The 72,089-nt window shown below is 36.7% G+C and overlaps 1 protein-coding gene across 3 annotated transcripts; it reads left to right on the plus strand.

Annotated features, from left to right (window-relative positions):
- Window positions 1–16,496: 16,496 nt before the first annotated feature.
- Window positions 16,497–37,051, plus strand: PNPLA4 (patatin like domain 4, phospholipase and triacylglycerol lipase). Of its 3 annotated transcripts, none has more exons than XM_080614035.1 (9): window positions 16,497–16,605; window positions 17,836–18,140; window positions 18,939–19,065; window positions 24,312–24,496; window positions 28,363–28,457; window positions 28,631–28,766; window positions 29,738–29,803; window positions 33,473–33,625; window positions 35,564–37,051. In XM_080614035.1, the coding sequence occupies exons 2-9, from the start codon at window positions 17,982–17,984 to the stop codon at window positions 35,693–35,695; spliced, it is 1,053 nt and encodes a 350-aa protein (XP_080470161.1). In that variant the 5' UTR covers window positions 16,497–16,605; window positions 17,836–17,981; the 3' UTR covers window positions 35,696–37,051. The 3 variants fall into 3 exon arrangements, with proteins under 3 accessions (XP_080470161.1, XP_080470163.1, XP_080470162.1); XM_080614036.1 differs by lacking the exon at window positions 16,497–16,605 and adding an exon at window positions 17,083–17,180; XM_080614037.1 differs by lacking the exon at window positions 17,836–18,140 and having other exon boundaries at window positions 16,531–16,605.
- Window positions 37,052–72,089: the final 35,038 nt, after the last annotated feature.

Below are 72,089 nucleotides of genomic sequence, written 5' to 3' on the forward strand. Positions count from 1 at the left end.
TGAATTTGATTCTTGTTATTGAACTTTAGATACCTACTCAAATACAATGCTAAGTATCTGAAAATAAGGTATTTAGTCAAAGCCTTTATCAAGGCTTTCTCTGCAGTCTGTAGGATGAGACAACCTGTCCTGCAGCAGTTGTCTAAAGGGCAATGGCATTGATTGTCACCTGGAGATGTCTATCCCCTTCTCCCCACAGAGCAATCCAGGAGAGAATACAGTAAATAACAAGAAACAGTGCTGATTTTCAGTGAAAATTTTGATAAATAAAAGTGGGTAAGTGGAATCTTCTTGCAGTGAGAAGAATTTAGGAATACAATTAGATATAGAGCTTTAAGTGTCAAAGAAAACCACTGAATAATCAGAATTAAACAAATAAACTACATTTATTTCAATATTGTAAAATTGTTCATATAGAATAACTACATATGATCAGGAATAAGCAGTCATTTTAATCTATACCTTTGGAATAGAAAACAGATTTTTCTGGGATAAAAAAAAAATTTAATTTTTTGTTTGGCAGGTCTGGGTCATTAGTGATGGAGGAGTTAGGAAGAAGAGAATGAGGGACTCCCTTTTCAACAGCAGCACAGATCTATGGAACCTTTACAGAAACCTCCAACTATGGGTTTCAGTTTGCAGGGAACTAGAGTGATCAAGAAATCTCTCCCAATTCTGTATATCATTGAAAGGACTCAGAAACTGAGGACAAATAACTAATAACTTATGGGGGGGGGAAAGGTTGAAAGCAAAAGCATGGTGAATCTACCCTAGATTAATATCCTTCTATGATCAGTGAATAAAAATGGACCAGAGGCTATGTTTGAGTTCAACAACTACACATAATTAACCACAGCACTAATATTTTGCTGTAATCGTGGAAATCTTTGAAACAAAATCCTTTGAAGTTCTTCTAGGTGAAAGTGAAACAGCTTCCTGTGCAGCACTGACAATATGCAAGTAAACTCCAAAATTAAACTCCAGACTAATCTGGTTGTGTTTGATTTTCCTAACAGTCAAAAGACTGTGGCTGTGTTACCGAAAGAAGAGCTGAAGCAAACAAAATTAATGACTTGTACTTTCATGTGCTTGATTCATGGAGAAATACTGGTGCAGAAAAGATACAGCTCTTTTTTAACTTTCAGAGAAATCCAAAAGCTAGGCCTATAATAATGTCTTGAGCTAACCCCTGCTTTTACTCTGTCAAATACGTATGACATCAGTGATGACATCTGACGTTCAAAGAAGAGAACATGAGGTGAATGTGCAACAACAAGGGCACTAATATGCTATCAGGACCAAATTCTATAAAGTTCTAATGATTTTCTGAAAAATAATAGAGAAAACTTCATCCAGGTAAGTTGTATGTGCTGAGATGTTGCTTACAAACAGCTCAAAGGCTGTTTTGTTCCATTAGCTGAAAATAAATAGAAAGACAGTTATTACTTACATTTCTTTTTAAAAAAATATATAGCAAAAAATGCAGCACATATATCTGAATTCCATTTGAAGGCATCTACCCATTCTTTCTGACAGAAAGTGCTAAAAATTAATCAAACACTTAAGAAGTTGCTTCATTCTGGCGTTATAAACACTGTATATCAAGACTGGGCAGCTCAAAGGCAATAACTGGCGTAAGCAAGGACTTGCTCTAGAACGATCAAACAGCACTGCATTTTGGAGTTTATTACTCTCTTAAAAATTAGTAATCTAGTTCCATAATTATAGAATCATAGAATGCACCCTGGTTCTGTTGTCCTTCAAAGTCTAGCTTTATTTTGTCTTAGAAATTCACAGTATCATGAAAGTTCTTCAATTTTAAACCACAGAAATTAGACAGGCAGAGATCAATTGTACAGAAAAGGGAAATATAAGTGGAGATATGCCAGTCTGCAATCAAATTTACTGTAAGAACACTACCACACAAATTGAACTATTCCAGGAACAGGCTAAAATGATAGAGGTATTTTCCATTTGAGGATATTTGCAGACTGAGTCAAGCATATGCAAATTTCTTCATCTTGTACAACTCATGATTACAAGATAAGAATGATTTCCTCCTGGATTCACCTGTTTTGAAAGCATAAATATCCAGAAACTGTCAAAATATAATGTCAATCTTAATTTGAAATTTAATAAATCAGACTCTAAAAGATGATAAGCAAACTCCTTTTGTAGTAAAAAAAAAAAAAAAAGCCTGAAGCAAAAAGTACTAAAATTACTTTTAGTAAAAAAAGATACTATACAAGAAGAAAATTTTGGCCCAGGTAGTTGCAAGAATTTAACAGATTTTTGCTGAATATACTTAACCTTTTCTAGCACAAAATCTTTATGGCAATACAGTGGATTTACAGCATTTCACTACCTGACAGCCTGCACTTCAAAAACTTCCAGTTGCATGCATTTTATCTGAATATGGGCTGTCATAGTTAAAATTAATCAAACCAGTAAACGGGTCAGATATGCAGATCAGGACAACTATTAAAATGTAAACAAACAGCAACTAAAAAATTTAATTTCTTTTAGAGGTTTATCTAACTCCTATCAAAGCACAAGTCAGTGTATATGCTGATTTAAACAGGGAGGCATCACCTTCTCTGTCCAGGAAAGTCTCATCCAGCAATATAGACATTGCCTTCGTTTCTCCAGTGGCAATGGGTTTATCTTCTGGATTAGTCTGGCTGCAAGGGCAAAGGATTATTTTTGCCCTCAAAATCTCTAAGATTGGTTATCGCTTCTGAAAGCGCTAAGGCCAATTAAATGTAACTGAGGGTTTTCTTGAAGTTTGCACATTCATGCAAAAGTGCAAAGAAAGATCACTGTACATAGTATAAGTCTAAAGCTACAGTTTTATTATCAAATAAACCGAATTTTATATTGCTTACAGAAACAAAATGCTTCAATAAGCCTTCAATATCCATTTGAAAGCTGTGTACCTGTTAAAACATGTTAATATGTACTTTTCCCTGCCAGTTGCCATGACTGATCAAGAGGAAATAAAAATGCAATCCCTACTTCCTCGGATTCTATGATTCCCATGAAGGCAGATAGGAGGAGAGAGAGCCCATCTTCCAAATGCAGGAGCTATGTGTTCACTATTCTGTACCTGATGGAGACATGTAAACCAAAGCTGCTTTTATTTCTCTTTTAAAAAAATGTAAAAATACATTAGTTTATATTATATTATATTAATTATATATTATATTGTATTATATCATATTATATTATATTAATTATATATTATATTATATTATATTATATTACATTGTATTATATATATTATTAGTTTACTTCTGTGTATTCTGTAAGCATCTTTACCTGTAAATGGCATTTCTCATGAGGATTATGATCATGAAGATTGTCATGTATTTTAAAACTAGCATGAGTTATTTATTCACAATACAATGATGGCAAAAGAGAAGTTTTTGGGGGGTTTGTCACTAATACTCCCAGTAAGGAGAAATGCCTTGTCCAGCAATAAGGACAAAGAAAAAGCTTCAGATTAAATATTTCTGCTTAAAGAGTTAGTTTTATGCTTATTCAACTATCTCAATAGTTAAATCTGCTTCAATAGTTCACACTGAAATTATTCATAAAGAAATCATCACTCATCTCTAATGATGATTCCAAAAAGTATTTGCACATTCTATTTAGTATTATTGCTAGAGTTCAACAAACTATTGGGAAAATCTATTCATTGATGTGTATATTACAAAAGAATTCATTAAAAATGAATTTTTTGCCAATTAATAAATTTGCTGAATATTTAGGGAGATATTTTTTTCATGAACAAAACAATAGAAAATACCCTAAATTACCACTTCTGAAATTACATTCAGTTCTGGAAGGTTATTGTTATAGAGCGGCTTCTGAAGTTAGACTTTTTTTTTGCAACAAAAATGTAATAAATGTAATTGCTTTGAAATTAGACTACTATCAAATATGAAAACATATTAAAAAGGGTGGCTGTCAGTAACTCAGAGCAAAATATCCCAATTTTAAGCCATGTTCAGATACCATGCTCTTAGAACACATCAATGTCAAAAGCTACCATGGTCTGTCTACAGCACTTAAAAGCTGTCATAAAATAGCAAATTACACTGAACTTACTGTGGTATTTTAAGTGTGCTTATAAGGAAATAAATATTTTTAGTCTGAATTTCACCTGTAAGAATCCCTGCACTCTGAAATTATTTTGTTGTTCCCAAAGTGCTCTGCTCTCCATGATACTTCCAGAGATGACAAGCTCTGCCCCGGTATGAGAAGGGTGTGGGCTGAAAAGTGAGAAATCCTTGCTCATAGGCAGACCTCTTTGCTCCTACCTAGGACTCCCAAGAAGTGGACTCAGAGCATCATCATTTGACAGCAGCTCCTGCTGCTTGCTCCCACACATCACCTGGATGCAAAGAGACTTGACCTTTTCTCAGCTCTAAGGTGGGAAATACGATGAGATTGCTTATGAAGTATCTACAAAGCTCAAGCAAAGGCTCATGAGGACACACAACAAGAGAATACAGTCAGACAGGATTGCCATGCAGGCATACTGGAATTTTTCAACCAACTGTTTTTACCATTTACCATTCACCATTCAAATGAAGATTTACTTAGAAAAAAATCTCAGGATGGCATTTATGGTAGAAAAACACATTCTCCCCACAAGTAGGTTCATGTTTAGACAATGGTCTTCATTCTAAACCCAGCTATGCCCCATCTGGAACAGATTTCAACTCAGATGAGCTTTTCAATGCTTAGCTATTTCAGAGTAGGTACACTTTCACAGTTTCTGTTGGAGCTAAGCTATGTAAATGCCTACTGAACTAAATTCACATATAAAGCAAAAAAAAGTTAGGGAAATGGGAAATAATATGACTCATCAGGAATCCTTCACATCTTAGAAATACTTCTAAAACACTAGCACTGACAACATAAGTTAATTGACAGAAGTAGAGAGTTCTTTTATTCTTTTCATATACATCTTATTTAGATTGTTATAACTTCATCTTCCCTATATTCCCCAGCAGCAAGCTTTCCACTTCTTTCTTAAGTTGGGCAGAAAACAATATTACTGGATAATATTTAATCAAAACCCCTGCTTCATCAGGTTAAAATACTGAGCTCCTGGTAGATGTTATCAAATTAATCATACTTTGTCCACCTTTACCTCTCAAGAAGATTCAGCAAATCTGTCAGAAAATGTTACTACAGCAGTCATGGTTAGTAAAGATATTCCAGAAAGTGGCAGATTCAATTTTCCATTTTTTGAGACATCAGGTAGTTTTAAAGTAAACATTGCTAAACTGCAGATATTTTAATTTTCTTCTGTCTGGCTTCAGTTCTTTGCTAAATTCCTTTGAGTCTGGTAATGGCTTTTATTTTGTAGTCACAGTTGGAAAAGTGGAGGACATGCACAAAGCATTCAGTGTATGAACTTCAGGCACGTTCCTTTGAAGGACTAAAATGTTACATATACTTTTGCTTCCTTTTCAAACTGTTTATTGCATTAATATATTTTACTTATGTACATGTGTCTATTGCAAGATCTCCAAGTCATTTAAGAAGATGCTTACTATAAATTTATATCATCACTGGTAAAATTTATAAATTTAAAAAAGAAAGATCCTGCAAACGCACCACATGCATTGCTTCATTCGCTCTCTGTCATAGAGTACAAGTTAAATCTGACCTTTATGTATGACATCAACGTAGAAAAAGCTTCAATTAGCAAGTGTTTGTCTAATACAAATGCTGTTTAATGTTAGCTTTTAATGATCCTGCCAAATACCAATACAATAATGCATTTTGCTCATTTTACAGGCATGGAGAGGATTTTAGCCAGTAAAGCTAACTGGCATAAAATATAAAGTGAAATTGTAGATCTGAAGGAGGTGTGGAGCTAAAGCAGTACTCAGAACAGACAGACCTGATATTTTTTGAGTTACTTAATACCATATGTGCCATAATAGATCAAAATACAAATTAGAATTCAGGTAATTTTGTCTTTCCTATTGCCATGCTCAGCAAATTTTCTATTGCTTTGCCTGAGCTTTCCATAATTCCTTGTGAACGAGCTATTTTTAGAAAAAGAATGCCTTGTCATAGCAAATCAAAAAAAACTTTCTTCTCACAGTCTAATACTGTCTCAATCAGAAAAGGAGACATTTAAGTGAAATTTTAGTGATGATGCAGTTAACAGTATCTGTAGGTAGTACAAGAGATCACATGCTCTTGAGGTGTGTTACCTGGTGAAAGAGAGGAAAAGTCATTTTGGTCATAAATACCATTTTAAGCACTTTGAGGCTGTGCTGAATCATTACATACTGCCTACATGGAAGGAGGAAGCTGTCTTTTCGTAAGGAAGGGGAAAACAGGCCACACAGAGATCAAAAGTGGCCCAAAAAAGCTGAAGTGATCATTTATGTCCTTACTCAAGGAGTCTGGCTTTTTTCTCAATTACTCTGGTATTTTTACGAAGATCAAATTCTCATCTAAGAACAAGAATCAAAGTTTTATCTATTCTTTTTACCTTTCTATGTACAGAAAAAGAAAACAAAGATGGAAATGCTTTAGAATGTTTTTCCATTTTAACATCCAAACATTTTTTATGTCTGGAAACTCAGTTATGACCTTTTTAATTCTGAATTAGAAGCTACAAAGAATTAATGGGGCCTAACTAATCCACTTCATAGTCACACCATCAGTTTACTTAGATAAATTTTCTATACTGTTCCTAAGTGGAAAAGCTTAACAAAGAGTAATAAATTGATAGAAAGTATATTACAAAAAATAAACTAAGTTCTAATTTGCTTAATTACCTGGAGACAAATATTGTTACAAGTTACAGTATTTTCAAAATCATAGAATCACAGAATCATAGACTGGTTAGGGTTGGAAACGACCTTTAAATATCATCCAATCCAACTCCCTGTGTCATGGATAGAGTGACACACTTCACTGGTAAGAGAGAATAAGCAATATATTTATTGATATAAACCAGTGATTTACCAAGATTCAATAGCAAGGTATTTACTGCATATAAGTCAGGGTCAGACAAAACTGTGAAGGAGACCTTCCCATTGAGTCACGAGGTTCAGAAAGAACCCCACTGATTTCTAAACTCCTTCTCAAGACAGGAGTCTAGGTACAGCTGGATCCAGACTTGGCAACAGTTATGTCTGAAGGGTTATGTGCACAACCAATCCTTTACATTACTTACCTAATATTTCCAAGTCTAGCATGCTATTTATCACTTATTATGAATCTGTTGTGGCAAGGAATCTCTTGACCTTGAGGAGTAACTTTGAGAGGTATTCCTGCTCAAGGGGAGATCCTGGTGCACTGCCTGCTTCCATGCAGGAGAGCTCAATGGGCCCTGGACTGTCCACTATTTATGGAGTGAGATAACGGACTCATGGTCATGTTTGCATACCAGCTACAGAAGTTAGGGTTTTTTTAAACTTGGCTTAGTTGAACCTTGACTGGCATTATGATTAGGGGTTGTACATTGCTCGTATTAGCCCTTGGCTATAGCATTGTTATATATCTCCCCTGAATCCACTTTTGAGTATGGAACCATCATGACCAGACACATCCATTACTGTCACTGGTGGCTATCACTTGGACAGTTACAAGAGATAAAAGTCAGGTTGAGTCAGGGAGGGAATCACACTGCCACACCCTGCCATGGGCAGGGACACCTCCCACTAGACCAGGCTGCTTAAAGCCCTGTCCACCCTCGCCTTGAACAGTGCCAAGGATGGGACATCCACAAATTCTCTGGGCAGCCTGTTCATGGACACGGCAGCTGTGAACATGAACACAGTCATTCATACAGGCTGTGACAAGAAGGAAAGATGGAGTGCAAAAGTAGACACTTTAAATGATGTGTTAGGAAATGAAATGAGACAAGTTGTGAGCAGATGGAATGATTTAAGAGCAATGTGCCATTCCCCTTTTATAGTGCCCTTTTTTTCTGACTGAATTTCCTATTTAATGGATGACTTCAGGTTTTGCTCTCTGGTTTCCAGACAGTAATACATCTCACCTCAGAATTTCAAGTAATGACAGATTCAGCTTTTGGCAGCCAAGTGAGCCTATACCACGGCCAGCACAGAGGTTCTTTCTGCCAAACTTCAATCGTACCCTCAGAGGCAGTTTTCTTAGACCTTCCTCAATGTCCATAAAGAAGAATAAGCAGTTTTAGAGAATGATTCATATAACATATTTTAAAAGTCTACTCAGAGTTGAAATGAGTTCCTTTCTAAAAATGTCTATTTCTCTTCACTGACCAGTGAAGCAGTTTAGAATGACTAGTTCAAATATCCACGTCTAGACTGTAGCCCATGCCTGCATTCTTTTGATGAGTCCCGCCCAAGATGTCTAAAACTGAGAAGGAAAACATAAAACTGTCGGCTATATGAAAACTTATAAGCAAAAAATTGGTGTCTTTTATGAACTATATAGACATTTATGAAAGATAACTCTTAATATCAAACAACATGCACGTATCTGTGATACAAACACCACCCCCACACTCTGTTTACTTGGGGGGGATTAAAGTACTGAGAACCTGACAAAAATCGTCACTGTCACTTAGGCCTTTGGCTTTGGCTATAATAAAATCAAGCAGAAACAGAATAGAAAAAGAACAAAAATGCAAAACTATGACCCCTGTTGTGACTGCTCCTAATTTTATTAAATATTCCCATTTTTTTTAATAGGTCATAAGATTATGAAGAAATTATTAGAGACAATTGGCAACATTAACAAAGATCTGCTTGATATTTGCATATTTTAAATAATTCCTTGGAGGGGAATTCATGATTTTTTTTTTTCACCAAATTAAACTCTAGGCAATATTGAACTTATCCTTTTGTTATTTTTATTTAGAAAAGATTTGCAAGTCAGACTTCTGCTTGACTCCTGGCCAGATCAAGGGTACTATAGAAGCGGGAAATGGAGAAGTCAAATGCCACTCAATATTGTTGACAATATTGATCTGTAAAGACCAGACAAACAGCAGTGCCACCTACTGTTTTAGACCTTACAGTAACTCCTAAAAGTTGGGTCCAGGCACCTTAGGTATGGTTTACAGTAGAAAGTTCACTTTGAGAGGGAATTACTTTCTGTAACAAATACGGTGTAGCTGAAAAAAACAAGTTTAAAAGAAAAATTAAAACCAAACATCTGTGCATGAGTGAGATCACTGTCTTCTACTCTTATTTTTTCATACAAAGTATTCCAGTCAGGGAAATAAGAATTTTAAACATGTTTTTTAATTAAGGGATAAAGTGGGAACTGATTTAATCTTCAGGTTTTTACAGGATTTTGGAATGTATCAGTTGCATTTGAACTTCCTACTCACTCACTCACTCACAACATGCACATACATGAAATGGACTCGCAGACTGAGTTAATATATGATTTGTTCTCATACAGACAATTTACAGAAAATAATGTTATTTTCAGATTAATTTATAAAAGTTACCTAAAATATTAGCAGATTTTATCTTTAGGAAATGTTTGTACTGAAATGTTTAATAAGGTATCAAGAAGCAGCTCTTACCATAGGTGTAGTGGGGTCCATTGCCATGAGACCTAAATAACCCTCAGCAAATCTCTTGATTCTGATTTCATTCCTGCATCAGGCTGAGGCATGGCACACGATAGGATGGAGCCCAGCACCACAGATGCCAGGAAGTGCCTTGAGCCCATGCATCAGCCCCAGTGAGGATTTCCCTGCTATCCTCTGAAACCCTTTCCTCTGTCAACAGGCATGGGGCAAGTGGGGCTGAGCATGGAAAGTAACATGAAGGAAAAAGTTACTAGGTCATTTGGGAAGTAATGGTCATTTGTGGGGGTGGGGACATTTTCCCAACTTGTAACAACTAACTATCCTTCTCTTTTATTACCCAGATAATGAATAACCTACAGCACTCTTGGTTCATGTGTTCGTTCCCTTAAGTTCCATTACACATGGGTCGACACAATGGCCTATAACAAGATTTTCTGTTGAGATCATGACTAACCAAAAAGCTTTAGAGGGGCTCCTGGAGACACCAGTCTAAAAGGCTGTGAGTTTTAGATTACCCATCCCTCTTGTACTATGACTACAATATTCTAGTAATATTAAGTCTCTATGATACATGCCAATTGTTGAAGCCATGTGACAGTGAGGCTTCTTATTCCAGTCACCTTGGGTACCCGAAAGACGAGAAGCCACTCACAGCATCATAGACTGATTCCGTTTGGAAGGGGCCTTAAGGATCATCTAGTTCCAACCCCCTCCCATGGGCAGGGACACATTTAGGGGGTGAGCCACTTCATTTTAAGATATGGTACGAGCTGATTTAGCTTACTGTAGAATGCCAACATTTACATTAACCAAAAAAATGAATGAAAAATTTTGCCAAAAATTAATAGGGCAGGAAAATCTTTAGCAAGGAATTTCAATCAAGAATTTCAATTCCCATTTCAGAGCAATGTTTTTTTAAAAAAATTATATTTGTTTTTAATAAAGTATATCTTGACCTGAAATTCTTGGTTTTGGGTAGAAAACAGTAACTGTAATACGTAAAGGCAAGATCTAAACTCTCAGAGGCTGCTGAGAGATGTAAAGGTGCTGAAAGGCTGACCTAGCAGCATATCTATGTAGCAAAATAAGATCAAATGCATGATTTAAATAATGCTACTCTGTTCGATCTAAACAGATGAGGCTTTTGGAAACTCAGGGAGAACTATCTACTCTTTGATATTTAGAAGTAACTTGAACATGTCATCTTTGGGCTAGATAGCAGCTGCAAGTCAGCCCAGGGGAAATCTCACCTCAGCCTTTTTGTTAGTTGCTGTTACTCAGTTTTCATTAAAAGAATGCTCCAGATAAAGCGCAGACAGGTGCAAGGGAATAAAACTGAAGAGTACCTTGCCTGCTCAGCTTGATCAAAGCAAACTTAAAGTGGCCCCAAGTGATAAAACGGTCAGAAACACAGAAATCAAGATAAAGACAAACTTTAATCAAAACAACCATGAAAAATGTGTTATGTGTTCCTCATAAACAGTACTATACCATTTTATTTAAGGCGCCTTAAATTACACAATGTCAGGAAGTCTTCACAATAATTATGTTTTGTTTAGATAATTATGTCAATCATAGCCTCACTTGCTGCTCAAATCAACTACAGGCTTGTCACCCTGCAAATTACATCATACAAAGCTAGTATGCACTGTTTGATATGACTAAACTCAAACAAAGTACTTCAGGCTTGGACTGAACCTCTGGTAAGGTTCAGCAGATCTAATCAGCTACTAAGAACTCTTATATACTATACATATAGTATCTTTTTCGTTCAGAAAGTCTGAGACTGTTAGTGTTCTGCCTTAAATGATTTTCTTGGTTTAAATCAACTAAATAGGAGAAATTCCTCATACTTTGCTGTTGTTCTGATTCCTTCTGAGAGGCCGTATTACAGGGCTGCATCCGGAAAGTCCATTGTTCAATGGACTTCCAGTGCCCTATCTTCCAGCCTTCTAATTTACAGCTTAAGAGAGGTGCTTATTTCATCTGACAAATAAAAGACATGTTGAGCATTTCTAAGGACAATTTAAATTAGGCAGCTCAGGGGTTTCCCCCCTTAAGGCAGAATTCTATGATAAAGGCTTATCCATCAGTTGATGTTTTCGGTTTGACAGATAACAGATTTTAGTTTTCTAAAATTTATCAAACAAATGATTCAATATCTATCCAGCTAATAACGATAGGTTTCTTCTGCTTACATACTGTTTAAAGACTTGTCTTCAAATCCTGGGAGACACTGCAATTATTCAGCTTATAATCAAAAGAATTGTCAGAAACTGGTAAGAAGTAATTAATAATACAAAGCCATGGGAATTACTATTGTAACTGAAGTTACTTGCTTTCTTGAGAAGTTAAATCCACTTTCTTCTTCTTCGCCACTTTTGGGTGTTTTTCTGGTATTGATAAATCACAATTTTCCTTTCCTCCGCTTTTGGATCAAATGTTCAAGCTTTCTGGAACTTCTGACTTCAAGTATATGCATCTGTCTAGCTCTTCTTCCCAATAATCAAAAATCTTTCTCTTTTTCACTTTCTCTGGAAACTCTTTTATTTGCAATGACAAACGAAACTATTAATGCAAGCTGTACCTCTTCTATGAAATTCAAGCCCACTCTTAACTGTGGACTGTTGCCTTGGCTTCAGTAATGTTACTGTTTACAAAGAAAGTTCAAAGATGTACTCCCCGTGTTTTTTATTTGTGTCGTGGTTTAAGCCCAAGCCGTAAATTAGAACTACGCAGTCTACTTCCCCCCTCACCCTTTCTTCCCCCTCCTGGAGGGACAGGGAGGAGAATCAAAAGAATGCAACTCCCACAGGTTGAGATAAGAACAGTTTAATAACTAAGGTATAGCACAAAGCACTACTGCTACCACCAATAATAATGATAAAGGAAATAACAAGGGAAGAGAATACAACCGCTCACCGACCGGTACCTCACCCCACTCAGCAGCGTTCTAGCCCTTCCAGGAACTCTCAGTTCTACACCTGGGCATGACGTGCTGTGGTATGGAATACCTCTTTGGCTAGTTTGGGTCAGGTGTCTTGTCCCTGCTTCCTCCCGGCTTCCTCTCCTCCCTGGCAGAGCATGAGACTCACAAAGTCCTTGGTCAGGGTAAACATTCTGACCAGCAACTGAAAACATCGGTTTTATCAGCTCTGTTCCCAGGCCGAAAATCAAAAACACAGCACTGCACCAGTTACTAAGAAAGAGGAAAAAATGACTGCTACTGCTAAACCAGGACAATTTGTTTCCCACAGATTTGAAAAGAAGCAAGACAAGAACTGGAAAAACCAACTAATGAGAAAAAACCCTGCACTTCCTGCTCTCAGAAATTATCTTCCCATACAATGCCCCAAACTGCATTTCACCTTCACATTTATTTGCAGTCAAACTTTTTTTTTTTTTTCTTTCTTGTACCATTCACAAAATATATAGCTTTAAAAAGCACTTTTCCCTGAAAACTCTCTTAGGAAGTACACCTTAGAAAGATTCCAGTCATGACTCAATGATGCACTAGATCTGTTTTCACCTTGCCTTTCAACAAGGTGAACTTAATTTTGGTTTTATTTACTTTTCCCTTTTTATTACAAATTTCAATATTATGTCTATCTCATTTGTAGATCTTTGCTAGTGGTTGCTAGTTCTGATTTTATAAAATTGGCCATTAGTATCACAGCTGTTTTCCAAGCCAGCTGTTGAACTTTACCTTCTGAAAGGCTTCCACTACTGTTCTTCTCTCTTATGAGCCTCAACACATTTTCAGCTTTGTTAATACCTCCTTTCTTTCACAGTTCCTTTGAAGCTAGACATTTCCATCCTAGTTACCCACCCCATTCTACTCTATGAAGTCACCAGTCTCCTTCCAAAACCAGTTGTTTTTTATCTAGAAGCACCTCTGTTCATTTGAGCTCTTTTTGGGGGTACAGTTCCTACATTTGCTTTATCTGTGAACTTCTGTCTCCTGTAATCATCACTCTTTGGGTCCCTGTCTGGATACATTAGTCAAGCACAAAGTGATTCTGCTACCAGGATATACCCAGTTTAGAAGTATAAAAATTATTCATTGGTTATCATACACATATGATCACTACTAGATTAGGCATTAATATGCTCACCATGTTTTGTAAGACTATGCAGGGTCTTTACTAGCTAGGCAGACAAAAGTCAGGAGAAGGGGCAGTTCCTGCAGCTCCCTGGAGCACAGCCGCAGTTGTGCCATTTCTGACACCCTGGTTTTAATTTGTGGTTTTATACTTGCCCATGTTGATGCCTTTCCTTGTCTTACCTTGTCTGCAGTTTTATCATTCTCATCTCATATGAATCTCCTCTTCAGACTTCCTGACAGGGTTTGGTTTTTTTTTTGTCCTGTCCCCCTTTTTTTTCCTCACAACTCAGCAATTTCCTCAGACTTCTGAGCCATGGTTATGTAGCTATGTGGTATCAGCAATGGGCCTGGTATCTGTAGAGCACAGATGCCCCAACAGACTTCAAGACGGATTCACACTCCTCTTTTTTAGCACTGAGATGACTGTGATGCAGAGGTAAGGAAATGAATTAGTTCCAAGTGGCTACCAGTCAGACCTGTAGGTTTGAGTATACATTGCTCAACAGTAACGTATATGCTCCTGCTTACTCCATAAGAAAAGCTTATCCTTTTCCTTGTGATAGACATTTCTTCAGATCTTAATACATCACATTAAGTCACTAAATTTCTCAAACTTCTTGATCCATGTATCAGTATTTGGATCTAGGCCAATAATTTGAATTAATGTTGCAAAAAAATGCATTAAATCCTTTAACGACACCTATCTACAAGAAGGATCATCTATCGTCCCCATGAAAATTTATGATGTAGAGCTCATAGAAGATACACTCAGTAGAAGACATAATTTTAAAATGAATACATTTCCTAATTACACACATAACATCTTTGTCAGTAATAAAAAAAGACTTACAAGTTAAGTTTCACTCCCAATGATTTTCTTTGTATGTCTCCTCATTTTCTATGTAGGACTGTGAAGTAAGAATTCAGTCTTACTGGCCGTGACCAGTTATAGTGGACACTGATGACCAACTTAATTGTGCTGACCAAAAAGTAACAAAGTTAAAGTCATACTCCAAAACCTCCTTTTGCTGTTGTGGCTTAGCCTGTTAAGGGAACTGATTTTTGTATATGTTTCCAAGTAACTATATCAGTGCTCCAAAATGCCTATTCTGGCAAACACCATATAAAACCATCAGAATGTTTATATAACTCATGTAAGCTTTTTTCTTTTTGCACACTTCTTAAGAAAATGGCAGAGTATTACAAAGAACAACTACTAAGGGAGCAAAGAATGAAAGATAGGTCATGCTATAAAAACGTTGAAAATGGATACATTTATCTAAACATGAACATGCAGCAGATAAAATTAGCTTTGACACTTAAAGGATAAGATCAGAGTCTGATCAAGTCTAGCTATGGGAAAGGGCAAGAGAAAGGATTGAGTTGAGACAGGGAGAAGTCTTATTTACACTTTCTTCAAAAGGGGTAAAAGAGACACCAGTGTCAGCTGCTACATTTGAGAGACAATGTCTCTGCTATCCCTGGCAATGACTTGGCTTTGCCTATACTTGGAACTATCCTTGATTAAAGTTTTCATTCTCACCAATTCATAAAACGTAATCTGTATTACTAATTTACCAATTCATTAACAGATCAGACACATTACAGAAGGAAGAAGAGATTACCTAATGTAATTGAGCCCACACCTGGGAGGATGAGAACAAAAAGGGTCCTCCTGCCACGCTTGTGACTTTTGCACTTGTCATAGCTGTGAAACAAGTATTAATTTAGATGCAAGTGTGGTGCTTATGATGCTACTGCCCACTACAAATTAGAATTCTTGCCTGTAATTAAAGCAGGCTTTTTTTCTTCCACGACTAGGGCTCATCTGTCACCCAAAAGCACATCCTGTAAATATGAGGAAAGAGTGCAGGATGATGAAAAGGCAGTAACTCCACCATAAGATTATTTGGTTGCTGCAGAACAATTCCAGGGCTCTGTTTTGCAACTATTGCTTTTTAGCAGTTGGAAACAGGACTGAACTATGCACAACCACTTTAGACAACAGAAGCTGTCAAGGTCCCACCCAAAACAGATGCAGCTCCTTCTATCTCAAACGCATACCAGCCCTTCCCATATACCAATAAAAGTAACAAGGGACTCCAGAAGTCTATCTGTGAAGTCTTCTATGTGAAGTCTAACATATTTTTTTCCCCAGCTAGCTTAACTCCAGTTAGGCCCCTGGGAGACTTGACACATACACTTTTATCTCCCTGGTTTTATTCATCCACTGCTGGTTACAGGATCCCTCTCCACCTGGAATCTACATGCTGTGTTGGCTTTGCTACTCGTCTGCCAGAAGGGTGAGCAGACTCACCTTCTTAATACACAACCACACACACCAAAAGAAGGACAAGCCTACCCTAAACCAAAACCCAGCTTCAATGCCGCCTCGAGGTCACCTCTTCAGTCACAGGAAGCGCCCTCGCAGTGCCGGGCCGGAAAGCGGTGCGGATACCCGCCATTGTCTCCCGTTGCCAGCGGCAGGTCACAAGGTGGCGTCATGAGGGGGGCAGAAAGACACCCCGAGGGCCTCCCGCCCTCGGAAGGCCGCCGGAGCAGGAGAAAGAGGAGGTGGCCGGCCTAGACAGGCACACTGCCTCACCCAGCGCCTGTGGGCAAAGCGGAAAGAGGCCATCCTAACAGGAACAGGCCACAAGCTCCCCTTGAGGGACGCAGCTGCCCATATTATCCGGCCCCCTCACACGCTGTGTCGTGCCCAGCTGCCCCAGCCTGCGCACGCGCGGAGAGCAGCGTCACGGGGAAGGCTGCGTTCGCTCTCCGCTGCTTAGCTCCCCAAGGCGCCACGGGCGCCCTTTCGTTCGCTCCGCTGCAGTGCACGGAGCCAGCGCTGTCGCCGCAGCCGAGGAAGGCAGCGCAGTGGAGAGGCTCTCGCCGTCTCCCGAGGATAAAGTCACCCGCGAACAGGGTGCGCGCCTGGGTGCAGAGGTTGGGCACTTCAGGGTTGGGATTGGGCCCTTTTGGAGCCGCCTGGGACCCATCGCGAACCCCCTTAGCGGAGGTTGGAAGTATTGGTGGGTTCTGAGGCTCCCCGTGGACCTGTCTCCGTGGTCGTCATGGAAGGACGTGTGGCCGGTCTGGGTCCCGGTGCCGGGGGTGCTGCTCGCAGGTTTCACTGTAGACCCCCGGGAGGGTCTGGGGCTGGAGCCTCCGGAGAGGGAGGCGGGGAGAGGCTGGGGATGAGCTGGAAATTTGGAGGGACGTGGCCCTCTTAAAAATCACCCTTCGGTTGTTAAGTTTACAAGTTTAAAAGGCGCGGTGACTTAGTGTTGTGTTCGCTTCGGCTGTCATGTGACGGACTGTGTTGCATTTAAAAAGTCTCAGGGTTTCAGCTCTGTTCTGCTTATTTGTACCGGTTGTTTACTGAACAAAAGTGTGTGTTTGGGGGGAATCGGGTTACATTTTAGGCCTGTTCTTATGGCGCACAGGATGAAGGAGAAAACTTTGAACTCAGTTACTTAATTGGGATTCCTTTTGAAGTTCGTAAGTACACTTCTGAGACTTCGCCTGTGCAGAAGCACACTGGATTTCTTTGCACTGATGGTCAAGGCAGTAACGTGTTTTTCATCTGGAAAACTTAATTTCCGTATGTTACTCTTTATAGTCAAGATCTTGCTGGGTTTAAACCAGACTTGCATTTGATTTGTGAGTCCTTCCTAGGATATATCCTTGTAGAATGGAAGATTCAAAGGCTTGTCTTGCATCAAGCCAGTGTGCTTGAGTTTTTCTTACTAGGATCTTGACACCTGCACTTTGTTTTTGTGAGCTATTGGTTTGAATTTGCAAGGAGTGCTCCTTGCACGTTTTTCAGCTGAGGTAGAGGAAGCACAGTATCCACGTTGTTAATCATAAGGGACAATTTGTTTGCTTGTGCCGTGTGTTGCTAGCAATATTAGTCCTTCCTGTTTCTGAAATGAACAACTGAATTTATGGTTAGTGGTGAAGAACACAGTGCCAGATGGGTACTGAACAAAAGTTCTGCTTAGAACTATTTCACTGTTAAGTGAATTAACTGCTGATAGATCTGTGTTTTAAATAAAGTGTTTGAAGAGGGTCTTGTTGCAATATCCGGGCCTTGGTGTGCAATTACCTTTTAACTATTCTTCAGTTTTGTTTTTTCCTTAATGTTTTTAAACAGATTATGTTTAGAAGAAAGTTTCTGCTGTGTTTGGCAATGGTGTCCAAGCTCATCGATACTTCCTTTGTAACTTCATGGTGAAACAGCTTCTAAGAGTATCAGTTTAGTTACCACATCATCTGGATCCAGAGATCACTTTTAAGAAAATGTGGACTGCTAAAAGTCTTTGTAGTGCTCAAATACTGTTGCTTCAGTTGAAAAAAAGCAGATCATGTAGTTGTACGTTTCCAAAAACTCAGCAGTTCTGGATTGGAATTCTGAACTGTTGCACTGTAAGAGCACCCTGTAACAAAGTTCAGTTCCAAGTAAGTATTTTTGTGAGGCTGTAGGTATAAGTGATGAGCATCAATACAGTGATAATATAATTTCCATGAGAAATGTGCAGAGCTAAGCTTTTGACCTTGCAGCCTTATTTATGAATTGAAGATACCTTTAGTATATCAAGGTAGAGGGGTTGTCAGCAACAAGTTGCAGGAGAGCCGGTGTTTCAGAAGGGATGTTTTTTGTCTGGCAGTTCTAAGTTGAAGGGAAATACTAATTTTTTAAAAAATTATACTTCAGGCAATACTGCATGATGTCTGGCAGGCTTATTAGTTAGAGTGACAGCCATTTGGTGAAGTATAGGACCAAAGCTCTGGAAAACTTTACTAATGCAATATTGAACAAAAAAGTGGGGAGGTGGGAGGGGAAGGTCAGTTTTTATTAGGTTGGTAAGGGAGGATGAAAGCATAAGAACAAAAACAAACCCACAAAAAACCCACAAAAAGAACAAGAAAAAAACATACAAAACCAGAAAACTGTGGATATAAAAAAAAAACAATGGGAAAGGACACCAAATGAAGGCTAATTTGACATTGAGAGTTTCAAATAGCAATGTTTTTCTAAATGTCTAATTAAGTTCCTCTTTAAAATATAAATTTCTGCCTGTATAAATAGTGGAACACTGTGGTGTCAGCTATTTAGGGGGACTAAGCAATTGAGAACCATCTAGATGGTTTTACAACTATTAATTGACTGTTAATCTGTTTGGGGATAAATAATGTCTATCTTATATCTTCCCGGTTTTCTCTTTTTAATAGTAATATTTGACTGTATGATTGTAGGTTTCAAAGGTGAATGATAAACAGTCAGTAGTAGATGCGGGAATGGCTACAAGTGCAGAAGAAACTAAAATAGCTGCTGGAAAAAGTCCCAGTGGAGTGCGAGATAGAAGCCAACACTCATTAGAAGGTACTGAGCCTTTTGCTGCCGTCTTCTTCAGAAGGGACAGCCTTCCCTGCCCTCTCTAGACTTGTATTAATAATCAAGATGGTCTAAACTCTTAATTTGAAATCTTTGTATCATGCAATGTTTTTATTTTTTTCCATAAACAGTCACAAGGATTAACTCACAAATCCTTTTAAGGGGCTTATACGCAATTTTTCTAGTTTGCAAAGACTTGTATATTTTTCTTAAATGTCTTAATGGCTGATTAGGCAGTGTACTGATTATTTTGTTGTATTATCTTAATTTTTTTTTTCTTCAATGTCATTAAATTCTTTCAATGCTTATTCCATGTGACTGAATCGATTTCTTGAGTATTCGTAAAGGCTATGAATGATCTGTGATGCTAGTGAATGTTTTTTTCTGTTATAAATGTGAAAAACAAAAATTGAACATTCCTGTGTGAGTGGCGGTTTCTGATTCAGATAAATTAGTCATTACAATTACAACCTTTATTTTAGCAATGCTGCCTAACTAAACAGTTCTTTCTGTAATTTTGCTTGTTTTGTCATTCCTAGCTAATAACTAATCCTCAGATGTGCTGTTATGCATCATACATTTTAGTTCCTGTGCTTCAGGGTGCTTGGTCATTCACATTCTATGCATACTTAATTTTTGTTTTAGTCAGTTGCTTTGGGCATTTTCAGCTTTTGTTTACAAATGGGATGACAGGGAGGTTGTTATGATTGGTTAACACACTGAGGTCCTATGCTGTTTGTATCATTATATTGCTCAGGAAACAGTAGTCTGAGAAACTGCTGTGCTATTTCTTGTGCATGACATTTAGGAAGAGAGTACCTATTCTGAAAAAGCTATATTGTACTGTGTCATAATTCTGCTGTACAGGCTTGTCTCCTTACATACATTCTCTTTTAGTTTTGCATTACAGATGAAAGATACTGCTGAGTAAACCAAAGTGTTTCCCTGCTCCCCCATCCCTTACCCCCTCCCTGGTGTATTTTTAATCAGCAGCGTATTTTTTTGTTTGTTTGTTTTCACAGATGTGAGAATCTTTTAAATAGAAGTCTAAGGTTTATGTTTATTCCTGAATGCTCCTGCATTATCTGTAAAATAATGAGATTGAACAGGACCAGCATCCTTGTGGTTTCTTCTTTTAGTTCTCTTTTCTTATTCTTCTGTTTTATTCTTGGATACAACAGAAGCATATCTATCCGCTTGGTTAAAATGACAATGTTTTCTAAAAGCAGTAGCAAAAGCAGTTGTTCTGTGCTATTGCTAATGTCATATTTATGACATAACTTTACAGTGTGCTCTGTCCAGCTGAAATGTACTTACGCATCTTGTAAGTCTCATTGACATTTTTTCTTCAGACATGGCAGTATGATAACTTCGAGTTAATAGATAATATCTTTAATGGTCAGAACTTACATTGAGCCATCCAGGAGTATTTGTTCTGAAGTCCTGTGGAGCCGGTGTTTCAGAGCATTTCTAAGATAGCAAGATTTCTGCTGTTTGTTCAGGCAGCTGAAAAAATGGCCTATGTCCAGATGTGACTATGCGTCTATTTCTGGTAGTCTGTAAGAAATCTTCAGGGGAATAGTCATCCTGTAGACTTAATTCAATTCCTCTGCATGTCCTCTTGGGAATTGTTATAACCCAACTATTCATTTTGATCAGAAGAGCAGTGGTCTACATAGATCATCAAAGCAAAAGACACTTCTGAATCATTCTGTCTCTGAAATTCACCATTCTAACTTGCAAATCAAGCGTTGCCATGGCGTATTTGCAAGAATCAAAAGAAGAGGGAAAGTTTGTATTCTTATGAAAGTGTGTGCATTGGTTTTCTATTTATTGCTCTGATGCCTGCTTTCTTATCTTCTACTCAGATTCCTTTGGAAGGTCAAGTGACGTTGCTTAGCTGCGTCTGTCATGTAGATAGTATCTTATAGAACCACAATACTTATTCATCTGTATCATCTTTGTAGGTTAGTGCTTTGTTACAGATTTGTTTTAACAAGCCTTCAATGCAATGTACAGAACCTCCCTGCAGGCAGTGCATAGTGCAAGCCCTGAGCAATCCAGTTTGATCTGATAGCTGTCCCTGTTTTGAGCAGAAGAAGGCTTGGGCAGCAGACCTCCTGAATTATGCTACAACTCAGTGTTTTATTTTTTTTCTTCTCACTATTTACCCAGTCATAGTGTCGTTACATGTATGTTCAAAACCTATTTCTCAGTCATGCAGCTAGATGTAACCACTGGATCTGTCGTTTGAACATGAATGTAATCTGCCAATTAACATTTGTACTGAAGTATTTTTAAATTTCATGTATACGTGACATACATAATGTAGATCTGGGAACTGATTCCAGTTAATAAAAATGTAGTGCCTTGATAATGCAACTACTCTGTTGTTACTTTTGATTTGAAGTCCTCTTGGGGGACCTGTAGAACAGTGCTGTATTACGTGCCATACAAATCCAGTGGATCAAGTACTTCTATTGGGGAGGAGAGGGGCAGGATGAGGTAGTTAAAAAAAAAAAAAAGGTTGAGGATTTTTAACTGCTGTTTGGGTTGCTTTCACTTCATCTTTTTGGGCTTGAAGTTAGTCTACTCTAAATAGAGTATGAGACTGACAGTATTCTTTAACAGTATTTCTTGAGTCGAAATCCCAGTGTTATTTTTTCTTTTTGCATGTTTATCTCTCACTGAATCCTTCTGTCAGTCAAGCTACTGATGTGAATACTCACTGAATAATCTCTTTCTGTCTCTTGGGTAGGGGAATGCAGAACGAGAAGTATGGGATCTAAGTATTAAGAATTAACTCTCATTAAAAAATGAATGCCATGTATCCAGACACTCAAGAGAACAGCAGTTACTCACAATAACTGGTAATTAGGAATTAAACTCATCAGAAAATGAAATTTCCTCATGAAGCCTTGTAAAAAAAGGCACGGGCATCTGACTTTAGTCAGTACATTTTCAGTAGGTTTTGATCTGATCTGTTGTGGGTTTTTTTGTTTAATCTTAAATTTCTCGGTGTAAGTATGCATTAGTTTTTGTCTTTTGCTGTCTTTTGTTTGGCTTGATTTTTTGGGGTTTTTTTTGTGAATGTCTAAATATCTTACAGTAGGGAGAGATACCTTTTGGAATGCTTTGTAGATGAGCCCTGTAGGAAGTTCAGAAGATGTATATATGCATGCACATAAGCATATATATGCTTGGTTTTATTTACATAGCCATCTTACCCATTATCTTAAAATTATAATTCATAAGTCCCGTAGATGTGATTCTTGGGATTTGTGAACTCTTTGCTTATTTTCTGACCAGTCAGCTACATAAATATGGTCCTTATTTTATATAATGTTTCATATTAGTAGTGTCTTGAGACTGAAATCTTTTTGGAAAAAAATGGGAGTTAATTTTTCTATGCTTGTGTTTCTTCATACCTAACAGTGCAGTTGCTTTGACCAAGTTCACCTTCTTGTCAGAGTGGCCCATGATGCAAATGCATATTTGTTCCTAATTTGTAGAAGGCATGGAAACAGCTGCAGCAGTTCATTAAACTCCTGAGAGTTTAGCTAGCCTGAAAGGAAGCACGTTATGTCATCATACTTCAAAGTCTGTTTTAGTTTCCTGGCACTTCACTGAAAAAAAAATAAATCTTCAAGGTAGAGTTGTGTTTGTTGTTTTCCGGTAAAATCTTGAGTAAACTTCATCTTCTCTGCAGTATAGTGATTTTTATTTAGATTAAAAGATCCTTTCTTTATAAAATTAGCAACATGATTTAGCATTCACTTCATTGCAAATGCCTTTCTGTCATTGTCACAGCAAGAGCCGACCTCAAATCCTTTCTATCAGTACAAATGTGTAAGATAGGTTACGGGTATTCCTACTTATAAGTGGATATGCAAGGATTTTCAGTGTAAAGGGGGTAAAGCATAGTCGATAAACTACCTTATGGTAGTATAGTATTTTACCAAAATGATCAAGGCACCAAACATTACAGTATTCCCTGTCACTGAGACATTGTTGGATTTTAATGATGTTAGGGGTAAATAGTTCAGTTTAGCAGTTTAGTATGTCTTTTCTTCTGGTGTTCTTGAAACCTGTTTCTTATCCTCACCTTTCCTGCACCTCTCATCTCTGTGCTGAATAGGCAGCTTAAACCAAATTCTGTTTCTGTATGTTTGCCTCTCTTCATGAGAACAGATACCAGTGTCTGCAGACTATTTCTGAAAGAAACGGCTCATCAGCTGTCCTATTACAAACCAATAAAATCGAGTATATTCCTGAATGTACCAGCATTTTTTTTTTTTTTGTCCCATTCATATTGATACGTACTCAAGTAGGTAGGTGTCTATTTTTGATTTAAAACTAAGATAATCTGTACAATATCCTGTATATCTGTACAATATAATGTGTGGAATATCTTGCTCTCATAATTGTGTTACTTGCAGAAACGAGGAAAAAAATATACAGCATCATATGTTATTCTTTTTAATAAACCATCCCTAATAATCTGAATTTATGCTTCTGTTTGTGTTTTGTTAATTTTAAATTATTCTTGACTCTTTCAGAATGTGTTTTCCTACATTTAGTACTTTATATTTTACTTAATATTTTTTATTTCCTATTTTAATAGTAGCAACAATATGTTGTGGGGTTTTTTTCCTTTTTTAAATAAGAAATGACTCTTAAGAATTTGTCTATTAATGATTACTAATAATACTACTAAGCAAATGAGTTCCAAAGGTGCAGGAAACAGGCTACTTACTTACAGAATTATATTGGGCTCAGGGCTGTGTATGTGTAAGGGGAGTGTGATGACACAGTAGCCATCAGTTTTATAATTTATTTGACTTTGACTGTAGATGACTAACCGTGTTCGCTCTCCAGTAGCATTCTTTTACCACTTCTGAGTAGCTACCTTTGCTTTGTATTTCTTTGACAAATTAGGTGAATACATGCAGTAATTTTGTGTATATATATATGTATATGTGTATATTTATGTCTTGATTGAAAAAGGGATTTGTCCCAAGGAGTAGTTTAGGGTTGTTTCCAATTTTGGAGATGCTAACTAATTCCTACTTGTTCGATGTATTTGGTAATCAAAAGTTTTTACTTTTCTTAAATAAACTGCTGTTTGTTATTTAGATGTAGTATATTATGTGTTCTGTACCAAAAGAATAGATGTATATTATAAGATAAAATTCACTGATCCTTTTTCTGACTGTGAAACTTTATTTCCGCAGCAAAAATGAAACACATCAATCTGTCATTTGCAGCTTGTGGTTTTCTGGGTATTTACCACTTGGGGGCAGCAGCTGCTTTTTACAAGCACGGTAAGAAGTTACTGAAAGAGGTGAAAGCTTTTGCGGGAGCTTCTGCGGGATCACTGGCTGCCACTGTCTTATTAGCAGTACCAGAAAATATAGAGGTAAATTAATAAACTCGTAGGTATAGGACACGATAATTTTCAACGCTATTTTTAATGTATCATCTACCATTAATTATTTTTTTAATATTTTGGTTCTTGTTTTAATTCCTGTAAAGGAGCAGGACTTTTGTATATGTTTTTATAAACAAAATCTGTTGACTAGTGGACAGAAATGTTTATGAAGCAAGTATTTCTTTACAGAAAAAAAAACCCCTGTCATAGGAAACTTGTATTTTAGGCTATGTAAATATAAATTTAATGTGTGTGAATGTTCAGTTGTATGCGGCCAGATATACTTTAATATACTAAAATCTGTGTGCACTTAATCCCTGTGCATTACAAAGTTAATCATTGTGGTCTTGGCTAGAGGTAGGCTTTGTTATGCAAATGAATAGCACTATCCTTTCCTTTTTTTGTGAAAGGAGATAAAAATGATAGATGGAGTGTGTCTTCATAAGGTCAAAGAACACCACACACCGGCTCAATTTTTTCCTTCCTGACTGTGCTCCATTAACCAGTCCAAGAATTGGCTTGTGCACTTCCTTTTCACTAAGTACCATTCACAGTGTAACAGCAGTAGCCCCATTATATCATCGTAGCATTTTGTTCTGTGCTGCATACATGTATGTTTGTGGTTTTTTCTCCAGAGGTGCCACTCTTTTCTCACCGTGAATATGACATCATGTAGAGACAGCAGTTATATTTGATGACAACTCTATTACAGGTTCTGTGGGAGAGTATTAGCTTTCATTTTTGTTTGGTTGGTTTTCCCCATAGGTTGTCCTCCTGAAGTGCCTGTAGTGACTTTTATAGAGAACTAGGCCTTGCGAAAATGCTATTTCTTTAATATTTTGAATTTTAATAAACGGCATTATTGGGGGAGGAGGGGAAGGCTGTTAAATATTTGTCTAAGTACACTTGGATTTCCATCCAGTGAGCATTATGTAACTTTCTCCAGGCCTTGCTTATTACAACTTTCACTGCATTTGATTAAAATAATAGTCCCTGCTAATAGCACATTTTGCCACTAATCTTTCTGTTTGTTTGTTGCTTGTTTCTGCTGGGATATGAACATAGCTTGCAGAGTTAGTTATACTTCTTTTGCTTTCAGCAGTAAGTTATTCCCTGGCTTCTTTCCACCACCACCCCAGGTACATTCTTTATATGATTTGATATTGGGCAAGTTCCACTCTGTTGTGAAGAGAACCTTACTTGAATTCTGTTCAGGTGTTAGTAGCCTCTGACTAGTAGTTCAATTTCAAGTTTGCCTGGTATGATGCATACCTCTGCCTTTAATTTCCTTTATGGTGAGCACAGCAGCTATCCTTTTAACAGTTCAAGGAGATTTTTCTGCATATTGTAGGGTCTGGGTGAGCAATGAGCATTTGTTCCTAGCCTGGTCTAACTTATAAAGATCTTTCTAAGTAAAAATGTTAGAACAGTTTTGGTTTGGTTTTTTTTTTCTGTTTTGTGGAAACTGAGCTTGTATTGCATTTCTTCCTAATTCTAATGGAATTTAAGTAAAGACAGTGTTGTGTACTGAATAGAATTAACTTTTCATGTCAGGGTAATTATATTATTACATTCCTGAGTTAAAATATTTTATATCTACATCTTACATCAGCTAATTCTTTTTCCCTTTTTTTTTTTTTTTTCCCTTCTCTCTCCAGAGATGGCTATGTTAGACAAGCTATAATTAGGACTTTCTCCATCTCCTCATAGTCTCAAAGCTCTAAAACAACCTTTCCTTATCTTGGAGAGAATTTTACCATTGAGGATTTCTTGTTTTGATTGTTGCTGTTCTAATATGACAGTTTGCAAATGTTTTTCTGTCATATCTTGGATTTTTGTCACTGTTGAAAAGGCATGGGACTTGAGAATTCTAGGGAGCCTTCTAAAGTTATAGATAAGTATGTATGTATTTCAAAAGTACCTTGATTATGTTTGATGTCAAGTTTGCTTAATACAAGTAGTTACAATTTCTAAACATGTTCTCAGTCACTGTTTTAAATTTAGGTGTATTGTTTAAAGCTTCTAGCACTAAAATCGTAAACAATTCATAGCTGTAAGAAGTTGTCCCTTTTGGGAGCAAGAATTGAGAGTCTAGGTATGATTTATTCTTAGTACTTGTAATATGGAAAGTAGTTTTGTGTCATTCACCTAGGTTTGCATTCATCCAGCTTCCTGTTGCTCCATCACTTTATTAAAGCATCTTAGGTTTAAAGGTAGTAGTTCTGAGGTGCTTCTCTGTAGGGTTTTGTTTCTTCTGTATTTGCAGAAAGAGGTGTCTGATTATGCCTCTTTCTAGCTGACTGACTACAAAAGCCTAACTGCCTAATGTAGATTAAATGTAATATTTGTGCATATAAGTAGGTTTATATATTAGTTTATATATTTGAATTGGCCTGGAACTGGCAATGGCAAGTACCTCAGAGGGTAAAGGTGCAAATCTAGTTTATGTGAAATGAATGTGCACAAATATTTACAGTGATTGTTATTTTAAGAGGTATGGGCCTCTTAATGAATTTTTTTGATATATTTATTCAAAGGCCATATAGAGAAAGTGGATACAAGGACTACTTTCCTGTCTTAAGTGAGTGCTCTGTCATACAAGCGATGTGACAGAGTTAAACTGCTTCAGTCAGCTTGCTCATGATCTCATATTAATCCTCACTGCAACTCTTTCCTGGTTTTCCTTCCATTAAATCCTGTACACTTCTCAGTAAGATACACTTCTTTCTTTTTTTTTTTTTTTTTTTTTTTTCTTTCTTTCCTCTGGTCATGTCAATCATTTATTTTGTTCCTAGCAACATATTTGTCCTTCATGCAGGAAGCTAATAACAGGAACCCAAATCTATCTATAGACATCTTTTACTCTGTAAACATGTGGTTATATATGTAAATATGGGTATAATATATTTATCTAGTACCAATTTCAGAAAACTGCATAAGATTGGATTTTGGTTTTTCTTCCCCCAAATCATTAGAGAAGTCTGCATGAAAGGATGAAAAAAAAAAAAGAAATACAAATACTGAATAGTGAGTCTTAAGGATTCTGAATCATAATTTGTTGTTTCAGAATCTTTTTGCTAAAAGATAAATGCTACCAATTCCTTTACTCACCCTTTGGAGTTCTTATGGCTCACACTTTAAGCTATTTTTCTGCAGTCACTACCGCTAGGTATTTCAGCTTGTATAAAAGAAGTTCTCTGTGCAGTGGCATCTATTGTCTGGTTTTCTGCAATGCTTTTTCTTCATATGTCATCATCCATCACAGTATTCCATTCATTAAGTACTTTCATAGTATTGTATTCAATAAATTTATGTATTTATTTTTGTAGCATGTATTTATGTTTGTGTATGTATTTATGTAGCATGATTTTTGCATTAGTGAGAAGAAATTGTAATAATTGTAATATTTTACATGCTTATAGGCAACTTGTGTCTGGTTTTAGTATTGAAGTAGTCTTTAAAATAAAAGTTGGCTTCACACTTGAAATATAAATGACCAGTCTTGTAATGGCATGGTTCAGAGAACTGACTGTTTAGCAGTAGTAATGCATGGAAAAATAACCTTTAACTTTTCTTGATTGTTAAAGTTGTAATCTTGTGAGGGATTGTTATTAGTATTATTAGTGTTATAATTATTTTTATTTGGGATCTAATTTTCTTACAAAATAGTTCTTATAAAAGTATCAACATTTTGTTATGCATATAATATTACAAACCAAGCACATAAAATATTTGTCTGATCTTATAGCTCTCTCTTGATTAAAGTTTTAGCTGCTAGTATGTTTTTGATACCACAGTTGAACATACTTCCCATAACTAAAACATCTTTAATAGTGAATGTTTTTAATTTCCAGCAAAGTAAGCAGTTTGCCTATGGATTTGCAGAGGAAGTTAGAAAATTGGACTTCGGTGCTGTAACACCTGGTTATGATTTTATGAAGACACTTAGGTACCTATCTTAATGCATCTGTAAGATCATTTATGTGTGAAGCTCTAAATAAAAATGGAGAGTGTGCATATTTTTTCTATACTGTGGGGCTCTCAGCACTTTTTTACCCCTAACGTATTTGCAAGGTTTAAAATAATATTGGTGAATAATGCGAAGCATTTTCATTACTCTAGGGAAGGCATAGAATCTATTCTTCCTCCTAATGCTCATGAGATAGCTGAGAACCGGCTTTATGTGTCAGTCACTAATACCAGAAATGGAGAAAATCATTTGGTTTCAAATTTTGCCTCCAGGGAGGACCTCATTAAGGTAATGATGTTGAATATTGCTGCTTTAAATAAAAATGCTTCAGTTTCTTCAAGACTTAGGAGAACGTTATTAGCTTTACAATAAATCACTATTTTACTCAAATAGTCACACTGTCAGTGGCACTGCAACCATAACTTAAATGATGGAAGCAGAATTCAATCCTACAGTTTCACAAATTCTGCTAAAAGTTATTTTGGTGTTTGTGTTTCTTTCATCTGTCTTTAAAGTATTAGCTTGTAGGCAAAGTGTGTTTAGAAAGCAAAAGGGTAACTAATGCTTACAGTAGATGAGAATAAAACACACTATCTCAAAATTTTGTAACAATTTGCTGAGTCTTTTTGCATCTCTTCATTGATACCATTTATACTGTATTTCATCACGAAAGTAAAGAAAAGGAAGTTTACAGAAAATCCAACACTTTCTACAGGTCCGTGTGGGGAATAGATATAGTGTAATGTTAAATACCATATATAAACTGTATTTTAACTGGCACTGGAAAGCGTTATCTTTTACTGCCCATCTCTTCTTTTGAATGTCACTTTTAAAATCTGGATCAGGATTGTATACATAAGCTGATATGAAATGGTAGGAGGAATTCAGATGCATGTAAAGCAAATGTTCTTTCTACTAATTGATTATATCTTAGTGGAGGATATCATAAAATATAGCAGAATAAAGGAGGAAATAGAATAAGAAGGAATTCCTTCTTTCCTTACTCTTGTGGATGGGAAAAGATAGAGTAAATAAGATCTTCTCTATAATTAACACTTAGAGAAAAAAGATCATACTCGGTAACAAAATCTCAATGCATGTAAATGTATGCATTGTAAAACTAATGTGTTGACTGGTTACAGCTATATTATTTAATATGGGTATACATGTATGAAAATATGTATTGATTCAGAATTACTTTGCTGCCTTTTCTTCACTTTTTTTTTTTTCCTCTATTCTTTCTCATTTATTTTCTGTAGGTCCTGCTGGCAAGTAGTTTTGTACCAGTGTATGCAGGACTTAAGCCAGTGGAATATAAAGGAGAGGTAATTTTTCGTTAAGTTTAACTACAAACTTTTTGTGAAAGAGTATTTTTCATTTATGATGTAATAAGAGTGTTTTTCATTTATGATGTAATAATATGATCTTAAGGGAAGACAACTGCAATACTATATTTATTAGAATAGTTATTGTTTCTGTTGATACTGTAGGTTAACACTATGAAAAAGGTAACATGAGTTTGTTCATGTGTTGTTTCAAAAATTGTGGGTGCTGAGACTGAGATGATCTCTGTGTATGAAGCTGTTTCCTTAAAGTAATGTCTTAGTAAAGATGCTTCTCATGACAAGCTGTGTTACCAACTCTAAAATGCTTTTTAAAATTTAAAGGACCAACAATCTGGTTTTCTGTTTAATGGAAAGAATGGTAAGGAAGGTCTTGGCAGATTGGACAGTGCTGGAGTATGTGTGTTTGTTTACATATGTGTTGTTCTCACGTTCTGTGCAGAATTACATGCTTATCAGGCACTTTCAAATCTCTTACCTCTGGAAAGCATTAAAGAATAAACTTTTTTCCTATAGCACACAGTTACAAAGTTTTCAGAGGTGTACAGTACTATAAGAAAACCTTTTCACAGTTGCCTGTACTTGATTTCTCTTCAAGAACATTTTTGTCTTTCTTACATAAATATATTAATACTTCAAGAATAATTTTGACTGTTTAGTATGTTTGCAATAACTAAAAGCATGAAAGTAGCCATTTCTTTCTTTCTGATAAATACTACATGATACTTTTCCCTTTACTTCCTCATATGTATCCAAATGATGTCTTTAGAACATCTATAATCCTTACAGCAACCCTGCAAAATAAAAACAACACATCTCCGAAACAATATGTATTTGTTTGTAGCAAGAGGGAGTTGGAGTTTGTTATGTCAGAAAGCTTGCCAGCTTTAGAATTGTGTACAGCAGTACATATCGGCTAAAATGTTGGAAGGATTTAAATCAGTATTGCCTGACAAGTTGAGTTGGATAGAGACTGCTTGCAGCTTCCCATGATCTGGAAATTTTGATGATTGGAGTCTATATGTTGCTTGTGCAGTGCAGTGGGCATGCATGCATGTTTAGGTTCATTCTGCTATTAGTTGAAGGGAAGAAATGTCATTGTTAAATTTCTTGTGGTGTTCTTTCAATTAAGAAATTGAAAAGGTGCTTTGGAGTTTTGTCCGAAGCTTATTTAAAACTCATTTGATTGGATGAACTCTGCTATTATGATTTGCAGAGGTATTGTAGTATTTACTGAAACACCTGCAGCTTCTTCCTAGTGCACAGTTCTCATTCCTGCCTAACTTAATTCTTTGCATTCAAAAGTGAAATCAATGAATGTTTTTCGCAGAAACTGGTTATTCTGTTGCTTGAAAGCTTGTTGTCATTCCCAAAGCTTCTTACTACTCTCCGTAAGTGAGATTGAGAAAAGGTAGTTTTGAGAAATGAGGTTGTTTTCATTTATTTACTTGTTGGAGTGATTAGTACTGTGTGTCTGCACTGGCTTTTCTCATACTCTGTAAAACAGTGCATTGGTGGTTTAGGGATTTTTTTTTTTTATTTTATTTTATTTTTTTCTGTTAAATGGATATGGCTTCCATTCTCTTAGTCCACAGCACTTAGAGCAGGGCGAGAACGTAGGATCTCTCTTGCAATAGTAATGAGTTTATGTGAGTAGGTACTGGAGGCCCTGAAGCATTCAGTGTAGAGCCAGGTACATGGCATGTAGCCTCATGATCCAGGCATTGTCAGCACTGAAATCAGTAAGATGGATTGGATATTCATTTGACTCTGTGAGGCCACCTGTCATATTAGCATATTCCAAGTTTCGTGGAAACTGTACTGTAAAAGGCCAATGTTCAGTCTGTCTGCATTTGCACTAGTTTCAAGTATTAAATTCCTTAGGTGATGTGTTCCAGGACAGCATCGAGTCAAGCTTACTCTCTGCTAGCTACTGACGTCTACTGGCCTTATATGTGCTTCAGAACAGTTAATGTGCATCTTCTCTGTGCTACATATGTCACCTGCATACATATTACCAGGTCATCTGGGAACGTTTTTAAAATGTAATTCAGTATGATGTTCTAGGTACATGATGCATGGTAAGTAAGGGAGTATGGTGCACTTCTGCTGGAATAGTATCAGATAATAGCCAAACTTTTTGATAGCCTGCCCCTACAACCTATAGAGAATGAACCCTAGGGTAAGCCGTTCTTTTTAGGAAGAATACTTTTTGGGAAGCATTTGGCTCACACTGAAATGGAATTTGACTGTGGTCCCCGTAAAGACCAGGCTTGTGCCCCTAGACTGCCTTTAGACACAAAATATCACAGAATCACAGAATCCTAGAATGCTTTGGGTTAGAAGGGACCTTAAAGATCATCTAGTTCCAACCTCCCTGCCATAGGCAGGGGCAGCTCCCACTATACCACATTGTTCAAAGCCCCATCCAGCCTGGCCTTGAACACTGCCAGGGATGGGGCATCCACAACTTCTCTAGGCAGCCTGTTCCAGTGCCCCGCCACCTTCATAATGAGGAATTTCTTCCTAATATCTAACCTAAATTTACCCTCCTTCAGTTTAAAGCCATTACTCCTTGTCCTATCACTTACTTGCTCATATAAGAAGTCCCTCTCCAGATTAATTGTATCTAAAGCTACTGGCAAGCTGCTGTAAGGTCTCCCCTGAGCCTTCTCTTCTCCAGGCTGAAGAACCCCAGCTCTCTCAGCCTCTCTGCACAGGAGAGGTGCTCCAGCCCTCTGATCATCTTTGTGGCCCTTCTCTGGACCTGTTCCAACAGGTCCAAGTCCTTCCTGTGTTGCGGGCCCCACAGCTGAACGCAGTACTGCAGGTGGTCTCTCATGAGAACAGAGTAGAGGGAGAGAATCGCCTCTTTAAACCTGCTAGTCATGCTCCTTTTGATGCAGCCTATGATGTGGTTGGCTTTCTGGGCTGCAAGCACAACACTGCTCATGTTAAGCTTCTTGTCAACCAGTATCCCCAAGTCTTTCGTATGTGGGGGTCTGCAAGAATTCGGTTGGTTGCTTTTGTTTTTCCTTCCTCATTCTTTCCTATGCTCAACTTCTTTAGCAGACTTGTTATCTGCTCCCTCTTATGTGCCATAGTTGTTCAGCACTTTTCCACCTTTACCTTCTGCTTTCCAGCTATTGCTGTCTTGTATTGTGTATTTAAGAATACAAGAGGCTCTGGGAGAAGAGAGGAGTCATTTTTGGTTTAGTTTCTGCAGTCACTTTACTTGAACGTACAGGTTGTCCAGCTCCTGGTTTGCATCAGAGTAATGTTTTAGAGGAATATATGTTTCATGATATGTTTCATGTGTAATATTACAATCTGATGTTATCATGTATGTGTTGCAAAAAATTCTGCCTAGGGCATTTTGTTATTAGGTTAACTAACAAGACTTATCAGTAGCTTGATAAATATATTATGTATTTACACATTATGTCAAATGCTTGTTAATGAAACACTCTGTGTGTACTCCATCAGTTCTTTGATTTTTATGTCTTATACACAAGTTATTAATGATATTCCGAGAAGGAATCTTATAAGTTTTCTTGAGGATGGGGTGGAGGAGGGACAGGAAGGATGAAGTATTCAGTCATGATCATACTGTACTAAGGGTACTTTTAAAATATTTCTCTTTCCCAATAGAAGTGGGTCGATGGTGGCATTACCAATGGCCTTCCTATCTTGCCTTTTGGAAGAACTGTGACAATTTCTCCTTTCAGTGGTCGTTTAGATATATGTCCACAAGATAAAGGACATGTGGATCTTTATATTAAATATGCAAAACAAGATATAATGGTGAGTTGCTTGTTCGTTAAATAAATTCAGAAGAAGAAAAGTAGTTGTGCAGTTAAGGCTATGCTTATTTTTAAGTGTCTAGTTTGTGCCTATATATCAACTTAAGTAATATTTTGGCATTTTCTGATTTGCAAATGGAGGGTAAACTTTTTCTTAAATACATGGGAAGGAAAATTTAGAATAAAGAAGAAAGGTTGAAAAACATTGATCTAGTACGAAATTGATCAAATTATCACACGCTTTTAAGTGTAAATAATCTAGGCTTGCTTTAAATGTCAGCTGGTTTTGACTAGGCAGAGTGTTTATAAGACTTCTGTAGAATCCTTGGGGAGGGAAATGCCAGAACAGCCCTTCATACTTATTGAAATCAGCTGCTCTAACTGAATTTAAAATACAAGTTTAAGTTGTACATTTGAAATGGTATGCAATGACTTGTCAGTTCATTGCTCAAGAAAGCTTGTGAACATTTGTGACCACAGTGCTTTTTCAGAAGTCATTTTGTTAGATGTTACAGAAACATTTCTGCATACTGAAATATAGGCTAAGACTGATTTTTATGCCTTCCTTTTCATCATTGACATTTCTGTCTTTGCAAGCTTCTTCTCACAAACTTTAACCTCAGTCTTGCTTCCTTTGACATGATGAAAGAAAATATTGAATAGCAGTAGACATAGCTGTCAACAAAATCCCATTGAAAGAAAAAATAAAGATTAACAGAAACTGGTACTTTTTTTTTTTTTTTTTTTTTTTTTAGACAGTTCTTAGTATGTTTTGTTGAGTAAAATTAGTGTTATATGTCATACTAGAACAGACCAATTTCTGAATCTTTATAAAGTTTCACAGATTTTAAGCATAGCAATACTTGGTAAATGATCATAAAGTATGATTATTGATTTCATATTTATTGAAATAATATGCAATTGGTTACTGTATATTTCTTAGTCATGATTTGTATCTAAACTCTGGTGCATCTAGAAGAGGAAAAATGAGCTGGAGATTAGGTTATTTTAGAGATAGAAAGTTAATTGTAGATTTGCATTGGTTCTAAGGTCGTGCAGGTGCAGACTTGTGCAGAAACTTGGGTAGCATTTGAAACTTTCCATTTGAAGCACCTTTAGCTTTTAGAGCTGTAAAAATGTGCACTAAGAGTATTTTATGTTGTTTTTTTTTTTTTTTAACAATGTAATTTGCATAAAATGAAGAGTTGTATATTTTAATTTATCAGTACTGGAATGTGAACAGTTTTGTGTCTCCTCAAACCTCCTCCATCTATTAGTGCCAGAATTTGAATAATTGCTTACTTCAAATAGTGAAGATTATTTTGATACTGTTTTGCAAAATTGTGTATAATAAAGTCTTTAGCTAAAGTATTAATAATATGAACATTAGTTTTAATTTCATCGTAAACAATTTAATAATGTCTATACTTAAGAGCAAAGTTCTGAAATCTTTTTACACCATCGAAATGACCACTTGACATGTGGAGTAGTTCTTAATTTGTTGCTGATACAAGCTACATTTATACTCATATGTTAAACATTGCTTGGGAATGTTCTCAAGAATGTGTTTGTTTGCACTAGTAAACTGTCAAAATATTTCCTTGCACAAGTTTAGCATGTGCCAGGACCACTCTGCCAGACACTTCTGGGAATGATTCCAAAATCAAAATGTTCCAGAAACTTTGGGCAGTTTTACAGGCATACAGTCTGTCTTGGATGCTGTGAGTTTACTAGTGTATATTCAGACCCTAAGTGCCAGTTCGTCTTGGCGCTCAGCAGTGTACCTGGACATGGTTAATTCACTAGTGTAGACATAGCCATGCTGGACTTTCGTTTTTACATATGCTGCATGAAACAGATGACAGAACCGATAGCAACACAGTCAAGTCTAGATAAGTTGCTTTAATAAACTAATTTATAGCTTCTTGCTCTGTTGCAGCTGTCTCTGGCCAACCTAGTAAGACTTAATCAAGCTTTTTTCCCACCAAACCATGAGAAAATGGAATCGTTGTACCAGAATGGATTTGATGATGCTGTTCATTTTTTACTGAAAGAAAACTGGTTTGAGTAGATGGAACACAGAAAATTAAGAAAACCTGATGGCTGTCAAAACAATTCCTACAGAATCTCAGGGATTGCTGTCCCAATTCCTGTTTGTGAAAATAAAAAATCACAATGGCATTGCATTTGATTCTGCCGAGAAAGTATCAGTTGCGTTCCAAAGACCTATGTAAACATGTCAGAATGGAGAATTGTACTTGCCTGGTAGTTGTCTTATTTTGAGGAGATTCAAGCTTAGATCCGTTTTGCTTCAGCTGAAGACTTGAGTGTGGGGAAATTTTTTTCGGTGTTATTTCAGAGACAAATCAACATTGTACCATGAAAAATTATGATCTGTATCGTTCACTTGATTTAATAGTTGTGCGTGCTAATTGCATACTTGCGATATTGCTGATCCAGAACATACTTTGCAGTTTTGTAAAGGACTTGAATGCTTAGCACTAGCCAAAAGAAATAAAACATTTGCACTTTAACTCTGTATATTTTTAACGTTAAAAGTTATTGGCTTTTTCAATGAATGTGGTCCTCAAAGATTTTAAATACTAGTTGAAATTTGTAACAGAATTGTGATATTTAAACATAAAAAATCTTGTAAAAGAGTGTACAAGAAATTGTTATTTATTATATTTTCTTTGCTATAATTAAATATATTTTCTTGGAATTTTTGTCAAGAGTTCATTTATAAATTTCTTGGCATGCTGTAACAATCTGAGTAGCTGAAAAAAAACCTCCCAACCAAACCAGTCTACTGGAGAGAAGCAAGTCAGCAGGTAATGAACTCGTATATCTTGTTTACCATTCACCTTGCATGTTCAGGATTTTCAATCTTAATGCTAAAATCCACAACTGTTTATTAAAAAACAAACTGTTGCCTTTTTAAGTGGGCTTTTGAAGTTTATTTAGTGAAGAGATTGAATTAAACGTGTATGAAATTAGAGAATTCCTCCAAAAGAATATCAACAGAGTTCAGAAATAAGATTACAAAAAGAAAAAATCTGCTAGAGCTATTTGAAAGCCTCTTCAGCACATAGCCACTGTATTTATACGTAGATTGCGTCAAAATAGGATTCATGTGGCAGATGCAAAATCCTTTTGTTACTGTTTTAGGTAATGAAAAAAATAAGAAACAAAACAAAAAAAACCCACACCACAAACAAAAACCAAAAAAGCCAATGCTGATGTAAAGAACCTTACTTTCACTTTAGAGCAACAAATCTTTCTCATGGCATGAGGTTCTTTATATAGTGGAAACACTCTATCCTGCACAATTTCCAGATCTGTGGGACAGCATTTTTCATCTAAAACTGAAATAAGTTACCTTTGTGCTACCAAGGCACCTGTGCCCGTTTATACAGAGGGTAATGTTCAGCATGCATAGAAATACGAAATAATACTGTTAAGAAATTCTCTTCTTTCACACTGATCTGCTACGGTCTGAGTCTCTAATTCAATGGTAATACCTGTTTTGGCATTCTGGTGGAGACTTGAAACGGCTCTTTTTTACTTTGTGTTCTGGAGACTTGGAGCTACTGACTGGCTTTCAGAAACAGCATGTCTCTTCTGGTCAGTTACCTCTCTGAGCAATAATGGCACCAGATATATATTTAGTGAGCCTGTGCAAAGGTTGTTTTTCTAGATGCGGGTTTTTAAAAAATGCTTTTAAAGGAGAAGGTTATTAAATGCAAAGTTCATTTGCTGTTGATGCATGTAGCTTTTGAGCATTGACACTGTCATAGTTTGCTATCTTCTTTAACCCATAAAAATCTGACTATTTTCAGCATATACTAATATCATTCACAAGAATGTAAGCTTTATCATGTTTACTGAGCCCTGAGAGCCACAGGTAACATTGTGTGCTTCAGAAACTGACTTTTGAAGGTAAATGATAGGATGATATAAGATGTTTCAGGAGTAAAATCATATTAATGAAGATAGTGGAGGTGTTCACTGTGGTAAAATAAAGTGGGGTTTTTTAATGTTGGAGCATGAAAGTTCAATGAGAACAAAAATCTATTCAGTCACCACACTGGTGTACAGAGTGGATACTGCTGCACACATAACAAGACTTGAGATTTTTCAGTTGCCACTAGTTTATAAATGTGTTTTGATTGTGTATGAATGACCTACCCAAAGCCTGTTTTCTCCAAGTTGTTCAACTGGTCCTAATGAAACATAGGAAAGCACATTCAGAAATGCATTATTTTCAGCCAACTATATTTAAATCCATGTTGCTTTTGTGAAAAAATTTAGCTTGTTTGAAAAGGGGGATATTTCATGATCAATTAACATATTTGGAAAATATCAGCCAAAGGTAATTCACAGTCTCTTGTTTCATGTAAAAAGCCAAGGCTGCTACTAAACATTCAGGTTTTTGGAATAGCAACTATTTTATTGTCTCTTTCCTCCAATCCCTCCGCTGTATCACCTTGAAAATATCAGGTGTAAAGTTTAAAGAAAACCCTTTTTTTTCTAATAAAATTAGCATTTTTACAATAGAGACATAAACCTCATTAAAGGTAATTCTGCTTCCTAGTTTAGTCTTGCTAATTGTCTGAATTAGTCATGATTTCTTCTTGTTTATCTTTGTAAACTTCAAAGCCTCCTAATTCAGTTTTGTGTTCAGGTCTGTATTTACTGACTAATTATTGCAATGTTTGAGCTTGCGCAGAACTTTCTTTGTAAACTCTCTGACCTTCCAAGTGCATTTCCCATATCTGAATGTTGGCAATATTGGGATGTTGGGTTTTTTTTTTTGCCAAAACCAGTCTAGAGTAGACCTCTGTGTGTGGGGAATGTTGTTTCCAGTTCTGCAGCTTGTAAGTGCCACTCACTTTTGCTGCACAAATGAGTAACCAAGAAATGTTTGCAAAGGTGGCTTCTAGGTTAGGAAGGCCAACAAGTACCTTTACTTATGTCAGTCTGTTTCATAGGAAAAGATCTGATCCTTTTTAGATAGTCTGTTAAGTATTTTCATCCGTATTAGTATTAATCCTATCCATATGCCATCCCAGCTTTCCTAATTGGAATACAGATGGCTGCACTTGTTCCTAACAAAAAACAAAACAAAACAAACCCCAAAACAAACCTGTTTTAAATCTTTGCTCTGTATAGTCTTACTGGGCAGTTGTACATTTTCATTGGTCAATTATTTTTCTACTTAAAAGAGAAACAAAAATCTAACAAGATCAGAGCCTCTTAGAATTTGTTTTCTATTAAATGTAGTCATATTCTTGAAGAAGTGAATATTAACCTTTCTGAATAGAGAATGTTCCAGGGGTTTTAGCACTTTGGTCTAGATCTTTCCCGGCTAATTATGCTGACTAATACCTGAATTTTTCTGTTAGAACACCATAAATCAATTCTGCTGAAAAGATCCTAGCCAGCTTGCTTAAGTTTCTCACAAAAGCCTAAGGTAGTCCTCTTTCAAGAAGTCTTAATACATGGAGTTGAAAATTGGTTAATGATCTCTTTTGTCAAAACAAAATGAAATATGAGCATATAATTTTAAGAATACTTCTCAAATAGATTCTGTTGTTTCTTTTCCCTTAGAGGTGCTTTAGATGTAATCCTGTGTATAGAAGCAGAACCCACACTTTGTCAGAGTATCGTCTTCTCATGGACTTGCCACACAAATAGGCTGCTTAAGTTTTTTTAAAAAATACTTCATTAATAATCTTAAAAGACTGGAGGAAATTAAACTGGCTAAAGCTTATACCTACTTTGTACCATTATGCTGTTAATAAGCGATTGCAATGAAGGTAATTGCAAAGAATACTTTTATTTTTAAAAAGTGCCTTTTCTGCTGAAACACTACTAGCTCTGCTGGCTGTGTTGCCTGGGAGACCACTGGGGTTTTTTTCTTTAACTCAGATTTCGCAAATTCTTTTGAAAATCATTAGTACAGGCACAGGAAGATGAGATAGGATAAGGTATTATTTTATCCTGAGGGTGAACATATTTTTAAGATAAAACTCACTGTTAATATATCTGTTCTGATAATACTACTGAAGATTGTTAAGGATATGCTAAGGTATTTTTTTCTTATTTAAATATTCCATACAGAATTATATTTAAGCAGGCAAGATCTACAAATCCTCAGATGATTCTATGCGCTCCAGCCCACTTATTGTCCTTATGGCCCTCCTCTGGACTTCCTCCAACAGCTCCATGGCCGCCTTATATTGAGGACACCAGAACTGTGTGTAATACTCCAAGTGAGGTCTCAAGAGAGCAGAGTAGAGCTGCAGGATCACCTCCTTCAACCTGCTGGTCACAATTCTTCTGATGCAGCCCAGGACACAGTTGGCTTCCTGGGCTGTTAGTGCATGCTCATGCTGGTTATGAACCTGAGGTTCTGGTTTCAAGTAATTTGGAATTGAAGAAATAATCCAGAGGAACCTGGGCAAAGTGGATAATTGGCTTGAAAAGAATGTCATCAAGGTCAGCAAAGGGATATGCAAGTTCCTGCATCTGCTTTCCACAGAAGGACCTAGGGGTAACTGGGGTAGAGCAGACAGACCATTAGCCAGCCATATGCCTTCATGACAAAGGTTTCCAACAGCATCCTGCCCTGCATTAGGCAGAGCATTGCCAGCAGTTCAAAGGCAGTGATCCTTCCTCTCTGTTCAGCAGAGGCTGGACTACATCTGTAGTGTGAGGTCCAGTTCTGGGTTCCCCAGGATGAGGAAAGTTACTCGCTGGAATGAGTCCACTGCAGGCCCACAAAGATGATTAACGACTGGAGCATCTGATGTATGAGGGGCTGAGAGAGCTGGGGCTGCATAGCCAGGAGGAGGCTTAGAGGGATCTTGTCAAATTGTATAAATACCTGGGAAGGAATGAAGAAGATGGAGCCAGGTTCCTTTCAGTGTGCCCAGGGATGGGACAAGAGGCAATGGGCTTGACATGAAACACAGGAAACCCTTTACAGTGAGAGCGGCCAAGCACTGGGGCAGGTTGCCTGGAGAGGTTATGGAGTCTCACCCCATGGAGATGTTTAAAAGCTGTCTGGACATGGTCCTAGGCAACTGGCTCTACTTTACCCTGATTGAGTAGGGGCTATAGAATATATAATCTGCAGAGGTCCCATCTAACCAATGTTTCTGTAATTCTTTGACCTACACTAGGAGCAACATTTCATGTAAATATTAATGTTCTTAACACTACAATGTGCACTTAAAAAAGTATAAATTGAAAAAAATCGGTATTTCACATCTGATATTAAGAATTGCTTCTGTTCTAAACTCATGCTAAATTCAGCCCTGATGTTTTATTCTGTGCTAAGCTGCCATAAAAAGCCATGACCTTGCTGACTGCATCATAACAAATAATATCTTTTTATTATCCTTGTGCTATCGGTGTTAGATGGTAAAACACACTACCTATTACTTGTATTCAGTCCCCAGAACTTTCTGGATATTTAACCTTTCAGAATGGAACTTCTTCCAGCTTCTTTGCAAACACTATGTTGAAAATAGCTCAACTGTTTCTGAGAAAATAGGAAAAAGTGCAGAAAACATGTTGACCTTCATTTGAAGGTGCATTGATCTGAAGTGGAGGCAGTGTTATGAAGTGGAAAGAAAACAACCCTATTTGAGTATCTGAGTTATATGAATGAGATGCTTCTTACATGGCCTTCTAGTTTTGTCTGCTAGATTAGGTATGAATTCTTGCGAATTTTGTCAAAATGGCAGAGCTGGAAGGTTTCACTGCATGCATTGACCTCTGTGTGCTTCTTATGCTTTAAGGTGGCTGATTCAGTGACTGCTGCCTTCAGTTCTTCGCAGAACTGCATCTTTAGCTCAGATGGACGTCACACCTCGTATTTTAAAGGGTGGAGTGGCTATTCCTCACTTCGCTAAAGCTCCATGTTAAATGCGTAAACATTCCCTGTTTATTTAATTATCCCTTAATATTTAACCCAATTTATAATTTTAACTTTAAGTTAGACGTCTATGAAATGAGGATTTTATTTTTAAGAGATTCTTAAAATAGTAAATTTGAAGTGCTTCTGAAGCGATCGTTTTGCTGGAAAAGAAATTAATTACCTATTTTCATCCACAGTCAAGATTTTGATTTACTAACTCTGGAAGCTTAAATATGTTTGACTGCAGATGCAGTTAGTTCCCAGTTTAGGTAGAGGAGGAAGACCAGTCTAATTCCCACTGCCCAAATAAAACAAAACAAAACAAAACAAAAATAGGGTGGAGGGGAATTGCCATGATTGTTCTCTCCTCCAAACACTCAAGCACAGCCTCTGTTCCTCCTGTGATGGTCAAGAGCCCTTTTTTGTGTTTGTCTTAAAACAACTCACAAGACAAAAGGATCTGACATCTCCATATCGCCTGGGTAGGCAGCCAGGGATAGAGCAGGGATTGTGCTCCAGGAAGATGGGGAATTCTCCCCTGTACTGTCTGCCCTAAGGGCCGTGAAGGTCAACTGCCAGGTAACAAACTGCCCGGAGACAGCGACAGACCCTGCGGCGCCTGGCAGGGCACAGCGTGCACCGGGCCTGCGGCTCACCAGATCCCCTGGGGATAAGCCTCACCCGGGGGAGCTTTCCAAGACAGCCTGGCCCTGTAAATAGGCAAGACCTACATCCTGCAGCCAAGTGCGCGCATCCTGCCACCCTCTACCACTGCCGAGACACTGACTGACCGACAGGACGTTGCTGGATCCATGGGATAGTAAGGCTCTTCTGTTTTCTTCTTTGATTCCTTTTTTCCCTCTCTACTTCATATCATTTTTAAGAATAAGAACCCGCCAGCGCTTTTGTTCCTCCTGACACAGTTTAGGGAAGTTTACAATGAAATTAATTGTTGTTTCATTTTTCAACCTCTGGAGGGCCTGTGGTTCCTCCTGCGAAGCGTGCAGGATGTGGTAAAAGATCAGCTTCCCCTTGGACCCGCCGAGCGCAGGCTATTAAACTAATGAAAAGATGTGAAAATCTGTTTGCAAGCTGTGAATTTGAAGATCTGGGGAAAAATGGCAGTTACAATTGTTCTGGAAATTGACATCACAAAAAAAAACAGGATTATATTAAAATGGGATTAGACCAAGGGAAACTAAAGATCATTGTTACCTTCATTAGAAGTAATGTTAACGCTCTGTTATTTTTATCCTATTATTTCAATATATGATTATTTAAATATTTGCATGCTGTCTGTTATGGGCAGAAATACTGGAAAACAAGGAAACACAATTGCAGCTAAACAGAGTAAAAATTAAAAATTAAACAGACACAACAGTAATGGATACTTTGTGAAAAAAACCCACAATCTCTGTTGTTTGTATTAAATTATATATAAGGATTATTTAAGTTTACTCAGACTCACTGCTTGGAATATTTTCTATGCAATCTCAAAACAGTCTTCAATTTCCATATTTTTTTAGCTTTGGTAGTTTCTGACATCAATCCCCAAGTCTTTGGGTATTTTTTTATTTTTCAATTAAAGCCTTGTATGGATATTATGTCCACATAAGCAACCTGTATACAGTTACTGCAGAAGGAGGATGAATCCTTAGATGATGAATATTTTGAGAGAGAATTCTTGCACATGCACAGGCAGCAGTGAGCAAAATGACTGGGAATACGTGGAAGTAGATCCTTGACTGCTTTGTACACCTAGAAGTAAAAAGGAAAGAGGAAAAAAAAAAAAATGCCGTGAACCATATAATACACCTCAAGAAATAAATTTTATATTAATTGCAAAGGATCCAGAAGGCTAAACTGATAATGCATTTAGACATTCCCTCTTCCAGAGGCAATCGCTAGGAAAGTCATTACAAAAAGCAGACAAAATATGCTTTTAAAAATAGAAGAGAAAATCAATAAAATGTTTTAAAAGAGCCAGTTATTCCCGTTCTGATATAGTCATGTCTTTTTAGACAAAACAAAAATTAACAAAATGCATGCAATTCTCCTGCTGTAAGAATGTAAGATGCTGCAAGACGTCTCCATTTTGGAATAACCTATCTGATTCTGTTTCTTGTGACTGACATGCTTTAAAGCTGGACACCTTAAAACCCGTTTATTCAGGGTTAAAATCAAATTCCGACTCTCCCGCCCCGCTGTCATGTTCACAGAGTCCTACCTGGAGGTCACTGTCAACTGATCCTCTAGTTAAAATTTCATGTATCTTTTCAGAGGCTTCAGCATTAAGACTACAACGAAAACCTCCAACTTTCCAGTAGACGCTATTTAATGATGTGTCCTCAGTGATAACTTTTAGAGATGTTTGTTAAGCTGATCTTAAATCACTAATGTATACTCTAATAATTCTAGTTGTTTGCACTTGCGATTTAAAGAATTCCATTCTCTTAATCCACATTCATTCAAAGGTACATCATAGAAAAAGCCCAAACATTTGTTACCTCATTTTGTTATCAGCAAATAAACAGATAGATTTCATTATTTTTACCAACATCTGAGTATAAGAATATCTAATTGGTTATGATTCTTAGTGATCATATCTGATACTAATCAGGTTGAAGAGAAAATCAAAAGAAGAAGAAAGCTCTTCAAATTTCCCGTTTCTACATGTTAACTCCTCAGGTAACACTTTAGTTTTATGTATAACATTTTGAACAACAGTGGTAAATGATACTTTAAGATATTGACTTGAATACGAAATAACTGATTCAGAGAAAACTGATCAAAGACAAGCATTAAGTAATTTAATGCAGGTAATCTGGGATTCACATGTCTATTTAAACAACTATTCAGTATCAGAAAACAGGGTGTTTCATTTTTTTCTCCTGAAAATTTATTTAATTAGATAGCAATAGAGTTATTCTATACTCTGTGTTTATCTCAGTATTTTGATTGAATGAATTTGCGCCGGCTAAAGTTTAACCTGATTTTAATACTATATAATCACAATAGTGCTGAACTATACTAAGTAGTATTTCAGGCTGTAAATCAGCATTGGTTTACTGGCAGAGTGTTCAGCAAACAGAAAGGCTTACCTAGAACTGTGACTAGCAAAGCCAATAAAAATTGGTATTTTATTTGCCTTGAAGTTTATGCGTTACTGTTACACAATACAAAAAGTGTATATTATTTTTCTAAAATACTAGAGAAAGTTGCTAATGAGCTGAAATTCTGCCAGAGCCTTGAGTTTCAGCTAATGAAAAGATTTATGTACATACTTAAAGATAAGTACGTGCTCAAGTCTTTTTTGCTATTCATTAATGATGGTTGAGAAGAAACTATGTCCTATAGGAGTGATATGAATGTGGTCTAGTAAGCACTTTCATGAAGAGAAATCGGAAGGCATTTGTACTTAGCTATGCAAGTGAAAGTTGTGATCAAGAAAACATGATGAAAGATGTGAACTAATGAAAAGTTTAAATGAGATGGAATCCAAAAATGCTCTTCTATGGCATAGAATAGGAACTATTAAAATGCCATTTCATAAAAAGGGCTTTTACTCTCTAGCACTGGAGAGATGCTAATATTTAAATATTTTATATTCTTCCTGTGCGTGAAATGGCTGATAAGAGAAGAATTTTACGGTTTGAAACATAAGACAAGTTAAGACATGAACAATGACCTTCTAAATCTTCAAAAGAAATGTGTATCTGTGACATATCTAAGGACTAGGGGATCAATGTGTAGATCTATTTCAGGATCATTTCATGATGCTGAAAATAAGAATCAGTTTTGTGAAAATATTAGAGAGATACCAATATATAAGTAAAATCACATTCAGATTTTCTGTCAATTCATGTGTGGTTTCTCATTATCAACTTCAATTATAATTTCAGAGAATTTAGGATACTGAGTGTGATTACCTGAAAAGTATCTTCTAATTTTATGTTAAAATAAGGGTTAGGTATAGGGCTATAGCAATGACAATACATATTAAAAAGGCCTTGTTTTGAGATCATTATTGTCCTTCCAAAGGACTGATGAAAAAGATGGGTGGATTTAATGAATGAATTTAAGAGAGGGTGCAGCTCTTCTCCTAGCAGCATTATTTTTTGCTTTGCTGAGGCTTACATGAGTGGTGAGAGTTGCCTCACTGCTCTGTGATTGATACCTGGAGAAGTGGCATAAATATGTAATTTCTAAATGAAAACCAAATACACACCTTTTTTTCTGAAGAGGTATAAAAGTATAACCAAGAAATGAGAAAATAAATATTGTGCCAATTTCCAGCAGAAGCAATGAGAAAGGATAACAAGACATAAGAGAAGACTCAAACAATCTAAGACAGTAATATCTCTTCACCAGTCCTTATCTGGAGGTATTTGTCTGTGAGAAGCAATCAAGCATTTTTAGGTCTGTAAAACTGAAGGTGAATGTCTCTGTGTGAAATTAAACAGTGCGTTATGATTTGACAACTACCCCAGAAGAGCTACTTTACAGTATTGAACATCTTAAAGTAGCCATCTCCTCAGAAGCTCCTTAAACAAGTATCATAACTTGTATTCAGTTTATTGTTTAGGTTTATTCATCATAAATTTAGAGTACAACAAAGCAGGCTAACACTAAAAAAAGCTTCCTAATGGAAGTTTTATTGCTGATTATAATGCGTATGACCTCAGGAGTTCTCTGTGGTTTCTAATCAGATGTACAAGGTGTGAGAGGATAGCACAGACTGAGAGAACCTACCTGACCTCCAAAGATGCTGTATGACCAGTGACTGTTCCGGAAAATTCCAGTGAAAATCTTCAGATTCCCCAGTTAATGCAGTAAACTGCTGGGTGTCTTTGTAAGAATCCATTGTCTAGCCTCGTAGAAAGTTAAAGGCACTGCAGGATCCATTCTAATGATAACCAGAACAGAATAGGAGTAAAAATGAAATTCAGGCAGGGAAAGCAAATACTTTAACAGTAACCTACTTTCACGTTTATGGGAGAAACTGGGTGAAATCACAGATGAAAAATGGTAAAATTATGTAGTCTCATCTGGCCAAATTTACAAGCTTAGCTTAATTATTTAGAAACTCCTGATTCTTATAGCCAAGAAAGGAAATTGCATCAATACCAGAACATTTGCCATATGTATACATCTCTTTACTAACCACTGTGAATTAAAAATGCCATTAATCATTTAAAATCTGGAGACCAAATTTATGCAGTGTTTCTTTCAATAAGCTGTGGACAGGGATGACAACTGTGTGCCTGCAGTGGATCTGTAGCTTGCAAACTGGAGTTAGAGCAAATTGTTTATGAAGTCAGCTAATTTCGGGATTGCTGTGTGTTACTAATAAATAAAAAACTCATTACTGTTTAAACAAAGATCATTGGAGGAGAATAGCTTGATTTGATAAAAAAAAAAAAGGCAATTAAGAAAACTGTCTGTTAATGAACATTACTGGGTAGCATCTGGTTTAATCAGAATAGCTAGAAATCAGGAATACAAGAATTTCCACACAGAGAATCTGGAACCTGCTAGCAGTTCATTATTCTCTGTGGACACATCTACATGGAGAGCTTGTATTTCCTCTGTGATGAAACATACTTCCATGTTCTGGAGGCTTCTTTCATATTCTCTGAGTGGGTGTGGAGTAAGCTTGAGACCAAACCACTTACATTTAGCTATCTGCATGTGTAAGGAGTGTATGAGCTTCCATCACAGTTGGTGGAGATGCAGTCAGATTATGCAGTGGAGTCTATGAGACGTTTTAGTTAACCAGCTGATAGGAGTCTAAAGTATATTGAGGTTACTTGTTCTTCCTGGGGGTTCTTTTCTTGAATCTAGTGCAGAGAAATCTAAAATAGTAGTTGAATCCTTAACAAACAACCCAACAAGGTTAGTGGCACTAAATTCTATCAAGCTGCATGAATCAATATATTTCTGCCAAAACCAACATAGTGGTTCACCATTCTGATCCGGGAAATATCCAGAAGTGATAATTCTATAATTTCACTAACCATATATGATCCTCTGAGATCGTATATGTATATAGACCCACCTCAAACCCTCCTTGCTCAGGGAATTCTTAATGTATGCAGTTAGCTCTGAACTGTCTCAGAAATGCTGTAATTAACACATTTTTATCTCATGTTGTACAGAACTAGTATAAGAAATGAAAGTTGCAGTCCTCCAGCTTAAGATGATATTCTTGCATTTCACAGAGCACCAGAATGCAGTACAAATCAAGCTATTACAGAGTTAAAACACCCTTCCTTTGTTTCTCCATCCTCATTCCCTTCGCTCTCTTCTGCAGTAAAGATGGAAACAGCCTTGAAAGTGACCCTCTAACTGTTGTTTAACCTGTTAAATTGAGGAAATTTTACTGCAGTGATTTTCACTGTTGGTTGCTGTATTATAGAATAGAAGCAGTTTATCAAATAGGCAGAAAGCAAATTATTTTGGTCTTTATAGATCAATACGAAACCTTTAAAATCCACACAGAGATCTGAAGGCAGCTAGTGCACAGTACATAATTGTCATGTGATATATTCCCACTTGGAAATCAATTCAATAAAGAAGCGACAGATTTTTATATTCGCTTTGGTTTCTAAGCTGGCTTAAGGTTTAACAACATTCTAGGTGCTCTATGGTAAGATAGTCTCAAAACTGTAAATGCAAGAGACCCCACAAACCAATGAGAATATCTCTTTAGATAGGAGTTATCATACTCAGGTATAAGGACAGTATCACACAAAAAAAAAAAAAAAAAAAAAAAGAGAAATAAGAGAAAGGAAAAAATCTCTTGCACATCTTGTTTGCACAATGATGATTCAGCTGTGATGTAAACTGATGTTGTAGTGGGCTGGAAATCTCACTGCTTGACTGTAAAAAACCTGGCAACCATGCTCTCCAAGAGAAATCTTCACCTTGCATTATGCTTTAAGCAATCTTCCCTAACAGTTATATTGCAAATGTATCCGGACTGAGCTAAAGCTCTCTAGCTGTTACCTTTTTGCTGGTTAAGAGGGTGATAGCTGTTCTAAAAGTCTCCCAGTCTCCTGAATGCTACTACAACAGTGAAAACTCTGGAGTTTTGCTCCTACACTTCACGGTCCTGCTGGCCAGAGAAAAGACTAAACAAGGTATAAGACAATCCTTACATGAGATACAAAAGAATTTTTATCAGAACTATCCTTTGATTATCCTTCAAAGGATAATCTTTTCCAACAGAAAAGATTAAACCTTCTCAAGAGTAGCTCTGTTCACTGCCAAGTCAACAGGTCTTTGTGCTTTCTTATACCAAAAGTAAGCAACACACTTATCAAGCTAATGTATTTTTCTTCTGTTGGCAGGAAGAATATGTTCCTTAAAGTATAGATAATTTCTCTAGTGCTTATGTCAGCATTGTCAGACTATATAGAACAAGACAGTCTCTCCAAATTAGAAAACACTCTGTTAATGTCCTTCGAATCCCACTCACATTATCACAATATTTAGACTTTCTACCACTTACATACCAAGCTGTGGACTTCTGTCTCTAAAGAAACTCTGTTTTAGGCATAGAAATAGAAACTCAAAGAGGGGAGGTAGAGGAAGGAAACATTAAAGGGACTATGAAAAAGAGGAAGAGAGCATCCTAAAGATAAATGTAAAAACACTAACTTATTTGCATATCTTTAGATCAGTGGTGCTTAACCTACAGCTCCCAGACAAGAATATTTCCTCTCAAGATTCTTTGATGTTTTTCATAGCTACAAAAATTAAATTATGTGATGAGGACTGGTTTACTCTATGACATTGAAGGCTCCAATGCTTAACAATAATTCTGTTCTCAATAATGAAAAATTAATTGTGAAGCTAATATTATTTTGATCCCGTGTTGTGATTTATCTGTAAATCAGTAATCTAGACTGTAAGAAATTATCTTCTGTTTGATGGAGATCCCAAAATGTAATTCTAACATTTGAATAAATATCCACATTTCTTTTTTTGCCTGAGGCTCCTTGTAATTCATCAAGGTTTTTTCTCCTAAGAGGGCTGTTGATCTCATGAAGTAAATATGCTTTGTTTATTATAAGGAAATGAGGAAGAAAAATGGCTGGCTTTTGAGAATTTTGAGCTCCATATTCTACTATTAGAACATGGGAAATGAGGTTTAAAAAAATTAATGAGTGCTCTCAGGGCACTGTATTTCACTGAACGTAAAACTTCAGATGCTGTTCAAATATCTAGAATGTGGAGCTCGTAGCACTAATGTTTTGCTAATTCCCTTGAGACTGCTCCATAAATTAAAAAATAAACCAACAAACCGCCCCCCAAAACCCCCCACGTTGAATGATGGAGAAAACCTTAGTCCAGAATTGGATTATCTTGGTAGAGTGACACATGGTACCTTATATTATCACAACCAGCCTTTGTGTTTAATAAGTTTCCACTGTTGGCAACCTTCCACCTTTGTGCAACATTAAATGACCTTCTGAGAGTAAGGACCTGAAAGCTAGTGTGGCTTTTCCACAAATCCAGCATATTTGTTCTCAGAAAGTGAAAATCACAGGTGTTAATAATGAAGCAACTAAATTACTATTTTCTATGCCTGTGGAGAAGCCAGCAGCAGTCAGGGAAACAGATGGACCAGCAACAGTGGTAATTCAGATTCTTACACACACATATGAGATTAAACTGCAAGATAGTTGGTTCTTATGTTAATCAGTGAATGTTTTATATGCTACACTGTCAAACTGAAACAGTGAAAATGCTGTGTTTGTTAAACCACCAATAGTGACTGGAGAGATAAAACTTACTCTTGTTAATTTGTTTTCTTGTTGCTTTTTGGTGTTGTGGGTTTTTAGTTTGTTTGGTTCTTTTTTGGCTTTTTTTTTTTTTTTTAAGGCTAGGAAAAAACGCAGAAAAACAAATGCATTTTATTGCTAGTCTAGTAGGGTTGACACCCCCCCCCCCCGCTTTAATTTTAAAACAGAAATTGAAAAAGATAAATACAGAGCATACTCCAAAGAGCAATATCTTTAGAAGTGTTACCAGGAGATTTATAGGGAAACATTTTTATTGGGCCATGCAATCTTTTCTTTTTAATATAACATTTAATCTACTCCTTTTGCAAACAAAATATCCAGGGAGCTGTTAAGTGTTGCCTTTTAAAAAATAATCTTATCTGTTTTGGTTGTGATAACAGTTTTCAATTCTTTCTCCAATTTTCTTTTCAATCTCTGGGAATTTCCTATGTAAACAGTTTTCAGTCTGTGTAAATGTTTAATATGCAATCAGGCTCAATATCACAAAATAGCATTTGGTTACATAAAGTGTAATAAAGTTCAGGTTTAAGAAGATGAGTCAAAGACAGAGCTTATAAAAATCCTACCAAGCTTGCTTGGTTGAAAGTGAACAATCTTGGCCTGACTATTCCATTTCTAATGCTACATGGTCTTTCCAAGCTAACTCTTTCTGTGTAAGTGATTCCCCTGGATGGCTTTGTGCAACCCATGAGCAATGCAAACCAATGTGACTGTGCTCAGCAGAAGCACCCACAACAACTTTCATTCAGTGACAGTCAAGGAAAGGGAAGGTGTTGCAAGCCACGTGTTTTGCCAGAGAGATGCTAGAAAGTGTGCAGTGGAACCGAGGGAGCAGGGAGCAGGTTTCAGTCTGAAAATACTTTGCTGGAAATGAAGGTCTGGCCATACACAACCCCCAGTTCTGGCCAGCTGAAGCTAAATTTGCAGCCACATGAACCAAGAAACAGTTTTCACTTAAAAAACAAAACAAAACAACACTTGAAGCAAGGCAAAACAAAGTCATTTTCCATCTCCATAAAACTCACAGTGTTATTGACCTTTCTGAACTGTATTTGCTGTTTGAAGTAAGGCCATCTTTAGAATGCCTGCAGGGGTCTACTCAACTTAACAGGCTGTTTTGTGTGCTTATGGCAGTGGAACTAAACAAAAAGGAAACCATCCAATTTCTTTCCATTCTCTAATGTTACCATCCACCCGAAATGTGAAGGTCCATTTATCTGTTATGATGTGATACTGGTTTGTTTTAGCTGAGGCGAAGAGTTTCAGAGTCAGATTTGATTGAACTTTTGAGCCTTTGAGGGCAGCCACACTATAGTCCTGGAGGAGTGAGCCTGAAAGGATGAAGTAATGCTTTAGTTTTTTATGTCTGGGATCTTTCTCTTCCGTGATGAACACGCATACATTTTCCACTAGTAGAAAATCACTGAGAGCATCAACCTTTCTATTTGCTTTGAAGGATAAGGCACAGATTCTTTTGATGTTTGCAAATCCTACTTCTGGAAAAGAAGTTTGGGCATTATTGAAATTCTCTTCAGTAGCATTTAATAGTGGAAGGCAGCTGACCAGTTCAATGGTAAGAAAGGTAATCATGTGAGGGATGATCAAGGAGGTAAGGAAAGATAAATTTAGACAATCTTTAATTTCTGTTTCCCTCCTCTTTTTTCCCGTTTTAATGCCATTTCGTACTTTGTATAGGATTATTGTGTCCTGTTTGAGCAGTTGAATGTAGGAATAATAATGGAATAGCACATAGTTCTCTTACTGTATTCTCTTACACCATTAACTTTTTAATTATACTGATTTTGAAAATATAAACAAAACTAGTATTAAATATAATGTTATTTCAATTTACATTTTTAGGCATAACATAAATGTTGTTATTAAAAGGTATCTAGTTCTGTCACCTATACCATATTTAGATTACCATAAGCACCCTGCATTGCTTAATTTGCTTTTACCACATATATTGAACTAGATCTAGAGGCATATACTTAATAAACATCCAGTTTTACTCTTGTTGCTTTAATCAGGTTTATATTGTAGAAATGTGGACAATTATGTGTGGAAGATATATAGGGACATTTCATCATAAGCAAGTAGGTATGAAACAAATTGGTACATAACCTTTACTAAACCATTTAAAATTTTGAGTCTCAATTTACCTTTTGTAAATTTGGAGGAAGAATAATTGTGTTTTATATTTTCATTCTATAGATTTCTAGGGTTTTCAGGTGAGAAACTGCATCTTTTTACTTATACAATGTAAGAGAGAAAATTTTTATCTTTCTTGATGTGTTGTCTTTTTGTTTATAGCAACATCTGAAGATCATGGGTAGCCTCTACTGGAACAAAGCTGTACAGGTACTTTGGGGGAAAACAGGCTCAGTGTGACTTTCCCCAGAAGGCTGAGCTCTAACAAACCTGACACTGTATTTAACTCTATTATCAATTTAAAACTGTCAGTTTCTCAGTTTCTTCTCTGTAGGATGAGAGGAGACTTTAAAGTTAGCAGGTATAAGACTTAGACTTAAACTGTAACTTATTACAGTTAAATTGTAATGTTTAAGTTCCCAAAAGAATATTCCTGAGAGCTGCAGGGACTATATTAAAGAAATATCCATTTACTTAGAATAGTAAAGCGGAAAGAGGAAAAAATACATATCCATGCTGCAAGATAGAGCACTGAAAGTAAGGGAAAAAGTAAGTACTTTTAGGAAGTTATTTATATCGGGAGTGACAGGAAACTCTTCAAAGTTTTCAGTTCATAGTCACAAGTGCATAGCACCTTGATTTATCACTGTGGCAATAAAGATTTTCATTTTTGTCTTTGAAACTTGAATTAAATATTTTTCTCATGTGAGAAATGTTTTAGGATTGTTTACTTTATATAGCCAGTCAGATTAGGAGACAAGTTTTCTGCATCAGATGTAGTAGCAGAATTTTTTTGTTCAAGTTCTGTCTCTATTTGTTAAATCATAAGTATTATATAAATGGCAGCAATTGGCCATCATGATGCTTTAGTGCCGTCACTCTCAGGTGATATCCATAAAGGGTGCAGATGGTCTCTGAAACAGCTGCCAGATCCTAATTAGTAGAGGTCAGAATAATGTCTGTCTCCTTTAGTGCTCACTTGCTGACATGAAACAAAGGTTATGTAAGTATTGTTGTTACTTCAGTATGCAAGGGTCTTTTATATAAGATAATTTGCAAGTAAGTTGCCCAACTATCTTCCTGTGTGGTTTATCCATTTTAAAGTCAAGGTCTATGTAGTGTTCATAATGTTTCCTTTGTTCGTTTGAATTGCTGTTCATAATTGTATGCCCAAAATTCTACACCAGCAGATTGATAAAGTGCCAGGTGGTCTTAAGATGAGACTAGAGATGTCTAGTCAAATAGTATAAACCCTGTTATTTGATGTGACGTATGTTGAAGTGTCACTGGGGCACCGTGATTTTGATATAAAAAAGTTAGTTCAGAGGTATAGCAAATTGAGATGGATTTAATGACTTCTGAATGTCAAATATGACTCTTGAACACAATTTCTGATACATGGTTGTGTTTGTCACTTAATGGTAAAAGGGGCTTGTTGCCTGTGATTCTTTAATTTTAGAGCTCATTGCAGATGTATGTACACTGAAAAAGTGGAAGCTTAATTGAAGTGTGAAAAACTGTTTCTATATAAGTTCCTACTCTATTTCTTTTGTGTGATCTTGCTTTATCCAAAGACTGTTTGTCTGTGGAAATAAAGGGAAAGGAAAAGGGAGGAGAGGTAGAAGAAAAAATGGAGGTAGAAGAGACAGATGCAGACAGGGAAAGTGAAGGGAAAAAGAAAAGTTAGGAAAGGATAAGGAGGAGAAGGGGAAGGAGGAAGAGAAGGAGAATTTAATTTAGATGAAGGGAGTGTAAAGTGTGTTACGCACAGTGGATGATTGACAGGACATTTTGAAATTACCAGGGCACACTGCTGAAGAAAGAAGTAGCAAGTTCAGTTTGATATGTCTGTGCAGTGTATTAAAGAGAAGCATAATGGTTTGAAGTGTCTTTTTACATTCTCCCTCTTTCTCTGCTGTGATGAAATTGGAAAAGTGTTAATAAACTTCTAAAATATTGTTAGCTATGCAGTCATATTTTTTCATTAGAGATCTCTGACTTGACTCTGAGCTCCAGAAAGGGAGGGCTAAATGGTCAAGATTTGATATGTCTTAAGACAAGGTTCTCCTTTTCAGTGCCAGGAGTTTTCTCAGGGTAACTACTCCGCAGGTGGTAAAAAATATGCAAAATACTTCCTTTTGAAGAAATCTGCACTACCCATAATTTCAGTTCATCCCTTTACTGTCTGCCTATTACCGTTGTGTAATGTTATTGTCACCAATTATAAACAGGGTTTTTTTACTACTTTTTATCTTAACATTTCTTCTTGTTCATCACCACAACAGTGCTAATGTTTTCTAACACAGCCTGTTACTGCTGTATTTAGTTGGCAGCCTGCCCCCAGCTATGTTGTTTTATTACTAGTAGCAGTTGAGATATGAGAGGTACATAGTTCCCAGTGGCAACAAATGTAAAGAGAAAGCAAACAGACCTGTCTAAGAAACCCTCAAAAGAAACACACTGTCAACCAAAGAAACCACATGGGGCCCTAAATGAGGCAGCCTTCCTTTGATACTTTAGCTAGGCTAATTATTTTTTACAGTTGGAAGGGTATGCTCTCTTAAAAAGTTGTGGAGATGGATTTCTCTTTTCCTAAGATGAAACATTGGTTTTGTGGCTACTTTATCATAGTGGGCAACATCACAAAAGCTAGCATTGTGCCAAGTGATAGAATACTGTTACAAGGGGAATAATGTTTTATTTCCTAACACCAGTATATTATCTGTTCTGATTTACCTAATAGCCCTTTTATCAGTGAAGACATTCAGTTATAACCTGTAATGTTTTTGTGGCAAATAGCATAGCAAATTAATCCCCCATTTCTCCTTTTTAACAAGAACTATTTCAGACACAGGTGCCCTCTTTAAGTTCTGCACATCTTTGCACTTCTGCTGCTGCATTTGCAATGTAGCTTTGCTGTGAGATTGCTGTTTTCTCTGCAAGTCATTTCAGGGTGAGATTCTGATTGCAGAGAAACTATTAAGAGATGTTACTGCTTTGGTTTAATGTCACGGTGAAGCAGCGTGTGTGTTTTTCTGTGTCTTCATAGAGACCAGGAATCAGCAGTTTTCCTGCTCACTGCTGGACCTTGCCCCATGCTGGTGGGGCATGACCCATGACCCTGCCCCAATCCTGACTTGTTTCAGAAGTAGCAGCAAAGCTGCATGTGCCATTCACATGGACAATAAAACCCTGGCAGGATTATTGTTAACCACTATGAGGTCTAGAAGATCACTTACTGCAATATTTGGTTTTGAGGGAGGATGTCACTCTTCTGTCAAGTCTTTCTCCTTAGCACTTTTCACATATCTGAAAGCCAGCCGTGGTCCTGCAGCTGACCTCAGCTCAGGACTGTGATTAGAGAAGGTTAGTGCCGCTCTCAGGAAATACTCTTTTGGAGCTGCTTACCAGGAAGTTCTGGACACTCACACTGAGGCATGCATGTTGCCTAAAATGCCCGCACGTGTAAGCAGCAGAGCCTCACTGAAATAGTACCAACGCCAAAGGATTCTAAGCACTTAGGACTGTAAGCTAAGACTTGGGGCAATATTACTGAATTTTTAAATAGGAGGAAAGCTAGCTTCTGTAAATTGCCGTACAAATGATGTCACCTCTGATGTTGAGATCCAGACCTAATAATTTTCTTTTTAAATCTGCTTCGCTGTGCAATGAGTACATATTTGAAGTATTTGGGAACTTCCTTTGGATAAAAGCTTTTCATTTTAATGTAATCTATACTGCAGTTGAAAGAGAGATTTCTGGGAGTGTCACCAGAAATGGCTGGCAATGTGTGGGACAGTGGAAGAGGCGTGTGACAACTAAGCTGTGGTGTTGAACATAATTTCTAATGTTGCTAAGCCATTCACTGAACCTCTTTTCCTGCTACAGCTCCATTTGCCTGACTCTAATTTTCTTCATCTTTCTAAGTGTGTTCACATTTGGTACTTTTCAGAACAAACTAATCTATCATTTAGAAGACTTAGACTTCATCAAGTATAGATATTTCCTGCCTTTCAAGGTTCCTTCAAGAATACAGATTTGTGCTTTATTCTGAGTTAACAGTTGTCCACAAAACTGAAAACATTGGTTAAGCTTTCTGAAACCTATAGATCTCGCTAAATTAAAATATGCATTTTTGAGCCATTAGGCCTTCAGCACACAAAATGGTCACTGTAGAATTAATGAGAAAGGAGCTTACTTTATTGAGCAGTGAGAATGAAAATAAATATTATTCCTTTCTGCAGTTTGCAGTGTACTATCCATCTTTAATTTTGTTCATTGTTTTTGAATTATGACCTTTGCAGCCAGGATATTCCTGTAATGCTTTTAGTTTCAGTTTAATTTCATAGTTATATTGAAGAACACCAGAAATATAATAAATATTTTAAAATTGTATAGCAACTTGAACCTTAAGATCAAGTCACTACACATCAGGATTCATTACCCAGTTTGATATTTTAACACAGCTCGACATTTTAATTTGCCTTACAGCATTAACTAGTGATTTTTTGGTTTCTGTTGTTTCTCAGGTTTATTCTGATATTTTCAGTTTAAGTATTCTGCATTAGTCTTGTGATATTTCTGAAACATGTTCTGAAAGTGTTAGGAGAAGCTGCCATCCAAGGCTTCCCTTTAGTTACTTACTTATTAGCTAACTAATTTATTTTCTTACTTATTTATGTTAGTTGCAGAGATCCTAACTTTTGAACTATGGCTTTGTATTTTATTACCACCAAAAGTACTGTTGGATCGAATCCATTAGTTGAGAAATAGGCTAAGTGTATAGGAGCAAGAAGTCTTAGCTTCCCTTTCCAGTGGTTTGCAGCCTAGATAATACAGTGAATGTAACCATTTTTTTTGCTAATAGCATAGACAAAAAATATCTTGGCTATTAAGCAGTACAATTTTCAGCCCATAATTTTCTGTCTTTTTTTAATTTCGTGTTTTATTGGAACCTACAGTGACATAATTTATTTTATAAAACACTGTGTATATTATATATAAGATAAATATATGAGACTCTGAGAACAAGGACAGGTGTTTTTGTTTTTAAGACTTTTACTGTCTGTACCTTCCATATGATTTCTACAGCTTGGCAAATAGCGTATCTCCACACATGGTAACTGTTATTTTTTCTTTGCTGCTTCAATTAAGCAAATCCAAAACTATTACATGAACATCAATTTTGTTCACCAATTAAATGTCTTTAACAATATTTTCCTCACAGCTTCATTCTGTTTACCAAGTGCTGGTGTACGTTTTATCCATCTAAAGGGCTAAGCATCTGTTTGTATGATAAAGTTCCATTAGACCATAATAATCTCCAGTTAATTGCACAGAAAATATTTATTTCTCACACATCAAATTAATGAAACAGGTTCAGTGAGAAAACAATCACATCAGCTTGGCAAACAATAGCTATCAAGCTATGTAAGACGTCCAAGGCAATTTTGGCAGAAATCCTGTATCTGGAAGAAATGTGCACCTTTGGGAATCGTCATCATTTAATTACCAGATGATAATGTTGTTGTTCTTCGGTTTATTGTTTTGTTTTATACCTAGGAAGAATAAAATAAAAAATTGTTTTTGTGAGTTTACTAATGTGCTGTGCCGTAGCTACAACAGTATCATTGAAGAATGATAATTTTCAAGCTACCTCAAAGATCATTTAATATTAATATTAAATAAGATTAATATTTTATTAGTATTCAGTATTCCTAGAACACTTACTCCTCCTCATATATAAATGTGAAAGGAGTTTTTCAAACCCCCACTTTGATTACTTTACAATAATGAATATCTTTCCTGTCTAAAAGCAACTTTAATGTTTTTAATGGGTCTGCAATAATGATTGTTTCATATCCCACACATATTTATGTATTCGCTTTCCAGCAGTGCTAATATTCCCTGTGCTGTGTCGTGTGTGAAGGCAATGATACTATATGCAATTGCTTGTAACAACAAAGGATAATGATGCATAGAGTCATAAGATTTTTTGAGCAGAGGAAGCAGGAAGCGTAACTTGATCTTTCACTATTTAGATTCATTTCGTTGCTATAAAATTCATATAATTTTTCTTAACATAAGTTTCTGAGAACCTCATAAATATTTATTCTTGCTTTAACGAACTTGGCTTTTTATGCCATCTGCTTTTTCTGAAGCTGACCTAAAAGGAGGTGCATGGAACTTATATCTCACACTAGGGCTTGCAGTCTGTCCATCAGTATTAAACTCTATTACCTCGGAATTAACTTTTTAAGTTGATTGAATTTGATGTCAACTACCTGGACTTACTAACCCTACTTTTTTTTGAAACATGGATGAAAACAATGACCTATTGTTGATTTGCTTTCTAATTTTTCCCCTTGAAACTCTTCAAATGACAGTTAAAAAGAGTCCTTTATGTAAGGACCATTCACTCATTATTATATGAAGCACCCATAGAACTGTGTTCATGAAGTTCTCCCTGGCTGAATATAAAAATGTTTTAGCTTTTCACAGGAGATATGGTCATTACAGATAAGGAGAGAAACCCTGAAAAAGAAAAATACCTAAGATATTTAATTAAAATTTGTATTTCTTCTGAAATGATGGTAAAATAATGTCTTTTGAAAATAGGTCACTGACAGTTTTAAAGTCTTGTAATTTGGAAGGTTGGATTAAGTTAGGACTTCAGGTCTCTGGCCCATGGGTTAAATAATTTAGTTTATTTAGAAGTGAGGACTAGCCACACTGCAGTTTTTTTAATCAAACTTAAATAATAAAGGCTGCTTTCTTACTATTGCATCAAATCTTTGTGATTTACCCTCCGGAAGAAGTGTTCCTTATTTAAAGCCAAAACTTCTTTGTACGAAGTAAATCATGCAACAGCAACACAAATCAAAGCTTCCAATATTCTTAAGTATATAGTTATTGTACATAATTACATCACTGATGAAATACTGTCACATTACAGAGATGTAATATGAAAAAGTCAGTCTTAAAGCTTGAATATGTTGCTAGTTTTCAAATTTCCTGTGTTTTGGATATGATTCATTTTGGGGACATAGAGCAAGCAATTTAAACCCAAATATAATTTTTTATATATCTTAAAAAAACCCCACCCAAAAATATTAGAAACCCGTGCTCTCTTCTCCAACTTTACATTGAAATTATGGATAGAAATGTACAACCCAGAAGATAATACCCTGTTACATATGTAACAATCTGTTCTTAAAACAACGTTTCTGTAGTATATATTGCTGCAGAATGGGATAGGGAAGTGTGGCTTGAAATTTTCATCTGATTTCCTTAAGGGATGGCTTGTTGCATTGCTCTTACTAAGTATTAAACTCCTGTAGTGTAAAATCTTAATATTCTATAGGTAAGAAACAAAGATGTATCATTAGAAGTTTGGTAACATTCAGTAAACGCAAAGAGGCAATACATGTCTTGCCCAGCTGAAGAAAAACATCTTCTTGAACCCATCTCCACTCCTCCCTCTCCCTCTTTCCCATTCCCACATATTACCTTTGTTATCTGTTATAACGGAGACATATTTGTGAAATGATGACCTAGCCCAAGTCAGATCTGTGAAGGAAAAAGAAAATAAAAGATACTAGAAAAAAATTGAACAGCTGTCCTGGGTTCAGCAGTAGCAGTCAGTTTTTCTCCTTCTTAGTAGCTGTTGCAGCACTGTGTTTTTGACTTTCGGCCTGGGAACAAAGCTGATAACACCGATGTTTAGACTGACCAAGGACTTTGTGAGTCTCATGCTGTGCCAGGGAGGAGGAGAAGCTGGGAGGAAGCAGGGAGAGGACACCTGACCCAAACTAACCAAAGAGGTATTCCATGCCACAGCACGTCATGCCCAGGATGTAGGACTGAGAGTTCCCGGAAGGGCTGGATCACTGCGGGGTGGGGGCAAGGTACCGGTCGGTGAGCAGTTGTATTCTCTTCCTTGTTATTTCCTTTATCATTATTACTATTAGTGGTAGCACTAGTGGTTTGTGTTATACCTTAGTTATTAAACTGTTCTTATCTCAACCTGTGGGAGTTGCATTCTTTTGATTCTCCTCCCCGTCCCTCCAGAAGCGGAGGGAAGAAAGGTGGGGGGGGAAGTGGACTTAGTGGTTCTGATTTACGGCCTGGGCTTAAACCACGACAACAGCACACGAAATAAAAGCAATATGTCAAATCAGCTCAAAGTGAATGTGAATATCGTGAAAAGTTTGTCACTAAGATAATAAAAACCAGCTACTGGTTAGTAGCAATATGGAACCACTGTTTGTCTGCTTCAAATATTTTAGAAACCTTAGTATTGTAACAGACAGCAGAACATTCTCAAGTAGCTCAACTGCATACCTAACATACTGTGATAGCATTGTGTAGTTGCTAAAGCGTATGAAAATGATCAGAGGCTGCACAGGAAGAAAGAGATAGGGAGAGAAAAGGAGAGAAAGAAAAAAAAAAATAAACCACTTTTCCAATGAGGAAATGGAGAGGTTGCGTACAGAACATTCACAGTCTCCAAATCTGACTACAACTGACTTAATTTCTGCCTGCTGCTTCTGGGCTCGTTGCAAAGGCTGAGATTTTGAGGTGGCACTGATACCCCTTGTCCAGGACTTAGCTGCGAAAAAAATGCATGCACAGAAAGAAAGAGTGGATAGAAGGGTGGGCTTTTGAACGTCTCCAGTGAGAATTTCAGATTTTCTGTTAGACTTGTTACACTCCAAAACAAGATGACTGAGTGGTCTTTTTCAAAACACTTTACTGAGATAGACCTTTCCTTACTTCTACTGGGTTGAATAAAAGCAGTTTATGAATCTATTATCCTTGCTATCTTAGTGTACCAATGCAAATCATGTCGCAAAATCCCCTTTCACAGTTCTTAATTTTAAATGTTCCTCAGGAAGTGTTAATCTGCAGAGCTAATTCCTTTATTATGAGAAAATCTTGATGCCATTGCAGAACACGAACAATGAAATATCTGCCCAATTTTTATTGAAAAACTAAATCCAACTTTACATGATTCTTAAATTAAATCCCCATGCAATCCCATCTCAGTCATTGAAAAGTGGTTTTTTGCCTCACAAAAGTTGCCATAAAGATATTAACTCTTGAATTAAGTAGGTAAGTGAAAGAATAAAATAAGTACATCACTTTATTGTTATGTTTCAGGCATTTTCAGTTACACAATGTCTTAAATTCAAATGCAGATCTCCTACAATTACAGTTTCCTCCTTCAGTTTTATACTAATGCAGCCATGCAGTGCTCTTGTTGAACAGATATATTTTTTCAAGTAATAAAAAAAATAGAGTTGTTATTTCTTAGAGGTATATGAAACTTGAAATTAAACATTTGCCTACTCTGAGGCACAGGATGTTTCATTTTCTGTTATTGGGTTAATACTGAATACAAATTTCCTCAATTTACCTGCAAAGAAATTCGCACTGTGTGGAAGGATAATTTTTGTTGTCAGAAAACACTGAGAAAACTTAAAGCTTTCTCCTAACTTAGTCTGCTTTCAGCAACACTAGGATTTCATACTTAATTTCTGGTAAGTTTTTATATCTCAAATCTATCTTTAGATCTATAGCACTTAGGAAACTGTCTTAGGAAAGGTCTCTTTGAAATCAGCCTAACAAAATCCTTAACCTAGTGAAAGTTATGTTAAGTCTTCTGAAGCTTGGTAATCTTTCACTCCACTCCCTGTGTCTTTTTTTTTTTTTTTTTTTTTTTGTTAATTCAGAAAGCTTAAGGGTTAGCTTTTCAGTTTCTGTGAAATGTCCTGGATGAGTAGCTCTTGAGAATGAGCTGGTACAAGATTAATAAGTGCAGAACAGCTATATCCTGTAGACCTGCTTAGATAATGAACTGAAATAAGTTCAGCAAATTTGAGGTGTTACAACACTTTTCTAGCATCATGCCTTTAACTTTTGTTTTGTGATTATAAAATATGCCAGAGTTAAGTGCAGCCTTCTGAATTTGACAGCTGGAACACAAAATTTAAGGGATAAAGAGAAGAGTAGCCAAACCTCCAAACACATTTGTTCCTAACTCAGATACAATTCACAGTTCTAACGGGAAATAGCTTTTTGTCTTTTCTCAAAGTTTTCAAAGGATTTCCTTAAACTATGCCTATGACAAGAAAACTTGCGTATGCAATTTTCTCTTCTCTCTCCATTCCTTCCATTTTGAGTAAAATAACAGACATGGCGGCTGAAAGCATAAAATCAAGAACTTATCTGTCTTACGTTATATACTCAATTTTTTGGGGGAAATAAAAAATATTAATTTAATATTATAACCTTTCCTGTAGTTTTTCTATTAATCTTTCCTTTATTATCACTAAAAATTTCTTCTTCTCTGTGTGTGAGTGTCTGATGTGATCATGATGCTGAAAAACACAGGAGAAAAACAATTGCCACTTAAAAGGAGGTCTGTCTCCCAAAGAAAGCTCTGGGAGATAGTATGAATTACACATTGCACTGAATACTGTCTTAACTGAAAATACCATTAAGAATTTGGGAAACGGGAGAGGTGCCTGAGGACTGGAGGAAAGCAAATGTCACTCCAGTCTTCAAAAACGGCAAGAAGGAGGACCTGGGTAACTATAGACCAGTCAGCCTCACCTCCATCCCTGGGAAAGAGATGGAACACCTTATCCTTGGTGCCATCTTAAGGCATATCAAGGATAAGAGGTTTATGAGGAGCAGTCAATATGGCTTTACCAAGGGGAAGTCATGCTTGACCAACCTCATAGCCTTTTATGAGGAAATAACACAATGGATGGATGATGGCAGAGCGGTGGATGTGATCTACCTTGACTTCAGTAAAGCATTTGACACAGTCTCCCACAGCATCCTCATAGCTAAACTGAGGAAGTGTGGTCTGGATGATCAGGTAGTGAGGTGGACTGCAAACTGGCTGAAGGACAGAAGCCAGAGAGTTGTAGTCTATGGGGCGGAGTCTAGTTGGAGGCCTGTATCTAGTGGAGTGCCTCAAGGGTCAGTATTGGGACCAGTATTATTTAATATATTCATCAACAATTTAGATGAGGGAATTGAGTGTACTATCAGCAAGTTTGCTGATGACACTAAGCTGGGAGGAGTGGCTGACACGCCAGAAGGCTGTGCTGCCATCCAGCGGGACCTGGACAGGCTGGAGAGTTGGGCAGCGAGAAACTTGATGAAATATAACAAGGGAAAGTGTAGAGTCCTGCATCTGGGCAGGAACAACCCCAGGTTCCAATACAGGTTGGGGGACGATCTGTTAGAGAGCAGAGTAGGGGAGAGGGACCTGGGGGTCCTAGTGGATGGCAGGATGACCATGAGCCAACACTGTGCCCTTGTGGCCAAGAAGGCCAATGGCATCCTGGGGTGTATTAGAAGGGGGGTGGTTAGTAGGTCGAGAGAGGTCCTCCTTCCCCTCTACTCTGCCCTGGTGAGACCCCATCTGGAATATTGTGTCCAGTTCTGGGCCCCTCAGTTCAAGAAGGACAGGGACCTGCTGGAGAGAGTCCAGCGCAGGGCAACTAAGATGATTGAGGGAGTGGAGCATCTCCTTATGAGGAAAGGCTGAGGGAGCTGGGTCTCTATAGTTTGGAGAAGAGGAGACTGCGGGGGGACCTTATTAGTGTATATAAATATATAAAGGGGGAGTGTCATGAGGATGGAGCCAGGCTCTTCTCAGTGGCAAACAATGATAGGACAAGGGGTAATGGGTACAAACTGGAACACAAGAGGTTCCACTTAAACTTGAGAAGAAACTTCTTCTCAGTGAGGGTGACAGAACACTGGAACAGGCTGCCCAGGGGGGTTGTGGAGTCTCCTTCTCTGGAGACATTCAAAACCCGCCTGAACACATTCCTGTGTAACCTTATCTAGGTGTTCCTGCTCTGGCAAGGGGATTGGACTAGATGATCTTTTGAGGTCCCTTCCAATCTGTAGCATACTGTGGTACTGTGAATTAGAGCCTTATAAATGAAATGTGTTAATCAATTGTTTTCTTCACCAGTTGTGGTAAACACACTTTGTGGCCAAGGAAGATAAAGGCACTGTGCGTATTTGCACGTGGTATTGTGCAGGAGGAAAGACAAGTCAGAAAATGGCACATCATTAGGTAGGAGAAGCTTCACATCAACTGTTTTATCTTTTCCTGCTATACCCATAGCTCTTCCTGCTAACTTGTGTTCTTGCACTTGCATTAGTGAAATCTGCACATCACAATTATTTTCTGCATAGCCAGAATGTCAGTTTATGACACAAATCAAGTTGATTTAACACTAGTCAGTTCTGACAGATCCTGACGTGTCAATGTGAGAATGAGAGCAGAAGAGAGCCCTTTGTGTTGAAAGGATAAGAGCTCTGTTATTACACAGCTATGAGAATGATATTCTTCTAAAGTGAATAGCCCCTTTGAATTTTGTTTTGCTCAGTAAAAAAGTAGGCATTCCAAAGTTAAAAAAAAGAAATAAATACACTGCCTGTGTTGCTTGGTTTGTTGGTTGGTTTGGTTTTGTTTTTTGTTTTTTAGGTATTTTTTGTTTGTTTCTTTTCTTGGTTTTAAAATTGGGATTTGACAAACCACGCATCCATGAACTTGTGGATTTCAAGGTGTTTGCTATAGACCTACCTCAGTCTTCAGTGGTACCAGATTATGAAAAGCAACATTATTATTTGTGATGACAGAAGACAGGAAAATGTGAACAGATGTAATACATTGGTATAATTTTTTTAATATAAAAATTGAGATTATTTTTGTGTTAAAAATTAAAACTACTTGAAGCATGATGCCAATTTTGGCCTAAAATTGGAAATTACTAAAGAAATTAAAGTATTCTTTTCTTTTGCACCTTTTTTCCTTATCAGGAGAGAGACAGGTTTTGAAATGCAGGAGATTTTCCAGATATTTTTATTCCTGTGCAGATCACAGAAAGCATCCCAGTCTATCTCTTAGTTGAAAAGACTGAACCTTCTCTCTCCTAAATACAACAGGCTGCTATTTTTGCAGTTTCCAGTTTTATATTTTGAGTAGCAGGAACTGCTAGCTTAAACATTTCTTTCCAGGAACAGTTAATCCTTTCTCAGTAGTGGTTTTGTAGGAAAATTCTGAACAGACTGGCATTATTAAATGTTTTCCTATGTTATCATATAAAGAGAAACTCTGCTGGTCACTTAACTTTTGCTGCCCTACCTCTTCTCCTGCCTGAATTTCATTCTTTCTCTATTTTGTCTTTTTCAAACCAATTCTTACCCTTGAATTCACTAGGCATGTAGAATTTGGCTGCAGTATATCTGGAAGATTGATTTTCTCTTGCATTTATACATGCAGTAATGAACATCTCAGGTGTACACAAATGATATGAATCAGCTTCTGTTTTGAACTGTATTCTAGCATTTATGTACAAAACCAACAAGATAGGAAGAAAAATAAAATCTTAGTGAATGGAACCAATGTTTCTTTTTCTTTTACAGGACTGGATAGCTAATTCAGTATAATTCTGTACAAATATAAAACATAATTCTCATCTAGTACAAGTACAGTATTCTGTGTGCTCTGAAGAGGGTTATTCTTTTAAAAGTTATGAAGTAATTGGATTCGCAAAGAAACAAACAATGTAAAAGAAATAAATTGGTAGAGCAAATATTTATGGATCCAACTTTATTTTTAATTTCACTGCAGAAGCCCTATTGAGTTCAGTAGAGTTTGACTGCGTTTCCCCTTGTCTGCCAAAGAAAAGGATTTCTCTCATGCTAGGAACAACCAACTCAGTTCACAGACACATAGCATGCAAGTACTCTGAACCTCTGGGAGAACAGAGGGAAGATTTATCTTTGACAGAAGAAATCTGACCAAAAGGAAATTAGCTTGTGTCCTGGGTTCAGCAGCAGCAGTCAGTTTTTCTCCTTCTTAGTAGCTGGTGCAGTGCTGTGGTTTTGGCTTTCGGCCTGGGAATAATACTGATAAAGCCAATGTTTTCAGTTGCTGGTCAGAATGTTTACTCTGACCAAGGACTTTGTGAGTCTCATGCTCTGCCAGGGAGGAGGAGAAGCCGGGAAGAAGCAGGGACAGGACGCCTGACCCAAACTAGCCAAAGAGGTATTCCATACCACAGCACATCATGCTGGGGGATGTAACTGGGAGTTACTCGGAAGGGCACGTTCTCTTTTCTGTCGGGCTCTTTTTCGGTGGGCAGTATAGTATTCTCTTCACTTGTTATTTCTCTTATCATTATTATTGTTGGTGGTAGCAGTAGTGATTTGTGTTATACTTTAGTTACTGGACTGTTTCTATCTCAACCCGTGGGAGTTACATTCTTTCGATTCTCCTCCCCATCCCTCTGGCGGGCCGGGAGGGGAAGTAGACTGCATGGTTCTAATTTACGGCCTGGGCTTAAACCACGACAGCTTGAAAAACAGTTGTGGCTTTCAATATTTAAAGAACTTACCATTTAGGTAAGTCAAACCAGAAATTACTGAGAGATTACTTATTGTGGGTTGGGGTCAGGGAACACCTTCACCAGTACATGACAGGGAATATTTTAATAAAAAGTCTGACTTTTACTATCTTTTTGGAAATGAGTAGGAAACAGGTGTGGAACAAGGAACATACAGCATCTTAGTGATTGTTATCCATTGTGCTGTGAAGTACAGGCAGTGAAAAAACATTGAAGAATGTAAAAAACTTTAGTTTTTGTTGCAGCTGCACAGTCAGGAATCTTTCTTAGAGTTCTCAATATCATCTCAAAGATTTACTAGCTCTGCTCAGCAGTTACCTGAGACTGCACTCACTATCCATGTATACTCCCTGGAGGTGCCCACACTGTCATCATTGGTATGAAGACATCCTTGACTGCAACCTTGACTGCATGAGTTGAGTGCCAAACAGACAGGTTGCTTTTCACCATCTTGCCCTGTAATGCTCCTGAACCTTCATGTCAGCAGCTAACTGATAAGAACTTTATATAATAAATACTGGTTTTGCATTTGAAAGTGCTTTTTGGTGTCAGAAAATTCAGAAACAGTGCTAAGCACTGGGCAAAGCAAAATGTTTCAAGAAAATTCTATTTGAAAATTATATTGAATGAATTATTTGATAAATAATATGATTGTAAATTACGTAACAGAGTTCTAAAGGTAGAAATATTCCAGAATATCTGTAGATATCTGTAGATATCTGTAGATATCTTTAGATAATTGTAAATAACTTTGCCAGAACACTTTTTGTGTGGGTTTGGTTTGGTTTTGTGTGTGTGTATGGTTTTGTTTGGTTTGGGTTTTTTTTCAATAAACAACTTCGTGCATGTCTGGTTTTGATGGCTGATAAACATTACATCTGTCACATAGGTTTTGGACATTACAATCCATTTACTATATGTAAGAACTGATTCTTATCCACTTTCATTCATTTCAGTATTTTCTGAAATGATGCAATTTATCAAAATTTATTTTGTTACAATTGTTAACGTGGTTATCAAAGATATCGTATCGTTTTACGTTCCTTTCTTGTTACACTGCAGAACAAAACAAATGCTTATCTGTACTCCTTAAATTTAATGCTCATCATGCACAGAGCCAACACTTCTGGTTTTTATATCAGATGGAAGATGCAACCTCCACTTAAACAGGAGTTCTTTAGTAACAATTGGAACTTGAAGAAGAATGTAAGATATTTATGCTATGTTATTGCTAACATGAGGCCATACTTAAATGCTGATTCAGTATTTGATCAAAGGAGAACATTGCATGAAATAAATAGTTAATTTCTCACAGTATAAGAAAGGAGCTAATTGTCCCAGAAGGCAGCACACTGAAAATGACATGTCTAGAACCATCTGGAAAATACGGAAACTTATGATCCTATGTTGGAAATCATAGTTCTTTTCAATCCCCCTTCTCAGAGCGTCTCCTTCCTCCACAGACAGAATTGTTTCCTGAGGACAAGTGCCTAGAAGCATTTTTGGAAAATGGAGTAGAATGGGACTTAAATTCCTGTCAAAAGTCAGGAAAAAATCAGGTGTCTAGGAGAACTTCCAGCATTTAAGAAGAATAGGCTCTGTTTCTGGTTGTCTGGATGTATACGGCATCTCAGCAAGCATTTCTGAATTTTTTCCAGAAATTGAAAAGGAATTTTTCCAGAACTTGAAAAAGAATTTAAATGCTTTTTTTCAGTTTACTGAATTGCTTCATGCCTGCAGGTCATAGCATAAGGCCCTGCCAGATGATGATTCACTTAATTATTCTGCTTTGGAGACTCTGTTTAACATTGGATAATGGTGCTCCAAGCAGAAAAGACCATCAGATAGTCTGTTCTGCTTGGTTTACAGATTAAATATATCACAACTGTTTCTTCTAATTGCATATAGAAAAAAAATATTCCTGAGGAGAGATGTGGTGGTTAAAAATTATGCTGGAAGGGTAGCACATAGGTCCTGGTACACTGAGGAAATGTCACCAGAGCATCTCTGCCTTTTGTGCAACTCTGCCAGGGATGGATTTACAAATATTTATGCTCAAGAAACAGAGGAAACATGGAAAGCAAAAGAGAAAGAAGGTGTTGAGCCGTCAGCAGGGGAAGTGAGGTTGTTTTCTATTTTTCCAAGTGAATCTGTAAGAGTGCAAAATGAGTAAATTGGAGGTAATGCAAGTAAAGCATAAATCTGATAAACAGGAGCAATCTTTTTCCAGTGGTTCGATCTCTTTCAATTTCAGCTTCCTTTTCATCAAAGCTGAAAAGCTAAAATGCATTGCTGTAAAACACGAACTCAAGATAAAGAGAGCGTCAGGCAGGAAAATACTCCTCTCTTCCGGAAAGAGGGGAACAACAAAAGTGAACAGGCACTGGGATAGATATTTCCCTTCGTATGGGTAGCCTGACTAGAAAAAATGAAAGAACTTATTACGTACCTCCTGTGAAAACAATTGTGGAGATACTTCTTTTGAAGGAAAAAAATAACATTCTGATAACAATGAATGTTTAATTAGTTAATTAGTAGAAAAGACCGAAGATGAGAACTTAATGGTTCATCTTAGCTGGTAGTCCTGAGGCAATTTAGTTGTTAATATAATGATGGTTTTGGTTTGTGTTACTATCTTAATGAACCTGAGTACTTGCAACAATACTTGAAATAGTTTTCAAATTTAAGGTTTCCTTCTTCTTGGAAGAGAAAACACACTCACAAAATTATGAGAATCATAAATCATAATAATAATGCTACAGTCTTACATTAGAAATTCATCCAAGTTCTTCAGGTTATATTTAATAATTAGCAACTGTAAAATCAGTTACTGCTGAAAATTATTGGAGCAATACTTTACTCTTTTTTGTTATTTATTAAAAACTAACATTGCAATGTTTACATTTTGGAAATATTTACATTTGATATTTAATAATAAGTTCAATTAAAAAAAATAAATCTGGCTTTATACACTTATCAGCTGAAAATAAAGCAAGGAAATGTGTTGTAATTCAGAAATGTTCACCAGCAAGTCTTGGCCTGTATATCCTTTCCAGTAGAAAGCCATTCTTGTGCTGAACAAGGAGAATAAAACATGTGTTTCTGAAGTTTGTCTAGATATTTCCATGTTCTTGCCCATCTTGGCTTTACCCAGAAGTCCTAGATAACCTAGATTTCCTAATTTGGTTACTGAAAGATGTTATTCTTTGCCAATAACAAGATTTTAGTTTTCAGTACATATATGCTACAATAACTGCAGTGCAACTGTTGTTAAAAAATATGCCTCTTTTCTTCCCTCATTATTGAAATAAGGATACAGGAGAATTCCTCAAACGTTAAAAAATGTCCCAAACTTGAAATAAGTCTGCTAGACTATAAAACAGAAATGAGAATAAAACAATCATTTCTGCTTAGCAAGATACTCTCCAGATATTACTCAGCTGCTATCAGAGTACCCTGCTAGTCTGATATCAACAGACATTTACCAGATGATATTGAAACAGTCACCAGCATTGACATGTATACGTGCCAGAATAAAAACTGAAAAAGTACTCTGAAAATTAATGGGCGTCTTCAAGTTTTGCCATGTTAACACATAATTTTTAACAAGAACATATGCATTTTGAATAGGACACAATGAAGTTTTTAAAAACATAAGAGAATTTCAGGTAACTGTATCCATTTTACCATGATTTATTTGCTGCCTATAACTCAGCAGTCTCTTCCTGTGCCAGATACTATTTCTGCAGAATCTCTGTTCATATTCAGATTTTTAGACAAAAGCGTGTTCAACAGTTTTCTCATTTCAAATTTTCAGTTGCATGCAAAGTTATGGGTATCAATTTAGTAAAAAGAATACAGTTCTGTATGCAATTTGCAAAATACCGTAATTCATAATTTCTCACATTGTCATATTTATGATGTTTTTGTTTACTAGGGTACTTTTGCATTCACTGTTCCACTTTTTGTTTGCATAAATTATGTTTGTAGTTGTAGCAATATAGTCCTAAATGGCTATGACTATATTGTGCTGACCTACTGAAACAATTTCATGAGCACATGACCAAACATAGTGATCAATCCCTTTTTATACACAAAAAAAACTAGTGTTGATACATAATTAAAAATAACCTTTACCTTTTGACTGTAATTCTTTGCAAAAAAAAATTTTGCCAGCCTTGAGTAGCATTTAGCTTTGAATTCAAAATGTGAATGAACAGGATTCTATTTTTTTAATGTTGTGAGGTTTTTAACAAAAAAAATTTTATTCCTTAACTTGTCAACCAGTCTAGTAAAAAGATAAAACACATAGTTACATTTAAATACATTAAGAACAAATTCATCCAGAGGAAAATGTTTCTAATTCACCTCCTTGTTTTGTATGAACTCACATACTATGTCAGGACATGCGTCTCTCTCCCATTCTTAAAGGTGCTGAGAAGCTCACTGTCTGTGCTCAAATACAATTGTATTTCTTCTGTTTCTAGGTCTATATTTCTTGCTTTGCTGTGTTGTCAGGTGTTATGTGGTCTTTTTCCTCAGTGGGAGAGAGGAGCTTATTCCATATTTTTCTCCTACACAGGCTATAGTTGTGGGGGCAGGTTGGCTGCCACTGGGAAGAGGAGAGACATAAGAAACTTAAGAATCACTCAGGGCCACAGCCTGAAGGAGAAAACCAGAAAGCAGCAAATGTGGAGAAAGCCACTGTCTACCTCTTAGAGAAGTTTGTCTATAGGGGCTTCTTTTGGCATATGCCCACCCCTTGGTTTCTGCAGGTAGCTTTCTCAGAGCTGGAGCGAACTTACTGAGTTCAAATGGAAAAGAACATATAAGGACAAAAGAGTATGAGAACCAGTTCCTTTTTTTTCTTGAAGGTTTTGGGGTTTGGAGGAAAGGAAAATAGATTTTTTTTTTTTTTTTTTGAGTTCTTGGCTTGGGGAAATGTATGAAAAAAAAAATGTTTTACTTAATTTCCAGCCTCTTCACCGGTATAAATAAGAAAATAGCATTTCCACAGGGGCGGGCAGCGGATATTGAAACAAATGAAAGTAATGTTATTTTCTACTGTTTGAATAGGAAGCTTGTGAAATTTGTCTTGGATAGCTAATGGCTAGAATAACCAGTTTTCTACCC

This window comes from Psittacula echo, assembly GCF_963264785.1.
Source record: "Psittacula echo genome assembly, chromosome: 3".
Lineage (NCBI taxonomy): Eukaryota > Metazoa > Chordata > Aves > Psittaciformes > Psittacidae > Psittacula > Psittacula echo.

Bases quoted from the DNA above. Each gene is read 5' to 3' on its own strand.
- PNPLA4 (XM_080614035.1), top strand. From the start codon at position 17,982: ATGTGGACTGCTAAAAGTCTTTGTAGTGCTCAAATACTGTTGCTTCAG. The intron at 24,497-28,362 runs GTAAATTAATAA...TTTAATTTCCAG, and splicing joins CAGTACCAGAAAATATAGAG to CAAAGTAAGCAGTTTGCCTA. The intron at 33,626-35,563 runs GTGAGTTGCTTG...GCTCTGTTGCAG, and splicing joins ATGCAAAACAAGATATAATG to CTGTCTCTGGCCAACCTAGT.